At 48.0% G+C, this 69,128-nt stretch overlaps 16 protein-coding genes across 16 annotated transcripts; 8 read left to right on the top strand and 8 right to left on the bottom strand.

Moving 5' to 3' along the window:
* Window positions 1–2,788: 2,788 nt before the first annotated feature.
* FSUBG_8007 (glutamate decarboxylase) lies at window positions 2,789–4,825 on the top strand (the record flags this gene model as incomplete). The annotated part of the gene is made up of 4 exons (XM_036686372.1): window positions 2,789–3,228; window positions 3,289–3,328; window positions 3,495–4,721; window positions 4,772–4,825. The coding sequence occupies 4 exons, from the start codon at window positions 2,789–2,791 to the stop codon at window positions 4,823–4,825; spliced, it is 1,761 nt and encodes a 586-aa protein (XP_036536529.1).
* Window positions 4,826–5,165: 340 nt separating this feature from the next.
* On the bottom strand, window positions 5,166–6,560 carry FSUBG_8006 (acetylornithine aminotransferase mitochondrial; the record flags this gene model as incomplete). The annotated part of the gene is made up of 2 exons (XM_036686371.1): window positions 5,166–6,191; window positions 6,246–6,560. 2 exons carry the CDS (start codon window positions 6,558–6,560, stop codon window positions 5,166–5,168), a joined length of 1,341 nt encoding a protein of 446 aa, XP_036536528.1.
* A 2,479-nt stretch (window positions 6,561–9,039) lies between these two features.
* Window positions 9,040–10,636, top strand: FSUBG_8005 (cholesterol 7-alpha-monooxygenase; the record flags this gene model as incomplete). The annotated part of the gene is made up of 2 exons (XM_036686370.1): window positions 9,040–9,725; window positions 9,775–10,636. The coding sequence occupies 2 exons, from the start codon at window positions 9,040–9,042 to the stop codon at window positions 10,634–10,636; spliced, it is 1,548 nt and encodes a 515-aa protein (XP_036536527.1).
* Window positions 10,637–11,385: 749 nt separating this feature from the next.
* Window positions 11,386–12,464, bottom strand: FSUBG_8004 (GPR1; the record flags this gene model as incomplete). The annotated part of the gene is made up of 5 exons (XM_036686369.1): window positions 11,386–11,538; window positions 11,589–11,773; window positions 11,825–12,051; window positions 12,105–12,194; window positions 12,250–12,464. 5 exons carry the CDS (start codon window positions 12,462–12,464, stop codon window positions 11,386–11,388), a joined length of 870 nt encoding a protein of 289 aa, XP_036536526.1.
* Window positions 12,465–14,752: 2,288 nt separating this feature from the next.
* On the top strand, window positions 14,753–15,487 carry FSUBG_8003 (uncharacterized protein; the record flags this gene model as incomplete). The annotated part of the gene is made up of 1 exon (XM_036686368.1): window positions 14,753–15,487. One exon carries the CDS (start codon window positions 14,753–14,755, stop codon window positions 15,485–15,487), a length of 735 nt encoding a protein of 244 aa, XP_036536525.1.
* Window positions 15,488–15,956: 469 nt separating this feature from the next.
* FSUBG_8002 (uncharacterized protein) lies at window positions 15,957–17,232 on the bottom strand (the record flags this gene model as incomplete). The annotated part of the gene is made up of 3 exons (XM_036686367.1): window positions 15,957–16,170; window positions 16,216–16,424; window positions 16,471–17,232. The coding sequence occupies 3 exons, from the start codon at window positions 17,230–17,232 to the stop codon at window positions 15,957–15,959; spliced, it is 1,185 nt and encodes a 394-aa protein (XP_036536524.1).
* Window positions 17,233–23,107: 5,875 nt separating this feature from the next.
* FSUBG_8001 (uncharacterized protein) lies at window positions 23,108–25,442 on the bottom strand (the record flags this gene model as incomplete). The annotated part of the gene is made up of 2 exons (XM_036686366.1): window positions 23,108–25,182; window positions 25,250–25,442. 2 exons carry the CDS (start codon window positions 25,440–25,442, stop codon window positions 23,108–23,110), a joined length of 2,268 nt encoding a protein of 755 aa, XP_036536523.1.
* A 5,108-nt stretch (window positions 25,443–30,550) lies between these two features.
* On the bottom strand, window positions 30,551–31,702 carry FSUBG_8000 (uncharacterized protein; the record flags this gene model as incomplete). The annotated part of the gene is made up of 2 exons (XM_036686365.1): window positions 30,551–30,785; window positions 30,840–31,702. The coding sequence occupies 2 exons, from the start codon at window positions 31,700–31,702 to the stop codon at window positions 30,551–30,553; spliced, it is 1,098 nt and encodes a 365-aa protein (XP_036536522.1).
* A 14,066-nt stretch (window positions 31,703–45,768) lies between these two features.
* FSUBG_7999 (translation initiation factor eIF-2B subunit gamma) lies at window positions 45,769–47,584 on the bottom strand (the record flags this gene model as incomplete). The annotated part of the gene is made up of 3 exons (XM_036686361.1): window positions 45,769–45,884; window positions 45,947–47,323; window positions 47,422–47,584. The coding sequence occupies 3 exons, from the start codon at window positions 47,582–47,584 to the stop codon at window positions 45,769–45,771; spliced, it is 1,656 nt and encodes a 551-aa protein (XP_036536521.1).
* A 636-nt stretch (window positions 47,585–48,220) lies between these two features.
* FSUBG_7998 (uncharacterized protein) lies at window positions 48,221–49,550 on the top strand (the record flags this gene model as incomplete). Its single annotated transcript, XM_036686360.1, has 3 exons — window positions 48,221–48,856; window positions 48,905–49,101; window positions 49,151–49,550. The coding sequence occupies 3 exons, from the start codon at window positions 48,221–48,223 to the stop codon at window positions 49,548–49,550; spliced, it is 1,233 nt and encodes a 410-aa protein (XP_036536520.1).
* Window positions 49,551–50,187: 637 nt separating this feature from the next.
* Window positions 50,188–53,253, top strand: FSUBG_7997 (positive cofactor 2; the record flags this gene model as incomplete). Its single annotated transcript, XM_036686359.1, has 2 exons — window positions 50,188–50,521; window positions 50,585–53,253. 2 exons carry the CDS (start codon window positions 50,188–50,190, stop codon window positions 53,251–53,253), a joined length of 3,003 nt encoding a protein of 1,000 aa, XP_036536519.1.
* A 765-nt stretch (window positions 53,254–54,018) lies between these two features.
* Window positions 54,019–55,138, top strand: FSUBG_7996 (autophagy Atg27; the record flags this gene model as incomplete). The annotated part of the gene is made up of 3 exons (XM_036686358.1): window positions 54,019–54,283; window positions 54,334–54,895; window positions 54,943–55,138. The coding sequence occupies 3 exons, from the start codon at window positions 54,019–54,021 to the stop codon at window positions 55,136–55,138; spliced, it is 1,023 nt and encodes a 340-aa protein (XP_036536518.1).
* Window positions 55,139–56,168: 1,030 nt separating this feature from the next.
* Window positions 56,169–60,151, top strand: FSUBG_7995 (RNA-directed RNA polymerase; the record flags this gene model as incomplete). The annotated part of the gene is made up of 3 exons (XM_036686357.1): window positions 56,169–59,143; window positions 59,194–59,514; window positions 59,638–60,151. The coding sequence occupies 3 exons, from the start codon at window positions 56,169–56,171 to the stop codon at window positions 60,149–60,151; spliced, it is 3,810 nt and encodes a 1,269-aa protein (XP_036536517.1).
* A 527-nt stretch (window positions 60,152–60,678) lies between these two features.
* On the top strand, window positions 60,679–62,283 carry FSUBG_7994 (3-oxoadipate enol-lactonase I; the record flags this gene model as incomplete). Its single annotated transcript, XM_036686356.1, has 1 exon — window positions 60,679–62,283. The coding sequence occupies one exon, from the start codon at window positions 60,679–60,681 to the stop codon at window positions 62,281–62,283; it is 1,605 nt and encodes a 534-aa protein (XP_036536516.1).
* Window positions 62,284–62,360: 77 nt separating this feature from the next.
* Window positions 62,361–64,194, bottom strand: FSUBG_7993 (multidrug transporter (major facilitator family); the record flags this gene model as incomplete). Its single annotated transcript, XM_036686355.1, has 3 exons — window positions 62,361–63,446; window positions 63,491–63,812; window positions 63,866–64,194. 3 exons carry the CDS (start codon window positions 64,192–64,194, stop codon window positions 62,361–62,363), a joined length of 1,737 nt encoding a protein of 578 aa, XP_036536515.1.
* Window positions 64,195–67,888: 3,694 nt separating this feature from the next.
* Window positions 67,889–68,909, bottom strand: FSUBG_7992 (uncharacterized protein; the record flags this gene model as incomplete). Its single annotated transcript, XM_036686354.1, has 2 exons — window positions 67,889–68,231; window positions 68,641–68,909. 2 exons carry the CDS (start codon window positions 68,907–68,909, stop codon window positions 67,889–67,891), a joined length of 612 nt encoding a protein of 203 aa, XP_036536514.1.
* Between the last annotated feature and the right edge of the window lie 219 nt (window positions 68,910–69,128).

Here is a 69,128-nt window from a genome sequence, read left to right as displayed (position 1 = left end):
GTTAATACCATAGTAATGAAGAGTAAGAGTATGCAGTGTCACCGCTTATTCACTACTGCCAAACTGCACAAAGGTGTTCTAATGGCTGACAAGGTGGCCAATACAGCCTGAGTTGTCTCCAAAATGACTCAAGAACAAAACAAAAACATTCACGCCTCAGCCTGCGATGCCCACCGACAAGAGTGAAGCCATTCGAAGCATTGTCTGCGTCTAGAAGAAACGGGGCTCAAAAGGGGGCGGACGGACCGTGTCTGCGTCAGAGCTCTCAGTCTCGGTGAGCACAACACGCAACATATGATAGACCCCACGAAATTGGGCGGGAGTTGGGCCGATTGGATTGCGAGCAAGGATTCATCAGCTTTCAATCCGGGGACGTTGGGTTGGGCTGTGAGGAATATGAAAGAACACGCCACTTGGATGACTTGGGTCAGGTTACTTGGGGTGAGAAAGCAGCTCACGGAGAAACCCCTGTTTGGGGGATTATTCTTGACGGATAGAGAGGCATAAACGATACGTGTGTTTTTGAGGAGAGTTTTGTCGATCGTTTAGAACTCGTAATGCTTACCAGTAGACGTGTAGTTTTCTACGGGTCTAGATGGCCTCATATGAAACGATACATGGTGGACAATGCTGTAGCAAAGACAAGACATGGCGAGCGAGTCCCAGCCTCCTTGGCTGATCTCTCGGCATAATAGCCTAGAGTACTCGCTAATCAAGTACAGTACCTATAAGTGCCCGTTTCAACCTCAAGTCTCAGCCTCTGGGTAAAAGAGAAAGAGAGCGAGTGAAGCATTTCATAACGGAACTCGGCCGTGGATGTGGGTCTGAGGGCCCGTCTCACCGGCCGGTAACCTCCGTGATTGGACCGCGCTTGTTGGCCGGGCTGCCGTCGCGACATTTCTCATTCTATTCAGCCCTGTAAATATCAAGGGAATAGTAAACAGAGAGACTTTGACCACAAGGGTCACGGCGATGATGGAAAAGGGAAGGTCGAAGGATAGAAAGGATATTGCTAATAACACAAGTTCTCGAATTTACGCGGTGAAATTGTGCCTTTCTATCGCTGAGAACAATATTGATGCCCGAGCAGGGGCTTACATGGTAATGCTGCAAGTCATTCTAGAGCCCTGACCTCTGTGAAAATTCGATAATATTCACTGGATGACTAGAATCGAATTCTTGTGGCCAAAATATGGGGGGCAAACAACATGAGGCGCAAGATATGTGTGCTCGTATGCCCATAAGCAAGATCAAGAGACAATGGAGTGAGTTTGGGGGTCCAACGCCCGCAATACTATCCAACATCCATATCGAGAAGAGAACAGCAATAGTTAGAGCACATCGTAAAACAGGGCACACCGACTTTACCTGGGGAAATACCATGCTACGTTGGCTCACCTACATCGTCCCAGTAAATGCCCAGCAAATAGGATCGAATCCCCCAGAACCTGCACCCCAAAGAACTAGGATATCTGTCCGATCTGCTTCAGAGAAAAAAACACCGCAGCCCCTTTCCCACGGAGACTGGCCGTCTGTGTTTCGAAAAAGGCAACATCATCAGATGCTTCAACCCTGGCCCGGAGACCAGAACCCGAAAACCGCGTGTTATTTCTCTCGGCTTCACGTCACCGAAACGACACTGACCGAGTTACCCAATGTGGTAACAGGGGGGGCTGCCGCTGCAAGGTGAGCTGACCTTGACTAGGTACGACTGAGATAGAAAATCATCGCTAGGTTACTTACTTATTTCGGTCTACGCGAGGCCGCCCGCAAACAAAAGAACTTGAACTGTCCAAAAATGAATTAACCAGTAATTTTAATAAAATATATGAGGGATATATACAGCCAATGCTAGAGGGAGAACGGTAGGTGTGTCGGTGTAAGTCAAAGAAACGAGTATCACCGAAAAAAAGAAACAGGGGGCATTAAGCGCAAAGGTGAGCGACCGAGCGAGCAATCGTCAGCATCATGCCCCGACAAAAAACAAAAGCCCCAATAATAGGAGAAAAGCGGATGAAAACGGGGTCGTTGATTTGGGCATAGATGATGTAGTTGTCAGGTATCTTTCTGGCGTGTTTCTGACTGTGCTGGTACAGAGGATAATACGATGCTGGGATCGGGATCATCAACAGGGCAGTGCTTGTAAAAGTTACAGAAGCCTCAGGTACCAGAACCAGAACCACGTTGGGCCCTTTGACCTTGATTTACGTGCGCGGGCTCCCGTTTGAGGTGCCGGATTTCCATGCTTGTAAATTTGGAGGCATTTATTTTATTCACGTCCTTATGAGAATTGTTTAAAAAGTCGGTGGCTCTGCCTCGTTGAGAGTTCTTTTGTTTTCTCTTGATTCCATTCGTATCCCTTTCTATTGCATCACTCATACATAACCATCTCTTATTAATATCCATTCTCTGGATATCCCCCTCATAACAACTCCTCTTTGTATTACACGTCCTAGACTACTCCCTTCACGCTAAGGAACAGCTTCAGCTCTCAAACACCAAAATTATTGCCGAGCTTCCCGTCCTACCCCTCCACTGAACCTTCACGGCTGCGGCTTGCCGTCATCGTCACTGTAGCTCTAACCAACTAAGACGAGCACATCCAAAGACGCGCCACGCATACCAAACCCTCACTGCACTGCACTATACGAAAGCAAAGCAAAGCAAGGAAAAACCGACAGCTCCCGTTTTTCCCTTTTTGGCCTATTACATTGCATTACACTAGACTTTGTGTGTGATATCTACTGCCTATATCAAGAGCTACCCCTCTTCCCCCAACTCTTCCATCATGAGTCTCGTACAACATTCATCAAGTGAGGCTGCCTCACCTGTTCCCATCATCGAGACAGACGACCAAGGAAGACCCGTAAAGTCAACAACAACAACAAGTACAAACGGTTACTTCCCCTCCAACGGCCAACATCTTCCTTCTTCTGCCAACGGAACTGTTACTCCTTCGTTCATCGACAACATGTCTCATCTCTCTGTTGTCCGTGGGAGAGACGACTCTGACGCTGCGTCGATCCGCTCCACGAGCTCTCGCACCTCGAGAAAGCCCCAGATGCAGCTTGCGAGCTACCAGGATGAGTTCACCACCAGCGTCTACGGCTCTCGCTTTGCGGGTATGGACCTCCCCAGGCATCATATGCCAGAGAACGAGATGCCCCGCGACATTGCCTATCGCATGATCAAGGATGATCTGAGTCTCGACAACAACCCCATGCTCAAGTAAGTTTCCATCCATTTCCTTGTCTCATCTCCACTCGAGCCGAAAACAGCTGCTAACAGCTATTTCACTAGCTTGGCATCTTTTGTCACTACTTACATGGTACGTAATCAATCCATATCCGTCGTTTGCCAAGCCAGCCAGCCCGCCCACAGCGGAGACGGACCATTTCTTGGCTCTGGATAGCTACCGTCTGTGCAACACCAGCACAGGCACCAAATTACCCCGCCATCATATCTCTGAATAGCTTCACTAACACCCCCAACAGGAAGATGAGGCCGAAAAGCTCATGGCCGAGTCCTTCTCCAAAAACTTCATCGACTACGAGGAGTACCCTCAATCCGCCGACATTCAGAACCGCTGTGTCAACATGATCGGCGATCTCTTCCACGCGCCCCCCGGCGAATCAGTTGGTACATCCACGGTTGGTTCATCAGAAGCCATCATGCTCGCTGTCTTGGCCATGAAGAAGCGCTGGAAGAACCGCAGACAAGCTGAGGGAAAGAGCACCGAGCATCCCAACATTGTCATGTCATCTGCTGTGCAGGTCTGTTGGGAAAAGGCCACTCGATATTTCGAGATTGACGAGAAGCTCGTCTACTGCACCCCCGACCGATTCGTCATGGATCCTGATGAGGCTGTCGATCTGTGTGACGAGAACACCATTGGCATGTGCGCTATCCTCGGAACCACTTACACTGGCGAGTACGAGGATATCAAGGCCATCAACGATCTCCTCGTTGAGCGAAATCTTGACGTTCCTATTCACGTCGATGCTGCCAGTGGCGGTTTCGTCGCGCCCTTCGTCGTCCCTGACCTAGAATGGGATTTCCGATGTGAAAAGGTCGTCTCTATCAACGTCTCAGGTCACAAGTACGGTCTTGTGTACCCTGGTGTTGGTTGGGTCATCTGGCGATCTCCCGAGTACCTCCCCCAAGAGCTCGTCTTCAACATCAACTACCTCGGAGCCGATCAATCCTCTTTCACCCTGAACTTCTCCAAGGGTGCATCGCAGGTCATTGGTCAGTACTACCAGCTCATCCGTCTCGGAAAGCATGGTTACCGTGCTATCATGAGCAACCTCACCCGCACTGCCGACTACCTCACAGAAACTCTTGAGAACTTGGGTTTCGTCATCATGTCGGAACGATCTGGAGCTGGTCTCCCCCTCGTTGCCTTCCGCTTCAAGACTGTTGAAGAGGGCGGTGATCCTGATCGCTACTACGATGAGTTTGCTCTCGCTCACCATCTCCGTTCTCGAGGTTGGGTCGTCCCAGCTTACACCATGGCTCCTAACTCTGGTGTCAAGATGTTGCGTGTTGTCGTCCGAGAGGACTTTACAAAGAGTCGATGTGACCAGCTCATCTGTGATGTCAAGCTGTGCCACGGTCTTCTCAAGGAAACAGACCAGGACTCTATCAAGAAGCGTGAGGAGTACATCAGGAATCACATTTCTGCCATGGGTCGTGGAAAGCATGCCCACCCTGTTTACAAGGTAAGTCGTTTACGTTCTATGGCAGTTGTTCATTCACTAACACATCTCAGGGCGAGTCGCATTCTCTCCAGGGCAAGACTGGCAAGACACATGCTATTTGCTAGATTTACATAGACGGGATATAGGATATTGAGGATGTTTGGCGTTGAGCGTGTCATGATGTGCGTTTTATATACGGACACAGGCCATCAATTGATTTGAATCTACATTCTGACATGTTTTCCCCATTACTTTGTGATTTCCAATCGTAACGCGTTTATATTACCAAGGCCACTGACTCAACTTAGCTCTTCTATTCTCATTCCCAAGTGTCATTCATCTCGTATTATTTATGGCATTTGCAAAACGTAAATCAGTATATGGTATCTAGCCTTCTGTCTAGTCTCGCTCTCGTCTTAACATCAAACACTTTTAGCCAGCAATCATTAACATCCAACTCTATCTTTATCGAGTAGCAGCAATAGCAGCCTCCACAATATCCAATCCTTGGTTAATCTCCTCATCTGTAACAGTCAAGCTCGGCACAAATCGCAATGTGTTGACGCCAGCGCTAATGATGAGTAATCCTCGCTCACGGGCAGCCTTGATAATGGCTGTAGGATCTTCGGACAACTGCAGACCCAAGATCAGACCTCGTCCACGGACCTCTGTGACGAGATCGGGATATTGGCTCTGGAGCTTGGCGAAACGCTTCTTGAAGATCTCGGACTTGGCGCGAACGTCGGCTTGGAGTTGCTTGTCGGAGAGACGACCGACAATGTAGTGCGCCAGACGGCAAGCAAGAGGGTTTCCGCCAAAGGTGGTACCGTGGTCACCGACCTTCATCTTATCAGACACATCCTGCGTAACAAGCACAGCGCCAATGGGGAAACCATTTCCGAGAGCCTTGGCTGTTGTGAGGACATCGGGATGAGCCTCCTTGGGCAAGTTACCGTGAGCCCAGAAAGTTCCTGTTCGGCCGAGGCCAGACTGAATCTCATCGTAGATAAGAACAGCACCAACCTCACGACATCGCTTTGCAAGCGCAACAAGGAACTCCTCAGTCGCAGGAGTGACGCCACCTTCACCCTGAATAGGCTCAACAATGACACCACATGTCTTTTCAGTGACCAAATCATTAATGCCAGCGACATCGTTGTAGTTTCCCGTCTTGAAGCCAGGGACCATGGGCGAAAAGGGCTTCTGGTACTTGGGGTTCGGTGTCGCGGACAAGCTGCCCATAGTTCGGCCGTGGAAACCATTGTTGAACGAGACGATCTCGACTTTCTCGCCTGAGGGATCGACGACCTTTCCGGCTTTGCGGGCGAACTTGATAGCGGCTTCGTTGGCTTCGGAGCCGGAGTTGCAGACGAAGACTGAGGCAGCGTTGTGCATGGCACCAGACTCGAGGGTTTTTTCGACGAGGAGTTTAGAGAGGGCGCCGGTCCATGGGTTGTAGTAGAGGTTGGAAGCGTGAACGAGAGTTTGAGCCTGTAATTGACCGTTATAAATTTACTTCTGCCATCTGAGCTATATTCTTCCTACCTGATCGTTCAAGATTCGAGTAAACTCGGGATCGCAATGGCCGAGGCCATTGACAGCAATACCGGCTGTAAAGTCCAAGAACTTTCGATCCTCAGCATCCCACAGCCACGAACCCTTTCCCTTGACAAACACAGGCGGAGGACGAGCATATGTGGCAACCATATAAGGCGCATGCTCATTCACAATGGCAGCGCTCTTGGAATCAGACGCGACGTCGGCATTTGGTAGCGAAGCGAAACCTCGGCGGACGATCCGAGGACGGGCGACGGCAGCGCAGGACGCCAATCGGGCTCGGAGGGGGAGTCGCATAGCCATTATGATTGTGTATTATTAAGTAGGAAGAGGTTACGGGAGAAAAGAACAAATGCAAGGTTGAGTGAGTGAGTGTAATTGGGTTCGGAGGGGAAAGAGAGAGAGCGAGAATATTTGTGATTCTTATCTTATCAATCGCCTCCGCTATCGCAGTTCGATTTTGACACTAAAAACTTTATTCGAGTCACTTCCCTGCCAAAAAAGGATACAATATGGAGACATTTTGACTCAAACAATGGAATCATATTTAATCCTTGTTAGTCTACGAGATATTCTATATTGAGAAACCTTTCAAGGCGCGCCCTTGGCGTATCGTCTTGGTACTCAGAGACCAATGCTCAAACTGAGTCACCGTATGAATGAATACTCATCAGCGGGATGGATGTTCATCTACATTTCGGATGAAACTCTGGACATCAGTCACAGTATATAACCTGGTGAGTCTTGTAGCAAACGTGTGATGCCCTGGTAATTCTCTTGTAGTTGAGAAAACTAATTTGCGACATTGAGTAAAGTGCAACATTCATCGAATATCCACGTCTTCAAATCGCTTACACCCCCTTCACACTGAGCTTTATTGGCACAAAATATCACTTTGTGATAAGCTATTAATACCCAGTCAAAGGTGCCCTTATAGAAATCGTCCCCGTGATATGTGTATTCTTGTGCAAGTGGCTCGTGGAAACCTGTAGACAATAAATTGAGACGAGCAATAAACATGACATGTCATCTCTGTGGCTCTACCAATAAAGTACTGTACTCTGGTCTTTCCTTAATTGAGAAGCATGTCTCAGACATATGCAGTTTGTCAATTGAGTCGTGTTTTGTCTTGAGGCGACTCCGATCACAACATTCCAACGGATGAAATATGAACATCCAACTGCATAGAATTCCTCAGCTTGCAAACAATACACCGGATCATCTTTTCAGCAAGTTCAAGTCATATTGGAGAGGAAGTGATGTCAGAGCCATTCAGCTCGGTTGATTCTTTAGCAGTGTCCCATTTCACCGGCCAGCCAAACCCGACGCCAACGTCCAACGGCATTCCAGTCCATATCCTATAACTAACACCCGTTATACAACCTTATCACTATATCCAATAGAGTCAAGAACCGTTGAGCAGCCATATACACGTCCTCATTCATGTGAGCGTAGATCCCTGGATCGTGCACCGCTGGAGGAGTCAAGATTCACGCCACCGTTGGTCGCAGCCCTACCAACGCGTGTGATTAATCCTCCGTCGACGATCCCGATGAACTTGGTGATACAGGCGTCACCTATCTCATCGAAGCAAGACCCAATACCCGGAGCGTAGAACAATATCCCCCCCTTTTGTCAAATCATGGCGTCCAACACTCACACCGACTATACTTGGCGTTGTTCTCCTCGGCGCCCGAAGGCCTGGCTGGAGTCACACTCGGCCGGATTCGCACCGATCCGAGAAAGCATATTGTTTGTTTGTTTGTTGTAGATCTAGACTTTCGATGGCGATATGTCTGCATGGGCTGAGGGAACAAAGAGGGTGTTGTGCAATTAGCCTATGCCCCAAAGACTTGGAACTGGGAAACCTGAACCAAAGTGTCTAAAAGCGGAATGGTTACACACGAACGGGGTCATTCGGAGATCCCAGAAGCTGGTCTGTTGGTTTATAGTGTGTCTCCGGCCTCAGGTACAGAAGCCTATTAACAAAGCTACACACTTTAGACTTGCCGTCTCCTGAAGAACTATATACTTAGCTTAGACGTTGGAAAGTCAAATAAAGCGTAACGGCTATTAGCATTACACAGATAAACGGCTTCTCACCGTATTGCCATGCTATCAGCACAAGTTGGTCCAACCCCAAATGCGTACGCCACCAACTTCTTTGCCCCTATAATATGCGAGACATAACGACGTAAGAAAAGGCGTCAGAGAAGGCGGTACAAGGCTGGGCGTTGCTTATGAACTATTGGCAGCTTCCAAGGCATCGCCGGATCTAGAATGCCTGTTGGGTTGTTCACAAGTGAGGGCATCGCCGTGTACACCCACTCGTTTTGAAAAGGGAACCAACTGCATATAGGTCTTTCCAACAATATCGAACTCTATCTAGAATCCTGTGTAACGACAAACATGAAGATTCTTCAAGTTCATTGGGTGTTGGAGTCTTTTCTGGGTACGTGTGGCTCGAAAATTCGATAGATGGTGGTCTTGGAGGTATTATTCATGTGATAAGTGATGCAGCTGGGAATGTGATATGGCGAGTTTGCTAGTCCAGATCTTTGGGCTTATTCACGGCTGAACTTTGTGGTGGAGAGATTTGTCGAGACTCACATTCGATCACGATGAAGGGGTTTGGAGTTGAGGAGAAGTTCCATCTTGAAGTTGTATAAGTGGAAGTGATGGCCAGACGAAAGGAGAGGTTCACCAGAGCAACTACAACATCAACTCTTACACAACTATATCTCTCTTCTTATATCATTTATCAGTGTTGATTCAACTCAACATGTCTTCCGTCCTCCAATCCCAGGCCCTCTCTTCCCTCACCATCAACTTCATTCCCACTTTTATACTCTTCTCTGTAGCCGTCTATGTTCTTCCAGCACTGACTCGCCGTCTTCTGCAATTCCTTTCGTCTCCAAGCTCCTTCAAGGAGAAGTCCCCCAGCAATGACACCCCTTCCATCTCCAACCTCCCCCGCCTATCTGGTGTTGTTCCATGGTTGGGCCATCTCTTTGGCCTGACCATCGACAGCACGCGCTACATCAACCGTCTGATCAAGTCCACCACTGCACCAATCTTCACAATCAATATCCCCTTCGCACGAATCACTGTCTGCCATCCCAGCATGGATCGAGTTCTCTCTCGTCACGTCAATGACACTGGCCTTGCTCAAGTTCTTGTCTACGTTGGTCCCCGCCTCTTTGGTCTCAAGGAGGATACTATCAAGGCAGTTTTTGGATACAACCCCCAGCCTTTGCATAAGCAAAAGTTTGGCCATGCTGAGAACATTGTATCCCTCAATCAACGCTCTAGCAACAACATTAGGGATCGTGTGATGAAGATGCCCGAGACGAATGAAGTTCTTGTTGGACGTTGGGTGTTTGAGTTGGCTGTCTCTGCTACAGCGAGTGCAGTCTGGGGAGTTGCCAACCCCTGGAGCATGGACCAAGATTTTTCCAACGAGTTCATGTAAGTTCTACTCAATTAAATTTGACAGCAAATACTAACAAATTTTTAGGAAACTCAGCGAGACATTCGATACTCTTGGACGGCCCTTCGCTTGGCTTACAGCAAACTCAGCCTGGAACTCTCGCAAGTACCTCCTCGCCAGGCTTCGCGAATTCCATCTCGAGCACCGTGAGGCTCGTGTTAAAACCACGGCTCACAGCATCAACGTCGTGGCCCACAGTGATCCCAACTGGGAGAACAACCCAGACTACTACCACATTGAGATGGTCTCAGCTCTAGGCCTCCTGGCAACCACCAGCACTCTTGCAGTCTGGCTTACACGCCACTTGTTGACGGACCCAGAGTTGATGAAGACCATTCTCAATGAGGTGCAACAGCTCAAACATGTTGAAGGAGAAGACAAGCCGCGTCTGGACTTTGCCAATGTTCGCACTGAGTGCCCCTGGCTCATGGCATCTTGGTACGAGACTCTCCGTCTGCACATGACAGGAGTCGCTCGAATCGCTCGCCACGATTTCATGCTCAACCTCCCTGACTCAGATCCCATCGCCGTTCCTCAGGGGGAGATTTTCATGCTTCCAATGTGTGCATCCAACCTGGACGTCGACAATTGGGGTCCTGATGCCGCGACCTTCAAAGCTTCTCGCTTCATCAACAAAGCGGGTGAAGTCTCTGGAAGTGCCGTTCGTAAGGTCAGAGCTTTTGGAGTTGCTGGTAATATGTGTCCTGGTCGCGTGTTTGGCACTGATATTGTCTTCTCTGTCGTTGCTACTATGCTTCGAACTTTTGACATTGAGGCTGCTCCTGGTGAGGAGTTTAGAGTGCCGACTCTTCGCGGAGGCTTCAACGTTGGATTTGAGAGATACGGAGATGATGTCAAGGTGCTTCTCAGAAAGAAAGGCGTCGCATGAAGAGATCCTGCGCCTGTACTGAAAGGGCTGGAGCCAAGAAGCAGTCCCCCAAGATGGATTAAGAATTTGGGGAGTACAGGAGTTAAAGTGATATTCTCAATACATCATCATTTTCAAGTCATCTTCCTATTCGTCGCGATTTACCGGGTAACCTCAATCTGGCATCCAGCCACGTTATTACTTGTAGCCCAAGAACGACATGAACGGGTACTCATGGCGTCGAGGGGGGCAAGGAGAAACAAAAGACATGTGACACGGCAAGTCTCTCGTAACTTCGTTTCTAAAGCTCACTAACTAGAGAGCATCGTATATGGCATAATGGTACGACTCCTTGTATCGCTTCTAGTTCTCGTTGTAAGCGCACGGCAACTTTGCGTGGAAGATGAAGGAGATCGACTGCGCAAAAAGCTGAATGAGGAGACACTATCTTTCGACACTAAACTTATGTGAATTCTTCCCGAACTTGATAATCAGTGTTGCTTCACGAAGCGAGTAATTGAGGTGGCGCAGAGCGTATGGGAAACGTCCCTGGTATTCACTATCTTTTCCGCTAATAAAGTAACTAGATCCCTTGGTTATAACCAATAACTAAATCAAGTTCGAATCTCGAGGTCCGAAAGTCGGATAAGAAGCCACCCATTTCCAATTGTTGGATGATTCAACGCCATCACCAACGCCAGTAAGGAGATGCCCCGATGTGCGTATCATCCTTACAACCCCTTTTCCATATTAATCGCATCATATCCAACTTAAGCACGACGTGCCTTCTCGCTGTGTCCCTTGATGACAGTGGATAAGTCGCCAACAGGGATTTGGATAGGGAAGTCGACGATGGCGAAGAGGACAGCGACGAGGATATACCAGCCAGACATGCATGTTACAAACCCAAAGGCACCGCCAGCCTGTGACAAGTTAGTAAGATGTCGGACATATAGTGTAGGAGAAGACATACCACGAGGAGCTTTTGGGCGAGCTTAGCGTTTCCAGTAAAGTCATCGGCCAGAGCCCAGAAAGCAGCAGTAATCATCAAGAAGCAGAAGGTCAAGCTGAAGAAGATCATGACGAAGACAACGTTGGTTCGGAAAGCGCAGATGAGGAAGATGAAGGATAAGAGACCCATGAAGAGCAACCAGAAAGCTGTATATCGTTAGCAAAAGACCATCAGCCGGGACAGTGATATAGGCTCACCAAGACTGGCGTTGAACCCTTGAGTAGCAAGGCCCTCAGCAGAGGATGTGGCATCGGCGGGAGCATAAGAGGCGTAGGCAGCAAAGGCAGGGATGAGAGTGCCACCGTAAGAGAACCAGAAACCACCGAAGGAGCAGAAGACGCAAGCTGGGAAACTGTTGCCGAGGACCCATTCGAGGATACCACCGATGATCATGAGAAGGCCGCCCATGAAGACGTAGACGGCGCTGATACCAATGTTAGAAGGGTTAACAGGGGGTGCTAGGGGATGAAGACGTACTTTGAGGCAGCACCACTGCCACCAGCGCCTCGCCAGCCCATGAGATCGCAAGTCAGGGGTGTGAAAGCAAGGAGGAAACCAACAAGAGCACTGCAATAGTTGTCAGTAATCGATGCCACTGTAAATGGAAGTCGATAGAGCGTACATAGGTGTAGGGTTTCCAAATGTCTGTCGAAGGTCTCCCTTGACATTGTTCATAGGCGAAAGGTAAAGCTTCTCAAACAACTCGGGGCTCATCTGAACACTCTGGGCAGTTCGCAGCCTGTTCAAGCTCTCCAGACGTTGAGCCTCGGGGTCAAAGCCATTGAGGCCATCGTGCTTCTCGTTGAATTGCTCGCTGTGCTCAGTGGTAGCGGCCATGATGGTGATTTCGTCCAGGATGGGAGATTGTTGGGAAGAGACTGATCTTTCTTAGTGAAAAGGAGAAGAGTCGCAATGGTATATAGAATCAAAATCAGATTATGGGGTAATGAAGAGGAGAGACAACAAGTCAATGCAGATGCAGGGACAGGGACGGACTTATATCAGGCCATAGCTCCCCTAATATATATAAATTGCAAGCCAATACGGAGACATAAGCTCAAAAGCCAAGCCTGGTCCCCCAGATTGGCACGGAACAGGGGCGCCACCCTTTGACCCGGCCCCATGTTGCATCTTTGGTTCACGTTGCTTTTGCTTTTGTTTCCCCAGGTCCTGTATGGCCTGTCGATTCAGTCGCAGATCTCCACCACTAGGAGACGAGGAACATCAACGGCATCTGAGCGTCAGGAAGATCAGCCCGCCTGTCCGTCGAGAAGCACAAGTCTTGGGTCTGGCTGGCATTGGCGCCGTGTCATCCGAGTCGAGGCATGTTTTCGATTCATCAAAGGCAACAGCAGGATTGGAGAAGGAGGTCTAACTCTCCGATTCGACGAGCTTTGTCTCAGTCTAACCTCTCGCAGCCTAAAGGAGTGTACAGTAGCATCCTACCCCAGCTTGGCGTTGCGCGTTTGCGTTGCGGGAGAGGAATTTAGATTGGCAGCGCTAAGGCCTTGAGTTGGAGTTCAAGATGCTCTACTAACCTCAGATGCCACCATCTCCACACGATCCCTTCGCCCGGCTGAGGGAGACAGGGACTAGGGAGGGAGCAGCCTCACCGTTGATGCATTTGTGCGGGGGGGGGTTCTTTTTGGGGGAGAGTGAATGTTCTACGCGTATCAATTGCTAGTTGAGGATAGTCTAGTTAGATCGAGAGGCAAGATTGACTTTTGGGTTATTCCCCGGCCAGACGAGTTGCTGTGAGGGGAAGATATAGTGGCTTGTACAGGATATAGGAGGACAGCACAACAAAGATCACTTACAAAAGTTGAGTCTGGGGAAAGGATCGAAATTACCAACAAATGTGTACATATATTATGGATACGTAACAGAGATCACCGGGGCCCCGGACTGGTACTACCTCCGTGCATCTTAGAGTTGGGTTCGTGTTGGTGGTCCCAGAAGCAGAACTTCGGATCCGCTGCCAGATGAGTGGATATCACTGTAGGACGGGATGTATGTACATATGATGAGATTTACGGGGGAGGCCTATAAGGTTGCTGTAGTGGTGTAGGGGCAACGTGGCAGGGTACGTATAAGTCAGTGTCTGTCTGGGACAGGAAGCTTTTGTTGATGGGTCGATTATGATGCGTTCCAGTTTAGTTGGGCTGACACTGACAGAGAGAGGAGACAAGACCGGCTGCTGGGAGTGTTTGATCTCTGTATGGCTGCATATACAGTTAGTTTAGCAGTTACATGTTGTAACGTTCGTTGACTGACTCGAGAAATGTAACCCTCTTCTCCAATTCAGCGCTTCATACTGTACAGATGCTGTATGTCTACCAACAATCAATCGACGAGCATCTCCTCAGTCAAAGCACAATTCAGCTTTGACTGTCACCTGATTCCACTCTCAATACAAAAGTCCATCGATCGTCACGTCCAAGCCCAAGAACGAACGTCCAGAGTCTGAACAACTCCCTTTTCCCCATTGCCCCAGATTCTGATCCCTTCAACCCTAGAACCCCCCTGCAACGCCCTGAGATGAGGGGAAACAATGGTTGACTGCGGCTCCGTGGTTTAGTCTCACGCTAAATCGCGGTTCCGCCTCTTAGTGAGCTCGCTAAAAATACGGTACTTGCAGTGCTGTATCTTATTTCCGGGGTTTTCGGAAGAACAAAAGACCGTCCGAGACTTACAGTCTTATTGGTCGGTGAATAACATCCAACTCACGCCGTCATTGATGGTATTTGGCTCGATCATGATGATTTACCCATTCAATCGCCGTTTTATAACCTCATCGTGATTGTGAGACTCAATGGCTTTGTCTCCTCGTAAAAGGGCTCATCATTATCGATAAAAGATCCATCATGGCTTGCTCTGGTGCCTGACGTCTTGCTGTTTGTGGTACTGACTTACACGTCTATGTTGTCATCATGAGTAGCCCATCCGTCATGACTGTATCAACGACGTCACGACAGAGACAGTAGAAAACAAACAGAAGAGAGAAATCCATTCTCTTCACCAAACATTGTCCAATTGACCTCATCTGACCTCTCAATATTGATTGCTCTACAACACACCAATTCTAAACACTCTAACATCATTCACTTCTTAATAACACCATCAAAATGAAGGCAGTTTTCGGTGCTGGCCAACAAGGTTCCGCTGCAGTTCCCATCATTTCAGGTGTAGCAGCTCTCGGCGCAGGCGTCTACTATCTAGGCAGATCCAAGCCCGAAACCACACCTGAGCAAGATCGCAGGGGTCGCGCGGAGGCCAAAAAGGCCGAAGGGCTCAGCGGCGCCGGCATTGGAGGAAATGCCGTCACGGGCGGCCACGAGCTTAGCCACGTCAACTCGAACCGCAAAGAGGGCACCACAGCACCTCCCGAGAAGCTTCCCAGCGGTGGAGTAGGCGGCGGCGTTGGCGCTGGCGGCTCCAACGTTCGAACTTCAGTTGAGATGTCTGCCAAGGACCAGCCCGGTACATCGAGCACTTCTCATGGCAGCGGAATGCTGCAGGGCTTGTTTGGCACTGGAGGATCAAAAGCTGGGGACGGGTCTGGAAAGGAGACCAAGGATACGAGAGTGGCTAGCAACTACGATGGCACGCCAACCAAGAGAGACGCGACGAAGCACGACCAACACCAGCCTCGAGTGGACAAATCAGGTGGTGGCGACGACAGCAATAGCAAGGGTAGCAGCAGCAATAGCAATGGCCAGTCAGCCCGGCAGTCACTCCAGGGCGCTTTTGGGCAGGGAGGAGGTAATGTCGCTGAGCGAGGTGATCAGAGCCAAGGGTTCCGTGACACCCGAGTTGCGAGCAATCACACCGAGACGCCGACCAAGAAGCATGCCAATTAGGATGAGATTCTCAAGTAATCATAGCAGGAGTTTCTTGAAAAAAGGAAACGAGCAAGTTTTGCCGAGTTGCCTCGTCGACATAATCTCCTGAAAGTCAAGGATGTCAAATCTAGAATCCTCTCGTGAAACAAGCACGTTTAGTGAGACCTAGCAACGCCATGATATTGTGCCTAGCAACATAATCCAATCTCCCGTGAGCGCACGGTTGAGTTGTTGAGCTGAAGTGACCTGCATCACATAGCCAAGCCTCTCCCCATAATCTTCCCAAGATCCATGTCCCAAGGAGATCAACAAAACGTTACTAGATCTGATCTGATCTCATGTGAAAATGGAGAAAGAGAAAAAAGGAGCAACTGCAACTTGCGTGGCCAATAGAAGAGTGTCACCGCCACGCCCTCCGTGTCTCCGGATCTACCCCAGATTGCAAGTCCCGTTTCCCCAGACCATCCACCATCCACCATCTGCCGTGTCAAACACCTCCAGCCTGAGTGCTCTGTTTGGAGAACCACCATTTCCCCGGGAACTTTTGCTCAATGCTTGGTGGGTACGTCCAGAAGATGAGGAACGCAATGACTTTGTTGAGGATTCGAATTGGTCTTGGTTGATTTGGCATGTAGCGGCGCCAGAGCTTATATTCGGAGACAAGGAGAGTGTTTCCAAGGACGTTGATGAAACGAAATAACCTGCTTTGTTAGTGTAGTTCCTTAGCTGTAGACTTGTAGACTTACATGTTGCAAGCAATGAAAAAGACTGTTGCAATGTCTGCTGCTCGGACTCCCTCAACTCCTTTCCCCATGGTCCTAACAACACCTGTAAGGGGCGGAATCCAAAGCCCAAAAATACCCATTTCAAGGAGTAAAGACCAGTGATAAGTCCTCAACTCTGCGCCCCTTACCATACTCAAGTAGAACACCCAACACGCCATGAGAAAGTTGACCTACGCCCGTCAGCACAACACTCTGTTCTCACATTCACTCACTTACCACGGTAGGTCCAAGAACCAGCTTCTCCTTTTTGTAATACTTCCAACACAACGACGCTGCTGCTACGGTAATCGTACTCTGCGCGCAACCGACCAGAAAGTAGTACAGCAGTATCATCCGATATCGCCTATAGCACACCCGATGGAACTCATACTCTTTCCACGCCGCATCCGACGTAACAGGGAATCCACAGTATCGACATATACAAACCGCCGCAGACGTTTCGAGGGTATACATACGGCCCACGACGAAACCTCCTCGTGAAGAAACACAGTCGAGACACTCGTTGGCCAGAGGGTATCTCGCGTCAGACTCATCGGCGTGGATGAGATGATCCCTCGTCGCGTCGTAGCGAAGACAGCGAAAGCATGTTGAGAGGAGTTCGAATTTTATGCGAGGGAAGACGTCGCGGATGAAAGGCTTGTTGATTGTATAGCGGAGGAGACGACATGTCCGTCGCAGAGACTCGACCTCGCCGAATGTGAGATGCTGTAGGATCATAAGTTGGATTTCTGCTGGGAGCCGAAGAAGTTCATTTTTGATATTGACCGTTTTCAAGCTGTTGTCGTCCTTCGCTTGTTTGTGGATGAGTTGCGACGCTGCCTTGTTCTGAATATCTTCCTCGTCACCACTTGCTGGGGCTGCCTTCGTGTTGTTATCATCACTAATGCGTACAGCCTCACGGCAAAACTGCTGTCGCAAATGATCGAGCGCTCTCACAGAAATCATATCAACCCAAGTCTCCGCATCGCTAGTTCCCATGATGAACGTTCCAAGAATTACTCTCCTGCGAAAAGAACCTCACAGTTCCTACATGCACATGCTAGAAACCCGACCTTTATCAACTCTCTTCAGCTCCAGCCCATCTTTGGGACTTCTGCTGACGATGATGGCTAATTCTGACACCGAGGTTGAATCTTACTCGTGAAGGAATGTCGGATAAGCAAAGCTCGGAATCTCCAACACAGTCAGCAGACGTGCTTACTGTCGTAGACACCACCATTTCTACTGTTTAAAGAGCTTAATACTTTATTTTATCCATTATACTCTAGCTTTTGCCGAGTTACACTTGTTTTAGTGCTGAGTAACACTCTTCCTCGTGGTGTTGGCCCAGATTAGTTGGTGGATGCTGGTTGGCTTATAAGAGGTTTGATCTACTTTGAAGAGAGGCACAGCAAGGTCATTGTCATCCAGCGTTATCCACTCCATTTTGAATTATTACTCTATAAGCTATGGGATGGCTATTCAAGTTTATAACCATGAGGAGCAGTGCGCACCTGAACGAAGGTGCTCAAACAATATCCCAAAATACCAACTGGGGTGTTGAGGCACGATAACATTCTTATTCCGCGTCCTTCGCTCCAATGCAATACTACTCCTCGGAAGGTGTTCTTCTGGATCTCAATAGCCAACCTGCTGTGTTTCACTTAGTAAGTTTGTGTATGTCTTGAGTCTGATGAACACAGCTCTGCTAATGTGTTTTTGTGTTCAGTTGTGAATGATCAACCACCAGGACTTCAATATCAGCAACATGGAAATGCAGTGCGCAAGCTCACGGTGATTTGATCGAAGTAAATCAATGTTTTAGTTTTGAATCGCATATATATAGTATGCGCCAGGAGTCGACAGGCAAAGATGCATCAGTCTAGGGTATCTAGGCAGGAAACTTGGCAGCAACAACTGTCCTCTGCACGTTTCCGTGTTGCGTCTGATGATGCGGCATCTATTGAATTGTTCTATTACTTGCAACTTTGTGTAGGAATAGATTTGGTAGAAGACATGTCATCGAGCCTCAAGGTAGCCTCGAGCGTTGGAGGTTGCTGACGTCCGCAGCCAAACAACATTGTGTTACAGAATCATCAACATTGGGAAGTGTTGGACCAATTTAACAATGACTCCATCTGAACTCGAAGCACATGTGTCATTCTGGGTGACTTGATATGAGTGTCATCTTGCCGTGGCGTATTTGCCTTCTCGCACAAGCTCCGACCAGCACAGCCAACGAGGATAGTAGAACATGCCGTCCAGCACCAAAGACCACTATTCTGACCTTCACAGGCTATAGACCGAGGAGCTCCAGTCCAAGACTAGAGTCATGGTTTATAAAGGATACGGGGATCAGTCTTGGTCCCTAGAGTCGCGTCTTCCAGTCATTAATGGACTCACGCGACTTAGAATTGAGCACATGAGGAAGACCTGCGTGGGCATTTGAAACACCTACGAGATATCACCATGCCAGAGACTCCCATCCAGCTCGAAACTTTAGATGATTCCAGCTCCGGCAATCCGTGCTGCTAAGAGATCTTCCTTCAAGCCAGCAAGCCCCTCCTCAAAGAACTATTGATACCATCCTTAGCAACGAGTTATGTTCCATCCTTCAAGTATAGGTGCTGCTGCAGGGACTCGTTAAGATTCAAAATTAATCCTGTAGTATTAGGCATTTCATGAAATACCAGGGAGCTGTGTTGTCAGGATGGTGCAGATTGTACACATCACGTACCAAGCCCATGCACCTTCGAAACACGAGAACTTGTAAAAGGCCTATCTCCAAACCAGCTACTACCTATGACCCAATACATGGCCTCCGTTGATTTGAATGATATCAGTTTCGGCTATAGTGATCGGACTCAAGTGACCGGACTCAAGAAATCTTGATGTTCGGACAATGATAATGAAGCTGCATTCGAACTGACATGTTTCGGTCAACACTCACATCTAAGAAGTTAGCTAGGACATACAATTATGATCTTCTATACTTTATTATTCAAAGATATCTCCATCATACAGCTAGAAAGTAGATGATGATAGATGATACGGACAAGCCATGGCTCTGCCGACAACGATGACTTCAAACTCGATAGACCAGTTGGAAAGGATCATCGTTACATGACACTTCTAATTTACATAAGAAAGGATTCATGGTGATTCTAGATGACTACAATTATTAATTACATTGAAACGATCGACGCCAGCCAAAACTGTTGGTCAATTGATATGTATATCTGATTTATATCACTTTGGTGCTGATATTGAGTTATGATACTTGGATAGCTCCTTTCTACGAGTAACTTATTTATACTATTAAACTCTGGCCATGTATATCTTATATCACTTGATGTCGTTAACTCAAATGCCAATACAATCCATACTGCCAAGTTATTCTATACAATCATCGTCGAGTGTTTTAGCTATGTCCCGTTTGCCTGACAGTTTTCCGCGTTGCCTATGCCTTGGATTCAGAGAGTGCACCCTTTTTGTCAAGTCTCTCTAATAACATAGCCTACCTATGGATTATACCCGTTCTAACCTTGCTGCTGTACAGTATCGAGGCTGGCTGATTCGCAGTAAATGAACACTAAGTCTACTTCTATGGGACGTATCAAGGGAGCAATCTCGGATCCCGGGGGATCTGGCGGACGCTGTGAGAGCCCGGCAAGCTGCTGCTCAGCCGACAAAGAACGGACAAGACCACGGTCCCGTGTCCGACGGTCTTCCCCGAGCTCTTACTCCGTGAACGAATTGTTTGAACATAATGACGAATTTGACATGATGACTCATGCCGTGACTCAGCTTGGTATGAGGTGGTTGGTGTGACCCTTGCGTCTCGCGTGTATGTACCCGGCCAGCATGTTCAGTAGAATATGCTGAGATAGATCGACAGGTTGGAAATGGGGTATTGTAGCACTGCTACGTAGAGGTTGCAACCAATTCTCTTGGAAGATAACAAAGGATTATAACCATAGCATAGTTAGTTTTTAGATATTCTAGTTTATTGCAAGGGGCCTTGAGATCGGCATCTCTTATTGACCATCGCTTGCTGCTTGGCTATAGGTTCCACTGATCAGATCAGAGGTCTTGTATGTAGGGATTTATGTACAATGACTGATACGCCCCCAACCGCTACTGGCTATAGACACACAGTAAATGCAACCCCAGTGTTGCCATTGGCCAAGTTGTTGTTGTTGATATTCCGATGCAACAACTGCATATCACAAATGCTCTCACTTCATCGACACATCACCATTCAAAGTCTTGGTGTTACCCTATACAATCCATACTACCAGTAACCAATTCATTTGTTCTACACAGCCACCGTTGAATCTCTCAGCCTTGTCCCGTTGTCGGCACGCCTCCCCGTTTTCGGGATGCTCTCCCCGTTTTCGGGATGCTCTCCCCGACTTTCCTGTACCATAAAAGCCGCGGCCCGGGCGGACCTCAGCTCGGCCCCACACGGACGGGACTAAGGCAGAAGATCGCACCGGAACTCTTTGGCCTCTGTTTTTTTTCTTCGTTGCTAGAACGGCACTGGCCACTATGACGAATTGCTAAAATGCTTGTGGCGTGATAACACAGACGAAGTGGCTGTCTTAGCAGTCCGTGTGTTTTTCTAGTTCAGGCCTTAATTAATGACAGGTCATTGACAGCTTTGCAGGCCTTTGTGGAAGCCGGCGAAAGAGTTTTTCGCCACCCGTTCCAAGTATCAGTAGAGGTTTAGCGACCTGCCAAGGAGGAAATTTCGGCCTACTTTCCAAGGTATTCTCGTCTCACGCGATACTGATCCTCTCTGCGTCCCCAATGGTGCATTCCTCCCATGTACGTTCGCCGAAGCTGCAGTATGCAAGAGATCAATGGCATGACGAGTCCCCATGCCATGCCATGCTCTGCTAGGGATTAGTAGCACGATAGTCCGTAGAGCTGGTCAAGATCTCGATGACAGCCGCATATTCTGCCCAGAAGAAGGAAAGGAGAAGCACCGACAGACCCGAGAGACCGGCTCACTAGAACAGCCATGCAAGGAACGGGAGTGTCCGTTCCCAACCCCTCGGGAGCAGCGAAGCTTTGCCATAGGTCCCAAATACGTGTGATGAGTGATCCCTGGCCGTCAGGCAGCCACCTCCGTCGACGCCAGGTGAAAAGCGTAGATGCCGCGGCGACGCCGACGCGCAATGCAACGCCCGTCGCAATGCGTTCCGGCTGCGTGGAACAGATCCTGGCAGCAAAACAAGACGATGTGACGCTCCAGAACCTTCCTTATTCTTCGTGCTGCAGAAAGATTATCTATGTAAAAAGATGACAATTTGTCCTATTGGAGGCTAGGCTGCTCTGTAACGCACATTAGCTGGACCTGTTTTCCAGGTCCAGGGCGTTCTAGACCACGGCAGCACGAGCCTGCAGTATGCACGCACGAATGAATGGGGACGCTTTTGTTTTGACCCTGAGAGAAATGAAACCCAAAACAGCGACTGAACTCAAAGATAATCAGACCCAAATGCTCGGCTTCATTCCAGATTGAGAAGTTCATCCAGCCATTCGGGAAACCGTTCTGGTGAGGCACTGCGGCTAACGTTTACGGCTCGGGTCGCTGCGCTAGCGCTAAGAATGCACTGCTCGTATTGGGTCCCCTTCTCCTCCTTGGGGCTCCGTTGCGAATAGCTTCAAAGCCTCCAAACTCTAACAATTACCGTGCCTTGGTGCCTGTAGCCCGCTGCTTTTAGCCAAAAGGGGAGAGTTTGGTTCTAACCCAACGGTCAGGTAAGATTCCTTGTTTCTAGTTAAGCTCGGGCCCTCTTTCTTTGCAACGCCCTCCAAGGACTAGTCAGGATCAACTCTCTGTGCTGTGCTGTGCCGTGTGCCACCAAAGTCTATAATCAACCCGTCAAAGACCTTCTTACCCACAACGCAAAACATCTCCGTCCTCCCCCCCCTCGTCCATGATGCACATGCACGAGGGTTCTTCTCTGTAAGGCAGGGAAAAGGGTCCATGGGTAAGCGGATCTTTTCTTGTCAGCTGAGGGCCTAGACTCTAGTATGCATTGACACAGTGCAGGGCACTTTATTAGGAACCCCTCTTTGGCATCATTGGCCATGAAGAGGCTGCCAAGGGGGTGTAATAAAACTTAGGACCTCTGTCTTAGGTGACAAAAGTCTTCAGATCAGCTTAGATAAATTTAGTATAGCTTTAGTATAGCTTTGGTAAATCTTAGACTAAGTAATTTTAGCACCTTAATTTAACGTTAGAAGTCTTCTTACACCCGAGGGCTGCCTATCTTAGACGACGCGCTGACGCGATGTTACTCGCTATAGCTCTCAGCTTGCTAGTTATATAGTTAGTCACTCACTGTCTTGGAATCCATACCTCGGCTAGCAAGCGGATGTCTACTCCGTATCTTCTCCTTAGTTAGGAATGTGGTCAGGGGATGGTCAAGCTTGTCAGTATCCAAACTATGAGGGAATAAATATGTATTGCATCAAAGCGCAAAATCAGAGGAATTCGTCATAATCAAGTCATTCAAAAAGACGAACTATGCATCCTGGAGAACCGACAGTTTCGGCCAAGAACGAGAGACATGACATTTGCCACCGCAGCTGGAGCTGGCTATCCTCGTACCAATGTCGATATTCGGAGGCCCCTCATTCTGTGTATATCGGCCTATGCTAGCCGTGTATATCCCCATCAAATAATTATGAAACTCAATGCCAAGCGCGCCGTTGACGATGCTCGGTCTCCTCTAGCCCGACATCGAAACCAGGGTATCAAAAGTTTCAAAACGAGTTCCAGACACACAAACCTACCCTTTGTGAGGAAACAAAGTTTGAAGTGTCCGGAGTATTCCTCGTACAATTTCCCCGGGGCGGCTCATCTCCAATAGTCTGCGGTTTTGCTCCGTAGCGCCCTCTGGTGAATCGAAACCTCGAGCTTCCCAAGCCAGAATCCATGGGGTGGACCAGGCGGACAGGTTCCGCTGGCAGACTGGCCTTGCAGCTTGAGGTATTTTGCCCTGCCTTGAAGTCGAAACTGTTTTAGCTCAGACAGCACGTCTTTCATCGCGTCAAGCTCAACCCTTGTGGGCTCTTTGATGGCGGCAGACCTATGCCGACAGGGCATGATCGCCATACACCATGCTGTGTGAAAGACGAGTGCCGAAGAGGGGACGCCCGCACGTATTTGTGCAGGGGAGGCCGGTCCGATACGATCATGCACTTTGTAATGCAACGCCAGTTCTCGATAGTCTCGTAGCATGGGGTTGCTACTCTCGTTAGAGGCTGAGCCGACCCATACCTTGACCCTAGTGGACTTTCCATCCACCCAGACGTTCATGTCGAGGTAGTCAGTCTCCAGGTCCTGCTCCCTTTGAGAAACGGAAAATTCCGTCTGCTCTCGTTTCTGAAGGGAAGAAGCTGCTAGCTCTCGAACGGGCCGTGGGCGCCCGTCGGCCTCGTCATCAAAGAAACTGAACCCCTTATCGCCCGAGTTTAGCAGTTCCCCAGCATCAACTTCTCCGGCAGTATAGGCATCGCCCTCGTAAGAATCCTGCTCGAACTCGAGCCGGAAGTGACGGAGGCCGGCCAAGACGCTGGGACCCCGCCGAGATGACAGGTCAAAAAGCGCACGCTCCTGCGCAGAGAGAAGTTTTAGGAAGGTAATCAGTCTATTGATCAGCGGGCCACTCGAGCGTCGCGGGATATGCGTAAGGGTTAGTGAGGTGATGCGTGGGTTCATATCAGGGACAAATGGCTCGGGGAAGGCCATCTCAGCCCGCGGCAGTAGTATATTCTCAGCGATGTGTAGACAAGCCATGCTGGAGAATCCCTCAAGTTCCAATGTGGGAATTTGAGTCACTACTGAGTGGTGTAGCTTGACTACCTGCAAGTTGGACGACAGCACGGGCCGTAGTGTATGTGCAGCATAAAAGCCATAAAGTTTAGCCGCCTTAGGCCACCACCCTGCGGCCATAGTCCCTTTCAGAGGCGGAACAAGCATCATCGAGTCGCAGCTAAACTGCTCGAGGCGTCCACGGCACAGCGTAAGTAGCTTCGTGACGCCGAGGGCTGAGACCCCATTGCCAGAGACGCTGAGATGCGTAAGCCCCTGTGAGGCTTGAAAGCTCGCTGGTGGGAAATAGGGGTCCTCGCCTTGGAGGCCCCTGCAGACGGCGTCCACCGCATCTGATTTGACGGGGAACTTCCCGTCCAGTCGTTTAGACGCACATTCTTGGGGCAATGTATCATGAAGATCATACAACGGCGCGTCGAGAAAATGTCTGTTTGGATGACCGAAAGAAGCACTCCATTCAGACTCAACAATGCGAGTCCAGGTCCCAAAGTCAGGAGTTGTGCATCCGAATTCCAGCTTACCCTCGACATCAAAGTTGGTATCCGAGCGAAGATCGGATGGCCACAAACAATGAGCCCCAATACTATCGAGCGCCTGGTCTGTTAGCTTGTTGTTACTCAAGTCCAAGCTCCATAGACGAGTTCCGAATCGAGCGGTTAGATTCTCAACGGTGGTGTCGTCGACCTCCTTGCCTTGGATTTTCAGGACACGTAGTTCAGGGAGCACATCTTCTTGGAATAAGGGACGGAGTGATCCCGAAGTAAACGAGAGATCTAGATAGACAATTTCGCAAAGGGCGTTGATGAGCTTTTTTGATAGTGACACGGGGCAACCTGCCATGCTGAGGAGTTGAATCTGATGCCCAACCTCTGAGAGAGATTCAGAAGGATTGAGATCTTCATGGCCATCGATGAGAATACAGATTAGGTTTGGTAAGAACTTGACTGCATTCTTCAAGCTCGTATTGATGCTGACACCTATGCTGAGAGAATATGTGCCCCTGACGGAGCGAGCATCAAAAACTCGAACAAGGCTCAACGTCTCGGTTCTCACCCGACTGACGCCGTTGAAAACAGAGTTCAACAGCCAATCCAAATCTGATGAAACTAATCAGTTCCTGCTGTGCGGATAAGAAACTAGGGCATTGTTCGATCCATAGCTCACCATATTGTGCATCGTCAAGACCCTTAACAATGTCTGAGCGTGAGAGACGACTCCATATGCGTGGGGCAAAAACGTCCCAGTACCGGTGATTTACACCGCACAGGGCCGGATAGTCCTTGGGAGAGACGTAGGGAGCCACTAGGGGTAGCCAGTCAGGGGAGACGGCATCATGGTAGGATGGAAGCGAAGCCATCGCGAGATTGCTAAGTCAGCCAGGGCCAGCATCGAGACAAGCAGGGTCCGGAACCCCCGGGATTTGCGTCGGTCGAGATAATCCGAGGCTCAACTTCATACAGTAGAATAGAGAGAGAAAGAGAGAGAGAGAGACGGGAATAGGAAGTGGTGACGCTCCGTTCCTCAGCTGGTTACTAGCAGTGTAGGTGCATATGCATGTTGCGTTGCTTGCTGGGCTGGCAGTGGAGATTGATGACATGACATTATTCGGACGGCAATACTCCGCGGATTTGTCATTGGCTGTGGCACTCGCTGCTGTGCCAAGCGCACAGGCCTCTTTGTGAGCCTCTATACCGAGTAGTGGAGGCAGCCTGTTTTGACGGCTTACACCTGAACCCCTGTATTTTTCGCAGTGGAGCCTGATTCCCTGTTAGCCCCGGTTTAACCAGATGCTGGATCGGCTACTGGCTGTAGGGCAGTAACAGGCAGCGGGAAGCCCACTAAAGTCAAGAGATTCCTTGTAAAATCACTGAAACCTAGCTCTCTAATTGGTCAGAATAGGCCCCCACCACCCCTACTAGAGGACCCATTGCGAAAAATTCAGGGGTTCAGGTGTATGCCAAGATCGGAGCTAAGTTACAGGGGGTCGATTAGGTACGTAAGGTGAGGTGTGCACTGTATCAATTAGATCGCTAGAACTGTAGGGCGGCCTTCCCGTCCATTCGTCATCAGTGACCTTTACAGCTGAAGTAAGATTTCTACAGAGGAGAGTGGAGGGTCTGTACATATCCTTGAACAGCTGTCAAGACTGCAGTTGATCCAATGTAACCCTGCGAGATTGATTAACAGGCAAGTCCTCGGAAAACAGAGCTGTCACTAACTTCTCACAACTCAACAGATTATCAGCGCAGTGCAGTATCCGATGGCAGGCATTCTTACCTGATAATAGCCCCACAAAATAATATGCATGTCATATCCCTGTCCCTGTCCCTGTCTCGCCCAGCAGACTTACCAACCAATTCGAAGCATTCTTTCCCCGCGATCTATCACATCTCTCAATTACGTACGCGCAAATGCATGTGATACGTTCACCCGACGGCCCCCGGGGGGGGGGCCTCCGCTTCCTCGTTATTGTCCAGTATGTGTTGCTTGCTGCACTGTAGGTAGGCCAAGGTAGGTAATCAACATATGCAATCTAATGCACGGAATAGCATGTCCCCCCATACCAAGATCATGTTCGTCTCTTTCTTTCTTTTTTCGCTTCTCTTTTTGTAATTACGTACAGTAGCCTTCTAATCTCTTGCGTCATTGCCACCGCTGTGGTTCATCGTTTTTCGCTGCGCGTAGTGCACAACCGCCTCTTTTTTGCATTCCTGTGACAACTGTTTCAGAAGCAAAGAAAACTATCAATTCAACCATTTACTCATCCATTACCTAGCTCATACAACCCATGTCCAACTGTTAACTATTTCCTTGGGTACAGAACCCGGCGTCGATCGCGGGCTTCACATCTTACACCCGAAATCGCAATTCAGCTTGACAAGGCCTGTGTTTGATTATCTGATCTACATTGCATTCTCCATTTCTGCTGCAACCTCGTTTAGATAAGTAAACCGACTGCCGGGAACGGACCATCCAGCAACGATCATAGGTTCGTTCGCAAACCCTCACATCCAATCGTAACAGCTAAACACCCAAACACGAAATAGCCTCCACCGGTCCAAGCAAACTCTGTTTTCCTCTGACAAGTGCCGGCCCAGGGGCAAAGAAAAGAGACTTTCAGGGGTTCTTGGACTCTACTTGCGACTAAGAGCTCCACTGTCGATGAATTACTGTGTTGGGTAACCTCTGTAAAACCCCGCCAATCTCATCCACGAAGCCATTCCCGTAACTCAGTAGCCCTGACCCTAGTCTCCGCGCCGGCCTTGTCGCTAAACCGGTCTTTGCTCTATGCCCTTTATTCCCGTCGACGTGCTCTATCATAGACGTAATTCTCTCTCTCGGCCTCTTTGGTCAAGGGCATCACGGGGTCTACATACGAGATGAATGGTGACATTAGCTCATGTAACTTGTCATTTTTTTCTTCTTTTAGCATTGGTCCAACAATGGTGTTGGAATTGAGCGAGTAGTGTCCATAATCTCTGTTTGATAAAAAAAAAAAAAGGTCCATATCTCTTAGAGTATACGGAGATCGCGGGCGTTCTGTTCCTGTCTCCTGTGCCTGAGCCTCCCTGAATCGACTCTATCGTGTCATGTTCCAGTAGTTCCTCGTCGCCTCCCATCTCGTGGTACACATCGGCGTCTCATCTCAGCTCATTCCAGGCACAAACGTCTCCTCAACGCCTCAAATCCCAAGGGAAAGGGTCTGTGCAACCATACTACGCCCAGAACCCGTGGGAATCCTTGTCCGAGCTGCAAAACACACACGGCAAGAGAATAGAAGGGTCCAATGGTCTTGTGTCAGCCTTTATCTCAGCCACGGACTGTTATCCACTGACATTGTATATAGTGAATCATCATTTGAACCACGACCCAAGAGACACCACTAGAGTCTCGAGAATATGGAGACACCCTGACACCCCATGCAAGTGACCCCTAAACGCCTCAGTCAGTATTGGAGATCCCCTTCCCCTTGTCGGCACGGACTCGATCATGTTCAGCCTCATACAATGATCGACGTTGCTATATCAGATCATATCATGGTCCCTTGTTTCTGCTTCTGTGCGAAATGTGAAAGTGCGCATGCCATCATAATTTCCCAATTCTTTCTCTCCCTACATATCTCGTCACAAACCAGTTGTCCTTATAAGGCAATTCCCACAAAAGACATTCATTGGCCCGTAAACTTCCTGACCCAAGCCGCGATGGATGAAACTGGCTGCATACCTCTCCCTGAAGAGGACTTTTCCTCCCTCACTAATTTTATGTATTGGAACTATTTATGCAACCCTCCAGATTCTTAACAACCCCTTTGACACTCGGAAACTCTAGTATTTTCTCCTTGAGGGTGTCGTTCTCTTCCGATGGTTTGCCTGCAATGTTGGCATTATCTCGTCTAGTAGAGTCTTCCTCTCCACCACGGCCCGCGTAGTCTACAATAACCCCCGGTCGAGTCCAAGGGACCTCTTTTCCGAATGAGGAAATACCAGTATCCGCAGTTTTTTTGTTGAACTAACGTTAGATAGTAATCTTCTCCGCTGCGGATCGTATCCAATGGCCTTAGCTGCTTATGTAGGATTGTAGGTACATGTCGTTGATCTTAGCATTCCTCGAGTCCAGCGGGAGGCAAAGACGGTTGGCATTCCCTCTGCTAACTGCTAACATTGCAAATCAGAAACCGTTTGACATGTGTCTTTGTACCACCCGCAATCCAAATCTTAGTATTATTAGATCTAGACTCAACGAGTCTCTTGGGGGACCTAAAAGCCCCAATCACATCATCCTTCACCCGTCTCAGCCACTACCGTTTGAGCCTCTTGTCAGCCCAAAAATATCATGTATCACATCCGACGACCATCGGAGTGGCCACCGAGGCCCGCAGAGGAGCACACCACACCAAATGCCTTGTAGACCCGTCTTTCTGTCTCTTTCATGTATGTACAGCACATCAAATCTGCCAGACCCAGAGCAGCGGGTGCTGCTACGCCGTATCTTGCCATCTCATCTCACCCATCTCATCCCAATCTAGCAGAAGCAATGAGCCTGTGCATGTACCTTGCCTGTGCTGGGACTAGGGTGCCAGGGTGGCTCGCGGATCGGCAGGCTGTCCTACCCCGAGATCTGAGACATCGTGGAGCTGTCTATCGGAAGCCAAACCATCCAACCCATCCCAACCAACCCATCCACAGTCTCTTTCGCTCAACTGTAGACTGTCCGCTCTGGCTGACTGCCTGCCTGCCTGTCCGTGAAATGCTCCAATTCCGCTCTACGCTCGGGCCAACATGTCCCGGAAACTCTAAAGCCTGCCGAAGCTGAAGTTTTCTCTGTCGGATGCTGTCTTTTGTCATATCTGATATCTTTAGGTTTCCTACTTTTCTGGGTATAGACCACCTGAAAGCCTGCTTTTAAACACAAACTAGATATCCTCAAGCCAATCAATCAACACGTGAATGCCTTTAATCCTTGCCCTGCACTATGTAATGCAATCTCCAGCTTTGCCTGTCTTGTCTCTCCACGAACAAGCACCACCACTGTGTCCAGCTCAGCCATGTTTCCCAGCGCCAGCTCAAAAAAAAGGAATTTCTATTCGATATGTCACTTGTATGGAGATCACTATGGGGAAAGTTATGACGAAGGTGTTCATTTGACAGAATTTCTTGTTTCATTTTTGCTGCTCCAATCCTATGTCCGCCACCGTATTGTCCCAACTATTCTTTGTCCAGAATGTGGAGGGCAATAGAAGAGAAAAGAATAGCTAACCAAAAAGTAAAGTGAGAACAAATTCGACAAAATTCCTCAACACCGAGTAAAAGAACAAAGTATAGCAGAAAGCCTCCCCCCAAGAGTAGAAACGCCCTTGCACCTTTGAAGTGGACCTGGTTGTGTGATAACAACTCCATCATGCAGATGCCACCCAAGTAAAGTAAAGTAAAGTAAAGTAACAGTAAAAGCCGCCGAGTTCAGGTAATCCTTTTCCGCATCTTCTCTTCAGACATAGTAATCATACAAGACCATTACACCCTCGTGTCTCCTGTAATTTCGTTTGCTTTCCAAAAGAGCTCTCTTGCCTGAGTCTCTAATGCAGCGGCGTCGACCATATGACGGTCTGGCTGCAGAAATGCTGCATTTCCTTTCTTTTTTCAGGTCCGCCTTTTCCGTATATGATGATAGTGTGTAGATGCGAATGTGTGTGGACGAGACAGACAAAATATGTAAGTAGGTATGTGTGTCTGACCGAATGTGTGAGTGTGTGTGTGTGTATATCTTCCCAATCAAGTTGAGCGGGTCCTGGTCTTGTTCTGCGTGTCTCATATAAGTGGCGCCCTTTTGTGCTCGACTCTTCCCTGTTCTCGTTATTCCACCAGTGGCGACTGACGGAGTTCTCAAGTAAGGTACCCGGGCCAAGATATGCCCATCAGCAAAGGTAAAGGTAGGTAATGCCAAGCAGTCAATGAATGAAATGACAGCTTAGTATTCTGAGCCCCGCTTCTCAGCAATCTTGGACTTTGAGGGCGCTCTTCGCTTCCTGCTTCGCTCCTCTTGCTCAATAATGGGCACTGCAGCAGGGATAAACTCAACTCCGCGGTTGCGGCTGTTGGGTCGTGCGTGTAGCTTGCGGTGGTTGTTGAGGTTATCTTGGCGGTTGAATTGGTCCTTTCCACAGAACTCGCACGAGAAACGGTTAGGTCCTTCACCGTGGAAACTGCTTTTTGTTAGTAAAAATGTTCATTTTTTATGAATCTCGGTAAACACTCACGTTTGTTTGTGACGCTTGAGATGCTCGTTTCGTCGGAAGGCCTTGTGGCAACCAGGGTAGTCACACTTGCACATGGCTCTTCGAACAACATCAACTTGAGCAGAATCGGGCTTGATCGATCGCTTCCTCGATGATCGAATCTGAGCTCGCTGAAGTTCAGCACTCTTCTGTTGGATCTCATGCACCATCAACTTCCTTTGAGCACGCATGCGGTTGGGAGAGTTGGGGTCATGAATGTGATAACCAAGAGGTGACTGAGAGTGGCGGTCCATATCAAAAGTGTCAAAGTCACCTGAGAGTTGTCTGTTGGGGAAGAAGGAGATGGGGCTATCGTTGGCACAAGACCATGATGAGCCGGTCTCGGCAGCCTCAGAGCCAGAGATACTTTGGGTGGGTGTCATCATGAAAGAGGCGGGACCCATCGCAGCATCAGGGGAGTACGAATACATGCCAAAGGAGTTTGATGGTGTTAATGAACCCATTGATCCGTGATGTGCCATGTTCATGTCCATCATGTGCTCGTACTCGAAGCCGAGCTGCTCTCGCTTCATGGGAGTGTTGGGGAGAGAGTCGGAGAATGAGATGTGCTCAGGCTCAGGCTTGACAGGGCCAAACATGAACTTGCCCATTGCTGATGAGGGAGGGGTCAGCTCTGCCCCCCGGTGGGAGACAGAGTTGTAGGGACCATCAAAGTCCATGTTGCCAAATTCATGAGGTGTTGATCGTCGAGATATAGGAGTGAAGGGGTCGTAAGCTGATGAGGCGGAGGAGAAGCTTGTGGTGGTGGATGGGCAGGACATGGGCTGACTGCAGAGGCTGAAGGAGTCGTCCATGTCGAACCGGTAATCCGACTCGAACTGCATCTTGAATATATGAGAGCAAGGAGTGTTAAAGAGAGAATAGATGGGGAAGGGATGAGATGTATGTGAATATGTCTTGAGTTGACCTTGAGTGAAGGGTGAAAGTGTTCAAGGTTGGTCTCAAAAGGCTGTAAAGAACAATCAAGAGTTGAGTGAAGTTGTTCAGTTGTCTGGTGAGTGAGTCTGATCGGGAATTTTTTTCGTCTTTCGAGGACGGACGCCCTTGAAGATATAGAGATGAGGTGGAATGAGGTACGCAGCATCGAGCTGCGGGTCCTGAGACAGTCAAGCTGTTAACTCAACCACCCGTAGATCCTTGAACACAGCCGGTGCAGCTAGTAGGGAACCCGCGAGACACAGCTATGATCCGATACCCCCAGGGCAAGAATGCGAACAAGGGTGTCGAGAGAACTCGAGCAGCACAGATCTCGATCGTTACTCTGAAGAGAACAGTCCAGGTAGGGCGACGGGAGAGGCGTATTAGATCCACAGTTGAGCGAGTGGGTTTATTGCTCGCATAGAATGAGTGAGTGCAATGTTTTGGATGAAGTTGTGTCAGTTATGATCAAGCGTCCCTGGAGATGTTTCGCCCGGCCCTCAACGCCCTCAGCTGGACTAGTTACAGACTAGTTATTACAGCAGCAAGAGAAAGAGAAAGAGACCAATACAGACTTGGAACTCGATCCGAGAAAGTTGAGTTTTGTGAAAGAAGAAGAAGAAATACTACGCTGGCATTGAGTAATGCAGGACTCGGAGAATAGGGACAAAGTGAAGAACCAGAACAAAGGCACGTATAATGGCAGTCGAGAATATGCTTGAACCAAGGGTCGGCATATGGGGGGTGCGGTATAGACTAGGATGGGTGGGCGTGGGATTAGACCACGTCCCTGACTCTGGGGCGGTTCCTCGCTCGAAGCCACAACTTTATGGACACCCCTGCAGCCGCCGAACCATGACCATGCTGCGGATCCCAGGGAAAAGAAAAAGAAAAAGGGTGTGGGTGTGTGATGCATCGACTCCAACTCTCACATTACCTGAAGGAAGGACATGAGGCGAAGTTGTGTGAGTGACTATATCGGACCCTGCATGAGGTGCATGAACATAACCCCCGGGGTGAGAAAAGGTGTCACTGAACTGAACTGGACTGGACTGACTGACGCCAGCCCTCCTTGTCCATGTCCATCTCCATAATCTATCCATCTCGGACATGTGCCACAGGACAGGGCCTACCTGTCAATGTCAATGTCAAGGTGAGCATGGGTAAGCCACGCCCAGAGAGTGGGAGTCCCCTCTGAGGTAATTACGTGGGTGCCCCAGATCTGGTGTACGGATGTACCATATCGTCTCGGTCCGTCTCTTCTCACTCGAGAAAACTGTTAGCTTTCTTGCCTCCGACAGTTATGGATATCATCACCAGGAATGATCAGGGCCTGGAATGGGAGAGAGTGGAAATGTCGCTCAGAAAGGCCGTCGAGTGAGACAGTGTCGCGTCGAGGGAACCCAAGCCAAGACCATCCGAAGGTTCATGTTCCTGAGCGTGCCTGGATGTGTTACCTCTTGGGCGAAACATGCCCCATCCGAAAGTTCTTTTTGGTTTCCCCATATCTCGACTCCCTTGAGACTCAACATACAGTAGTGTCGAGACAGTTCAAGACAAGACAAGACAAGACAAGACGCGGAACGATTTAGTGGGATATCTCTCACTCCAAGAGTCAAAGTGAAGATGTGGGTCAGCAGGAGAGAAGGTTCAGCAAAGGAGTACAGTAGAGTGGGTGATTGAAAGGTAATCTGGCCCTATTCGTGAAAGGCAATCACAGGCGTGGTGCAGGTCTCACCCAAAACGAAAGGGACCTGCGGGTGTTCCTGGCGATGGATGGGGCATTCACTGCAAGAAGACGGGAACTGTGTGCTCGTATCCGCACATTACGGCGGATAGAGTTGATGAGTGCAAGGAGTAGACTGTAGGAGTAGGTCGAGTAGAGTTTCTTCGTGGACCCTGATCTGATCCGATAAACGTCTCAGAGTGTTTGGTTCTTTTCGGCTGATGCTGACTCTGACTCTGGCTCTGGCTCTGACTCTGACTCTGCAAACCAACAACGTACATGGTCTGTCAGGTCATGGAAAACTCCATCTGAGGAGGGCTCCTTGTGATGTCATTGGACGGGAAGAAGAAGAAGAAGAAGCTCTGTTGGCCTGCACATCGGAAGGTCTGCTGCGGATGCAACACCAACTGCACTGTAGAGCTGCAGAGTCGCACTGCAGCTTTGCAAGGGTGGCATCGGCAATTGTCAAAAGGTGTAAAGGTGCCGGGTGCTGGGTAACTCAGCCATGCCAGGCCAGACCAGACCCAAACAAGAATGTAACGTCAGAGCGGCTAAACTCAAATCTCCATCATCATGGGAAAAGAGCTCGAGTCGACCTCGAGAAAATGGAGATATCGGACGGTAGCGGAGCAACCACGGTATCTATCCTTACAGATCATATGCATAGAAGACAAATTAAGTTCCCATTGACAGGTGAGCGTGGTCAGTCAACCTGGGTAGGACCCCTGCTTCGCCTATCGTAACAGGAAAGGGAATGCCTTGCCTGTCAAGTTTGTGCACTAAAACAACCTAACTATTCTATTGTAGCCGCGCACGGTTCTCAATATGACAAAAGAGACAAGAGAGACTTGCCAAACTGACAGACATAGGACAGCACAGAGAAGAGAAGAGAAGAGAAGAGAACGGAACAAAGGGCATCCGTCTCGCTTGCAAGTGGCCGAGGAGGGCACTCGGTTGACCCTGAAAACTGAAAAACAGGACCGAACTCAACCGAACTGAACTGAGTTGACTCTATTGACTGATAAAGTTGAAACTCCTTGATCAAAGGAGTTGCTCAAGGAGAGGCGATATAGTCAATAGTGTGAGGCTGCCCTCGGAGTCTTCATTTCAATGTCTCCGAGTTTATTATCCGTCGGCCATTGAATTATTCCTCCTAAGGAAGGGTCAAAATCGAGTCGAGTTGGGTTAAGTTGAGTCGAGTAACCCCTCTTACTACCTACCCTCTTACTACCCTCTTCCTACGGTACTACCCCATCTTAGCTCTGCTTGGCTCATCAAGTCAAACCGAGGCGCACTATGTCCATGCTCCCTTAGTAGGTAGCCCCAGTAAAAACGCGACCTGGACGCGTACCTAGGCGTGATAAGGGAAGCCGGGACGCTGAAGTCATAACAAAGGGAATGGGAAACAGTTCAGTTCATTTCAGTTCAGTTAGTGCATCGCGCGATTGTCTGGTGCAAGCACTAACGCGAGGCTCGGGACGGTAGCTGTGGGGCCCGCGCCCACTATCGCTCGCTACAACCTATGGGTACAGCACCTCAGAGGCTCAGATAAGAGCGCAATGCCCTTAAGCCAGTGTCAGCTCTCAATGCGTCCCTAGTGCCGGGCGATCTTCCCGGGGAGCGACCCAGCGATCCTCCCAAGAAATCAAATCTAGGAACGGAGAGGGGACCACTCTCAGGGGACAGGGGCCTTTCAGTGGAGGAGCCTTTGGAGGGAGAGGCTGTTTGACGCTGGCGCTGGTGCTGGCGCTGGCGTTGGCGTTGGTGTTCGTTCATAGATCTGACTTTTTCTTCTTCCAACTAATCCCCACTGTAAATCAGTCCAGGTTAGACCTATCGGTGCGGTAGCATCACACGCCCCCCCGTCTTGTAATGTAATGCACTCACACATACTGTGCATACACTGCTGAAGGCTGGTAAGACACCTGAGATGGGCTGGGCTGGGCTGGGTTTTTCAGTTTTGGTGATATATCGTTTTTTTTTTCTTTCTTTCTGTTCTGCTCTCACCTTGGAAATGTGCAGTACCTACCTAGGTAACTTAGCCTAGTTACCTACCTACCTACCTACTAGTCGAAATGGATGATGTGAGAGCTACTGTACTAACGAGATACGCAATGCCTCGGGTCCCTTATTTGTTTGCTAAACGAACGGAAGATGCCAGAGTAGACACACAAGATTTCACCATCATTGCCCTTGCAGTGTCTGAAGCGTATGTAAGTAAAGTCTCCGCCACGATGAGAAACAGAGTGTTCATCATCATTTCTACTATACACATGCATCCCATATTAAGAAAACGGTGCAGTATTGGACAGTGAACGAATAGTGCGTGCAGCTCGCAGCGTAACATCTCATACGGGTCCCCGACGGGAATCCGAGTGCTCCCATGTTCCTATCCACTTCTTCCCGTGCCTAGCCTCTGTCTAACTCAGGCCCAGGGCCAAGAGAGCAGAGCGAGAGTCTGGAAGAGGGGAGCACTTTAGGCATACGTACCAGGTTTTCCCCTGCTTCCCGTCTCCGCTGACTCAAGAGCTGGAGAGTCGAGACCCGTGATCTGATTGGCAAACAAAGAGCTCCCTCCTCCTCAGCTTACAGTATCCGTACACAGTTGGGAATGGATCACGGAAGAGGCCCCTTCCCCCCGCCGAGAAAAGGCCAAGCCCGTTATCCCAAAGGTAGATCCGTCTCCGGCCCGGCTTCCCAGCGCCGTTGTTCCCGTAAAGTATACGAGCTCCCCAAAGTAAAAAAACGCCATGGGCCGTGCCAAGATGCTATTCTAGTGAAAGATTTTCGTACTGTCTCGTGTGATGAGAATGAGAATGCTGAATTTCCCTCATGATAGACCGTGGAGCAGATCTGCTGTTGGAGCTTCTTCTTCTTTTCTCATAATGGCATCATAGATTTATAACATCATAGTCTCACCTGAGCTGCGGGCACGCTTCCGCAAGTTGTCCTACCAATCAGAGTCTTGAGTGTCATATCAAGCGCCACAAGTCCTAGTACAGTAGCTGTCGAGACCTTGTGTTGGGGCTCCAAGTGATCTATCATAAAATCCTGCCCACTCAGCATACTCCAAAGGGGATGGTCTAATCAGACAAAAAGTAGTCTTGCGCAGTAAAGTCCATTTCCACGCACTCGTCGTCTCTCTAGGCTAGTGCCGTTGATGTTCAGTAGCATTGCTTGGTTGGTAATGCCATATGCGAGCACTAAGAGGCCCAATTGGGTGCATGGTGTTCCCTTGTGTAGAGCTCTTTGCGGGCACCGGGCCCAGGAATTGCCGAATTGACTTGGGGACTATCACTATCACAAACTTATCAACCTGTCAACTTGGCTTGGCCGCATCCCTTGACTCCCGTATCGAGTAGACGATGTTACATTTGCTGCCCGTTTGGTGTTTGTCTCCCTCTGTTTACGGTAATCATACGCTATTGCTGTTACTCTCCCTGGTAGACAATCTATCTATCAGGCTAGTTATCAGACGATTGTAGCAGTATTCCACGCACACTACTGTACCTCGATTCATAAGGAGAATAACGCTTCGTGTCTTGGTAGACTGGCTGCTGTAGCCATGTCAAGATTGCCTGCTGTGGCTATTAGTCATTGTGGTTTTTGGAGGCTGCAACAAGGTAATTCAACTGGCAGTGGATTAATAACGCCAACATATTTTGTCAGTACTGAGAAATGATTGGCGGGTCCGTACTCTTGCCGACGGCAAACTGAAGGCCTAAGTTAGTTATTCTCTCCACATCTGGTTCTCACTGTGATGGGCCCGTGTGCGAATGGAACCCACTCTCACTCAACGCTCCCAATAATTCAAGTCGTTTAATTCAATTTAAGTCTGGGCCCCTGACTTACAAGTTAGGAAAAAAGGCCACAAGTTAAGTCTACCTAGGTCCTAACTTGCAAGTCCGCAAGTCAGTATAGTAATATTAGTAATATATAGGTACCTTTTACTTTTATTTTTAAGGAAATTCTATAGACCTAGGGTAGGTCTTATCTTATCTTATATTATTAGTTAGCCAAAAAAGCTCCCTGCGGGGCTAAACTGGCCTAATTAGGAACAGACCACCTTTACTTAAGTCCCTCAACTCAATTCAAGCCTAATTGGCTAGATTTAACTTAATTCAAATCCACCCCCCTACAAGCCAAGCCAATCAAAAAGTCGGCTTGAATTGAGTTGTTGGGAGCGTTGCTCTCACTCTCAAAGTCAAGTCATGCTTGGGGGAGACCGCGACCGGGCAGCGTTGGTTGGATTGAGGGACTCAGCCGGCCGGGGTCTACGGCTTCTAGGCCAAGGGACCCCAGGCTGTCAGTCTCCGCTGACATAGTTACCTTAGGCCCTGTAAGCTAGGTATTGGTAGGTATTCTGCCCTACATTGATCTATGTGAAGAATGTCATCCAAACTCGGTGGTATATGTTAGTGTTCTGTATTTGGATAGCTTTCAGTCCCTTGAATATCGTGGTCCACTTCCCTCGGTCTTCTCAGCCTAGGTATATATCATACCAGGTAAGCCCAGACCCCATGAGATCGCCGATGCACTCGACTTTCCACGATGCGAGCGACCGAAATGCCATGCCATATGGCACTACGTACATACACGGTTTTTTCTTTTTTGTTTCCTTGGGCTTGGGCTTGGGCTTGGGCTTACCTAGGCTTGGGGTGCTCTGTGCTTCGCCCCCAGATCGAAGTTACACCGCAGCCGCTGTTACACCCGCAGTGAATCTCCCGCTAACTAGGTTTGTGATCTGACGGACGGCGGGCGGGAGAGGATCACCATACTGGGGATAGTCAGGGGTCTGGAAAGCCAGATTTTCAGGGCCTGCTCCCTGTAGGAGTTCCTGTTCCTGTTCCATTTTGGAGATTGTGGTCTCCCGAAACCTTGGCCCTGCGTCATCTGCATCTGCATCTGTATCTGTATCTGCCGCATAAGGCACGTCAGAGTATTTTCAATTGGCCCTGAGACCGAGATTGAGATTGAGACTCTTACACAGTATAAAGCAAGGTACGGAGGTTTTCCCCCGCCAGAACCCAATTTGTGTTATTCTTTTTCTTTTTTTAATTCCTTGCCTCTCTCCCTCAGAATACTACCTTTGCCAACAGGTGTCATTGACTCTCTTTCGCTACCGTTTCTCGCCTCTTGACGAGACGGTCATGCTTATGGTGACATTCGCATATCAATAGCACCGGAATGCAAGCTCAAAACGACCGTTTTGACCGTTGATAGCGTGGCATTGCTTGACATACGTACGTCGGGCCGGCAGCGAGAGACCGGTAACGCAGCCTCAAAATAACATCGACCTTTTTTTTCTCACGGTGAATGGCACAACAATTTTGCATTGCCCTGGGCTGGGTTGGGCTGCTGTTTTGGCGGGTAAGATATTATCCAGTGGCCAGATCTCGCGGATTTGCGGGAAAGCCAGTAATAAAGTTTCGCCCAGAACCGGAGTCGTGGTTACGCTTGGCTGTATTAGTCCACTATACACGATTTCCATTCCCTAAATGGAGTTTAGCTACCTGCAGCCTAGTAGATGCCTCTCCCTAAATGGATAGACAGTTTCCGCGGAGCCTCTCGAATTCACCATGTTGACATTTTCGATTCTGATTTATGCAGCTCATGACTCTTGACCATGGCCTTTCAAACACTAATCCTCGATGTTTTATGTTCTAGAATGCGCCTCCTTCAGTTGACACGATCGGTTGATCGTTAGGAGAATTACTCTATTTTTTATTATTATTGTTGTATTATTTAACGTCCTACTGGGCTTCCCCTAGCCAATCTCTATAAGGAGTAAAGAAACGTGCTAAGCTAGCTAAAATAGGTTATTTTATATATAGGCTAGGTAATAGCCTACTAAAAATAAGGCTTTATAAGGCTATATGTCTAAATTATAATAAAATCTTAGTAACTCCTTTGCCCTTTTAATTTTAAAAAGGCCTTATTTCTAGGGCTTAGTCTCTATTAGTAAAGGTATATAAGCGTAGCTATTGCTACCTATTTAATCTAATTATTTAGCAGTTAAATTGTCTAAACCTGTTCTTTATAACTACTAGTAGTTATTTCCTTAGGTATGTTGGCTTGCTTGCTGCTAGTTAACCAGGCATGCCTTTTTCTAGCGTAAGTTTTAAGCCCTATCGCCCTATTTAGTATTATAGGCAGATCTCTATAAAAAAGCTTATTGCCTCTATAAACTTAATAAAGTCTTGGTATTTTCTGCTTATTATTTAGTTAATTTCCCTTTAAGGTATAGGTATAAGCTATAGCCTCTTATTAAGGGCAATCTTTTAATAATAAAAAAGGTAATTAAGTGATTTTTACTGCCTGCAGGAGTATTTAAGCAGGGTATTATTATGCTGAAATCTCTTGTAGTAGTTAGTAAAGTCTTTATAGCCTGTTTAGGCTACTAGTAAATAGTATAGTAAGTATCTGTAAAGGCTAAGCTTTCCTAGATATTTTAGTATAGCCTTAAGGCTAAGGTTCTTATAGCTATTAGGGATATTAGTAGTCTACTAGTCCTTAAAATCTTTTTTTATTTTAGCTTTAGCCTATTTACAGATATAGGCTAGTGTTAGTTAGGCCCTGCCTGCAGGAGTATTTAAGCAGGGTATTATTATGCTGAAATCTCTTGTAGTAGTTAGTAAAGTCTTTATAGCCTGTTTAGGCTACTAGTAAATAGTATAGTAAGTATCTGTAAAGGCTAAGCTTTCCTAGATATTTTAGTATAGCCTTAAGGCTAAGGTTCTTATAGCTATTAGGGATATTAGTAGTTTACTAGTCCTTAAAATCTTTCTTTATTCTGGCTTTAGCCTGTCTATAAATATAGGCTAGTATTAGTTAGGCCTTAGGTAATTCTAAAAGTTTATAGCCAGCTTTAGCTAAGGTATTTACTTATTTATTACCTTTAATATCTATATACCTAGGGCACTATTTAACCCTAATAAGGCCATAGGCCTAAGATATTTATTAGAATTTAAGGAATATATCCTATAAGGAGTCTAAGGCATTCTGCCATAACCCTTTAGCTACTAATATATTATCTAGGTATATAGTTATATAGTCTTCTGGCTAGGCTAACTGTACAGCTGCTTTAAGGCCTTATAGGGCACCTATTGCCTTTATATTAAAGACCTTTGCCTTCTTAAGTTACCTATTACCTTTGCTAACTGTTAGCCCTAATTAGTAAATTATATATCTATAGCCCGTAGCCCTAAATATTAGCTATAACCTATCGGAGTATATAATTAGGTCTAGGGCATTAGTAAACTGTAGCTAGGCATTAAAGCCAAGGGCTATGTATTTCTTTAGGTAGCTTCTTTTTAGTAGTAAGAAGTATATATACCTTAGTGCTATAAGTTCAGGCTATAGTGCAGTAAAAAGGAGTTTTTAAGTATACTTAAGCTGTATTAGACTGTATATTTTATTCCCTTTTATATCTTTTAGGCTATTTAGAGTAATAACTAGTAGGTACCTTTTATCTAGTGTTTATAGTTATATATAAAAGCGTTTTTATTCTGCCTTTAGTATCTATTTAGCTAGTAAAATACTACTTTCTCTATATAGTACTAGGGTAGGTATTATTCTCTAGACTAAAAGTATAGCTTATATTAAGTCCTTAAGGATGCCTTCTATAAGCTATATTAGGTAGTTTGCTTTAATATTAACCTATACCCTGCTGTTATCTTTATTAGCTACTGCTAATATATATATATAGTTAACTATCCTTAAAGTGCTCTTTTCTATATACTATGCTTTAGATATATATATTACTATAGGGACTATATAGGCAAGTATAATACGTTAGACAGCGTCTGGTCAGGGCCTGTAGGCAGTGTTAGAAAAGCCTTAAAGTAGATTAGAAACTGTGTAGGCTTTGGCTAACTACTTTATTATATAGTTATGAAAGGTAAGCTTTCTGTTAAACTATATACTAAGCTATCTTATTTCCCTTTTTGCTTTTATTACTTAGCCTTTATATATAATAGTTAGGCTTTCCTTATAGTGCTTGTAGGTAAAGTATATTACTTCTGTCTTTTTAGGTCTAAATAAAATACCTTACCTTTTCCTTTTAAATAATTTTAGCTAGGTTATTAGTAGCTAGTTAGGTAGTCTTAGTAAGGGTCTTGCTAATTTGTATTATAGTAGGTATTATTAGTATATCCTAGTCTAATTACTAAGGCAATCTTTATCTTTACTGCTAGGTATATAAAGCCTATATTCCCTATACTGTAAATCTATATAATATATAGTATATATAGGATAGGCAATATAGGCAAGCCTTAGGGGAGGCTATAGTTAAGGGGGCAGTAGTTTATAGTAAAGTCCTGTAGCCTAATCCTTACTAATCTGTTTATTATAAAGGAGTATATCTATTAAATTATCAGTTCTAGCTAGCCTTATTACCTAAAAGTAAGCACTATTTAGTTCTGCAGGGTTATATTAAAGGCTCTTTTAATATTAGTAGTAATTATAGTAATTACTAGTCCTTAGTTTAGGGTATCTTTTATAATATATATAAGGATAGCAGTAAGGTCTATAGCTAAGCGTTTTAGTAAGGCACTAAATTAGTTAGGGTATAATATGCTTTAGTTAACTGTAGTGTAGGCTATCTGTTTTACTATTAGCCTTTCTAGGCCTTTAAAGAGGCAAGAGAGGAGGGTAATTAGTTACCAGGAGTATATATTAAAAAGGTCTCTCTTTTTAACCTTAGGTATTATTACTACTTCTGCTAGCTTAAAAGCCAGTAGGTAGTATTTAAGTATAAGGTATTTTTAATATAGCTATAGTATATACTCCTTAATATATAGCTAGATAGCCTTAAGGATATTAATAGTAATATTATTAGAGCCTAGGAATGTATTACCTGTTAAGGTAACTGCCTATGTTATTTCTTTTAGTATAAGTTTTATAGGAAGCTTAATAATTAAAGTAAAGTTAATAGGCACTTATAGGTTAGGTATATTATTCTTTACTGTAAATCGGTCTAGGATTATAAAGTGTAGTACTTTTATTTTCTTTAATAGGCTAATATATACTTTCCCTTTATATTTAATAGGTAGTGCTTATGCTTAGTTCTTTGGTTAGGTCTAGTGTATAATAGGCTAGATGTCTTTTAGTTTCTGGATATTATTAATAATAGTAGTTTTACTACTCCTTTTAGCTTTTTATACTTCCCTTTAAAAGGCTACTTATACTAGCTAGACTTCTTTACTAAAGCTTAGTAATTACTTTTACTAAAGTTCTTAGTATAGCTTATACTGCTTATTATATTATTTATTTTATTACTTTATATATAGTATATTCTTTTAGAGCATTTAGCCTATATTATTAACTGCCCTTAAGATTAGGTCTTATAGCATGGCTACTATAGTATTAAGTTCTTTCTATATGTCCCCTTTATCTAGAAGTAGCTAAATATTATCTTATACTATGCCTACTATACGCTGTATATCCTCCTTATTAAAGATAGTAAATCTTATTAGTTAAGGGGGCTTAGGTTATATTACTAGTAGTGTAATGGTAATGGTATAGTAGTTAGAGCTAGTAGCTAGGTAGCCTTTAATAGTTACCAAGGCTCCTAGGATATTTAACTATACTAGGTCTATAGTGTTACTATATAGGTTAGTAGGTTTATTTAGGGGGTTAAGGAGCGTAAGCCTTTTATTTTCTGCCTATTTAGTAATGTTATTTTCTCTATCCCTTATCTCTGTAGCCTGCTATAAGTAGTATATAGCGTTAAAGTTACCTAGGATAATGGCCTTATTATTAATAGGTCTTGCTATTAGTATATTTAGTGCTTTATTTATTTAAGGTTTATAGTAAAAGTTAGTAAGGGATATGTTTTTTATTTATACTATAACTATATCTTTACTAAGCTTATAGTTAAGTTATTTCCTTATTAGCTAGCTAGTATTAAGGGTATATATTATAACCCTAGGTCTTTCTATTAAGTCCTTCTAGTAGTAAACTGGAGTATATATACTATATATAGTATGTTTCTTTATTTTATACTCTTTTCTTATAATAAAGGTCTATGGCTTTTATAGTATAATAATATTATAGCTATTACTATATACTAGGGCAAGTGCTATATTATATAATGGCCTGCTTTTACTAATATTTACTTAAAAGACTATAATAGGTTATTTGTCTTTCTATTAGTATATCCCTCTTAATATACTTATTACGCATAGGGGGTTAGTATTATTAGAGGACCTGCTTATCTATATATCTGCAGGTTAGTAATTAGGGATAATCTTTTATATTAAATAGCAGTAGCTAGTGTTAATAATATGACCTTTAGGTTAGTTATTTTAAAGAGCCTGTGTCCTTTTTATTATAGTTTATACAGTTCTTTCTTACTAAGTCTTCTGGTTATGCCCTAAGGGGTTCTGCAGGGCTTTACTAGGCAGTCTTTAAAGTCTACTCTGTATAGTCCCTGGCAGTTAGTGTATTAGATAGTATTAGGATATTAGTATACTTTATTATTATGTCCTGTTTATTTATAATTCTTATACCTAGGGGTCCTAGTATAGTTAAATAAGGAGTAATACTTTTAGTAGTTATTGTACTGTTAAGGTTAGGTGTTTCTGGTTAGGGCTTTTGAAAGTTGGCTAGTGCTGAAGAGCGTGAAGCAGGTTTGTGGTTTCTGGGTGAAGGAGGCGATGATGCCTGCTTTTCCGGAGAATTACTCTACTAATGAGGCTATAGAACGTGTAGGGTAACTCAGGGCTTAGGATGGTTTCAAGTAACTACACTTTGTAGGGCGTATGTTAAAACAGTTAAATCTCTTCTAGGCTAAACCGTCCATTACGTTTAGGCTTCTGTCAGTAGTTTACCAGACTTTTGTCATCAGTGACCTCGTTGGTGATATAATATTTGTTTAACGTAGTCAGAATGTGCTATGTCAGTCACCGCGCCACGACACCTGACACGGCTCGAGATAAGACAAGACGAGACGAGACAAGCAAGGCGAGGCCAGATTATCCAGTTCCAGACTCGACTCGAGACCATTGAGTGACCATGGGATTCTGCAGTTGAAGGGCGGGATAAGCATATCTGACGTCTTTCGGACAATAAGTAAACATGGGGAAGTTTGTAAATTGAATGGGAATACCGTCAAGCGTGGCTGTCAAAAGAGGTGCAGATTCTATCTATAGAAAAAGCCGTTATGAAGCCACTTTGTTTCGTTTCAACATGGCAATCTAATAAGCAACAACTTACAGCCCTGTACGAAGATCCACGGAACTCAATCTATGCATACTGGACCCTACTTTTTCTTTTACTTTCTTAGTGAACAACAGCCTCCGCTCCAGCTTTCGATCTCAGTGTATTCTCTCGATCTGCGGCGGGTGCGGCATACTACCTGACTTTACGGCAAGCTGTCACTCCAGCCATAAAGAGGATACTCGGTCAGCCGGTCACTGCCCACGCCCGCAGAGTGGACATTACGATAGTCTTACGTTTAGAATGTCACTGCAAGGCTGGAGTACCCGTCGTGGTTCGGTTCCGAAGTCCCTAGATAGGCCCACGCGCGCTTACGCGTTGAAGGGAAGCGAGCCAACAGTGACACCTTTTTTGATCAGCTACATACATCGTCAAAGCGCGTATACAGAGAGGGACGATCTTTGAACACGCCCTCAATGAGTTAAGTGAAGTGATTTGATTAGGGTGACAGTGCATTAGTTTCGTCCCGTCTTACGATCGTCGATCTTATCCCCAACCTCGACAGCGCTTCACATCTAGGTTAGCTAGTGCTGTTGCTATCGAGAAAGCGATATCCCAAAGTTCTTGGTAAGAAACATCCAAAAGTGCAAAATCGTACGATTTCCCGATCGACAATGCTCTCCTTGCAGAGCTGCTGCTGTCCGGACGAACGTGAGGCGAGACATGTTGGTAAGCTGCCCGCGAAGGATAGCTCGGCACGGTTGGTAGGTGACATCGTGGGTCTCAAGTCATACGTTTCCCGTCAAGCGATATTGAATCCAGCATTCGCCTGTGAATCCATTCCAACTTATCGTGTTCCCCAGGTGGCGATGGCACTTTGACGGGCATCCATTCGGCCTAGGCGTACCGGGGCCTCGATACTACCTTGCGCTGTAAGGAAAAATCTCGAACATTCAACACCACACGTGAAATGCAACCATAGTGGTGATATTGGAAGTGAGGGGAATAGCAGAGTTGGGTCGAAACAAACAAGCGAGTAACTCTATTGAATGCTTCTCCGTTTACGGTAACATCCGAGATTCTAAGTTAATCCATGACTGCTTGCTCGGCGTCAGCCTCCATGTCCTGGAGGACTTCCTCCATCTCAGCTTCTGTGGCCTCCAAACCCTCGGAGCTCATGAGTTTGTTGTCCTTGTCCTCAGCTGTGCAGGGGTGGGTTGGTTAGCGTGTCGATCACCTCTAGGGTAGGGAAACGGGAACTCACTTCGAGCTTCAACGAGCAGGTTCTCTTGAACCTCACAGTCGGTCAAAACAGATCCATCTCCAATGACTGCTCTCTTTCCAATGATACACCGCGTCAGCTTGCATGCCTTTCCAACAACAACTCCTTCCATAAGTAGACACTGAGAGAGCTTGGCACCCTCGTTGATCTGCGAACCGGCGCCGATCACAGTTTCCTTGATAGAGGTCTTCTCCTCCACAGTGACATTCTCCGCAATGAGGCTGTCCTTTTGTGTGATTGTCGTGCGTGCTTTAACGCCTTCAGGGTAAGCGATCTTCTTTGCATGTGCATATGGTGATGATGACTCCCCGCCTGTTTCCTCGAGTGATGGAAGCTTGGCCAGCTGAAGTGAAATAGCGAGCAACAGCTGTGCCGTGTCAACGCGGCGAATCAAAGGAGCTGAGCTCCCGCCCGGGTGGACATAGGCAACGATCGGCGGGACTTGGAACGATTTCGACTTCTCGGCAGCTGATGGCTCGTCATCAACTGCAATACTCGGCACTGATGTCTCGGCAGTCGTGTCGCCGTATGTATTCCAATCACCACGGATGTTATCTGGTGTGGAAACTCGGGAAGGCGAGCTGGGTCGCTCATCGTCCTTGGTCTCCTCAACCCGACCTTGGGCACAAGCACTCTCCAGCTTCAACTTCTCGGCAAGACCGGATTGCCAGCCAGCCTTCGCCCACCATCCGACGACATCCTCACCAATACTCTCCATTCGTTCGTTATCTTTGACAAAATCGAGAACCCATCTGGGGAAGATGTAGATATGGGCATCTCGGTGTGTGGTGAACATTCGTACGCGAGAATGGGCACGCAGCAAGCCGTGCCGAATGGGAAGTGAGCCCTTGTCTTCTGTCAAATCTCTCAAGGAGTCGGTTGGCATAGAGTACACCAGCTTTGACAAGTTTGAGAAGAGAGATCCCTTTGGTGGCATAACGGGAGTAGAAGGCAACGGAGTTGTCGCAATGAAGTCTGTCTCCTCCTTCTTGACAGGCGCAACTGCCTTTGTATCATACCAGACGCCAAGTGCGCCGCTGTGAATTGATCGATGGCCGTTGGAAAGCCTGGCCGTTCCAAGTATGTCTGTCAGACTAGCTGACTTGACCATCCATGATTGTAGAAGCTTGGCTCCTCCAAGTTCGCAGACCAAGTCACAAGGGAGCACTACAAAGTCACCAGTGATAATCTTCCTAATCTCTGGCAGCCGTAGGATCTCAGCAGTGCCTGTGTTTTGATCAAGGTCTACTGGTGAGAGGGTGTCGGGTCGCGGCAAAGGCAGCGCAGTTAGATGAAGGTTAGTATTCAGAGCAGTTGAGATAGCCTCGGAAGCCGTAGGAGGACAGACAAGATTTATGTCTATCAGTTGTCAGTATGTATCCTGTCATAATTGGAGGGTGAGGAGCTATCTATGGATATACTCAATGAGTCACCCTATAGCACCGGACTTGACTAACCTGTGATGCCCATTCGATAGCAGAAATCAAGCGCGTACCAGACCATAGGTCGGTTTGCAATAGGGAGAAGAGCCTTGGGGCTCTCATCGGGGTTGGAGGTGAATGTCGGGAATGACGAGCCAGGCCCGCAAAGAATGAGGGCTTGAAGCCCAGTTGACGGCATTGATACAGCGTGGGGCATAACACCGCGGGGTTCCTTGTTGATTTATTGATGCAGAGATGAAAGACCTGAGATAGAGTCAACGTTCGGTAGAAGTCCGCTATGGCCTCAGTGTGTGGGTTGGTTTGTTAATGCCAACGCGAGGGCCGTCGTTGCTGTATGAAGTTGAATATGAAGTGAAGAGTCACTCAAATCCATTGCCAAGACATCAAAAATGTACGTTCGTGGGGTGCTGTCCCGCCTGTGGCTGCAGCTGTGGCTGTCATGATGCACAGCCACATATCTTATCCCACACGGATTCATGTGGACGGATTAGACCCGACCTCGGTACGGATTATTGGATAGTCCCCCGCATGAGCCCCTGAAACACTGAGCTCTTTGTCGGCCCTCGGGCCCGTTGTTGCTGGGGGCAGATGGCCTCAGCTCCACTGGCTTGTTGACGCCGATTACACCAACCACCGCGTATCGACAAGAATCGGATCTGGCCCCAGACTTCGCTACTTTAACGGCTGCGTCAATATCACGCAATTGCTCAAGAGTCACAAACCAACGACATTCGAATTGCACGAAAAGGCCCTTTGCGCCTCCTGCCATTGGCGTCATCACCTCCACCTAGCAATGCGACAGTGCGCCGCGTAAATGTCGCCCGATCACGGATCGTCGCGGTCGCGACGGGGAGTTTGGAGCCACTGGGTCCCTCTCGCAGTTACACTTACAGTTGCCACTGTAGGTGTAGCTGCTTGGGTTTGGAGCCAGCGAAAAGACGGAGATGATGAAGACGACCACTACGGCTTAGACTACGGAAATCAAGCTCGCGCAGGTGACAATCAACCCCACGGTTCCCGAGATATCAATTCGCGCGATATTCAGGGCCCCGAGAAACCTCCACGACCTGACGACCAGAGCCATGGAATTGCGCCCGCGGACGAAGATGCGGCTGGCGGAGGCTGGGGCTCGCGCATGTCTGGTGCTCTACGGCGAACACCGAGCCCGCAGCAGTTCTTTGACTCGACAGGTAAGACTGTGGCGGCTGGTGTCGCAGCTGCGAGTGCAGCAATGGGCAAGGCTTTGGCTAGCATTCGTGAGGAGGACAAGAGCCCCTTTGACGATACCAACCCCTGGCAAGAGGAAGCAGATGCTAAGAAAGAACGAGCGCCCGCCGATACGTCGTCACCACTCGTCGGCGGCAATAGGCGACGCAAGACGGTTGCGATTGTGGTGTCTGCCGAGACAGGCGCCGTGCCTGAAGAGGAGGATTCGTTCCACGAGCACGCTGTAAGTTGATCAGACTGTTCTCCGAGGTCGCGCACTAACACGCTCCAGTCTATCCTCTCCCACATCCCTCGAAACATCGATCACTCCAAGGTTAAGCTATTTGTTCTGATTTACGCTCCTGGTTTGAAGGAACCCGCTATGGATACTGCTACTAGTAACCTTCCGCCAACTTCGCTGAGCTCTTCATTTTCTAACATTGGACACGATCAAGTTCAAACCCCAGCTGAAGAGTCAAAGAACCAGCTGTATGCTTTACTTGCGCTGTTGAATCGTACTGTTGCTGACTACTCGCAGTGAATCCGCAAGCCCTTCTCTTAACTCCATCTACTCACAGGCTTTAAGTTTGGTCGAAAAGGAGACAATGGTTCTCCCTTTCACCACACCCAACGGCCACGTCCATATCCTACGACACCTTCAGCCAGAAGTCATATACCTCCAGAAGGCTCTCTCTGGTCAGGATGGCAGCATCATCACTACCCTCCAGACCTGGCTTCGACATGACGTCATTCTGGTTGTTGGAGCTGATGGTGGTTCTGGTGGATTGGCAGATAGCGAGTCTGAAGCTGAGAGGGCTGGAAAGAGCCAAGAATGGTGGCAGCGCTCTGAAAGAGTTGGACGAGGACGTGGAGTTGTGGTTGTCGATAGTATGAGGCTGAATGATGATTGGGCGCGTCGAGTTCAGGGCCAGGAGTGAGACTAACGCGTCTTGCGCAATCTGGCACGAGATACCATGAGCTTTGGACTTTAGTATATGCGATTAAGGGTTATTTACAGACACGAGCACGCGTGCATTTATTCAATGATTTCATCTACCTTATTTACAAGATATTGAATTTTGTGTGCAAACATTTATGCGTTTTTACTTTGGCGACGATGCGCTTGTTCAAGTTCTGTCACGTGATGCGATCTTCCGTAATCCAGCCGACCTCATTCAAGGGAATGCACCCGTGATACGGCGACAAGGCGTGAACCATCATCGAATTCATATCCGACTCCAGCGACAACGCAACAAATTCAACAAGGAAATCGACGACTCTGTTCTACTTGAAAAATCTCTCATGGACCATTCTCTTTGTTTTCGATTTGCGGTTCTTTGAGATACTCGCGCCCCTAACGTGAGACTACCGCGGCCAACTCCGCATCATCCATCAAGTCAACGTGCGACCAGCTTATTCTCATCAAACCAACCTCGAATCCCGCATAGTGCCGTTTCGCTCATAATATCCATGTTTGCGACCTAAGCAAATATACCACCAAAGTCGAGCGGACCACATCGGCCGAGATATCGTCATAACCGCTAGCCCCCCGCGGCGCAGCGCGACCACGACACAATGGCGCCAGTTGGACCTATAGTCCATCAAAATGTCGCCAACAAAGTGAAGCGCCCAGTACCTCCTGGTATACAGACGAATGGCGCTACAACATCTTCAAAATCATCACCGTCCCCATCAATGTCGGCAAAGAAACCTCCGCCGAGTGCCAAGCAGCCGCCGCATTCGGCGAGCGACAGGGCCATTACCGCATCAACCGTCCGACCTGTCAACAGAGCCCGACGAGAAACCGCATCGCAGTTGCAAGGCCGGCACTCTAGGAATAGTGCCGGCCTACGATCAGCGTCATTAGCGGCAGACCACTCTGGTCACGACGCGGAGCCTCGACCCTACAGTATGCGATGTTCTGACCTATCGTGTTGTTGCGTATCCACTAACAGTAATGAAGTTGTCACAGACTCCTATATCCTGAACAAATTCGCCGGCCGACCTCCCTCTCTTGTCTGCCATCTACACACAACGCATTTCCGATTCGATAAGCAAGATGGCGTGTTTCCGTACAAGTCACCGATGAAAATATTCCTCGACCACGTCAGAAGCCGGACGATACCCCATGATCTTCTTTCCTATTTCACCGATGCTGGTGTGCCATTCTATGATGGATGCCTCATTGTTCAAGTTCACGACCACAAGTCTCTTGCGCAAGCGAAGAATGTTGCCAAGCCCACAAAAGGAAAGGGTTCCATGATGCCGTCTTCCATTCATAACTACAACCAATGTCTCACACCATCGCCGAATGTTCCTTTTCCTAAAGAGAGTTTGACAAATGGCGATGGAAGCTTAAAAGGGAATGATGTGGCTGAAAAGGAAAATGCTCCCGTCATGCCAGCGCCGGAGGAGCAAAAAGACAGGGCGACCAAGCCACGGGTCTTTACCATGGTGCTCCATCCGACGCCCGAAAGTTTACAGATGGACCTGTTAATAAAAGCTTCCACCCCGCGAGGACAGGGTGATGGCCTTGGCCAACCCCCATCCACACCAATGTCCCTTATTCCCCCGACACCTACAGCTGGTAGCATGCCGCCACCAGCGAAACGCCAGAAGCGTGAAAAGACAGAGCTTGATAGCAGTAATATTCATGCTGCAGAGGGGCAAATCCTGTTGGCAACAAACGCGCCATTGGTGCTTGAGCCTACTAAGACTATTGAAGAAACAATCATTCTCATGGAGGCAATGAGCCACCCCAAGCACGCAGAGGCTCCACCTCAGCCCAAAACACGCAAGCGAACTGTTGCCGAGATGGCTGCGGACGAAGCCGCTGCTGCAGAGACGGAACGCTTCATGCTGGTTGCCGACGAGCGTCTTGCACCAAATGCGAATGGAGCACAGAACGGTGGTGCAACCGATGGGGATGCCTCAGGCGGCGCATCAGCATTCGAACCCCGCTTCGAACGATTCAAGGTTTTGGCTGACATCAGTCGAGAACATGCCGAGAAGAAGGAACAAGAGAAGCTTAAGCAGTTGGAGAACGACAGGAAATTGCAACAAGCGAAACAGCAGCAGCAGCAAGATGCGGTTGCGCTGGCTCAGAAACAAAACGCTGAACAAGAAAGACTCCGACGGGAGGCCGCTGCGAGAGAAGCTCAGATGCGACAGGCAGAAGCTCAACGACAAGCCCAAGCTCGCGCCCAAGCGGCGAATCAGAACAGCCAGAACAACCAAAATGCTCAGAGGGTTAACGGGAACCAACCACAGCACGGCCATCCTCAGAACAATGTCGTCACCAACGGAGTCAATAACGCAGCTGTGGGAACGCCTCAAATGGCTAATAATATGCCTCCGCAAGCACAACCCCGCTTCCAGGCTCAGATCACTCAACCACCAGCGTCTTCTCCAGTTGCTGGCCAAGGTACACCTCAGCATATGTCGTCTCCTATGGTCGGCAGCGTCCCAATGCAACAAACCAACTCTGGCATGGCAAACAGTCCCCCTCGGCCGTCTTCTGTCGTGCAAAACGCGGCAGCTATGTCTGTCCCAATGGCTCACAACATGTCTTCTAGGGGTAGTCAGCAGAGCCATCCCTCTGGCACCCCCAGAATGCCTCACTCAACGCCCAACATGGCCCAAGGTACTCCGATCAACAGGCCTGCCATGGTGGCAACTCCTCGCATGAGCCAGGCAAGCCCTCCACCAGCTATGATGGCACAGAACTCGCAACCCGGTCAAGGCATGATGATGAATGGACAGGGCATGAACCAAATGAACCCACAATATGCGGCTCAGTTGGCACAACAACGTGCTGTGCAGCAACAGCAGCAGATGGCCATGCAAAACGGTATTAACATTGGCAACATGAGCCAGATGAGCCCTCAGCAACAGCAGCAGATGATGCAAGCAGTGCAAAGGCAGATGCTTGCTTCGCAACAGGGACAGCAGCAGGGTAACATGATAAGCCCCCAGCAGCAGCAACAGCAACAGCAGATGGCGGCCCAATATGCCCAGCAAATTCAGAATATGTCGGGCAACCAGATTCGGCAGTTCACTCCTCAAATGCAGGCACAGTTCCAGCAGATGATGCGCATGAACCAAGTTAATGGCCAGATGGGCAATAGTCCTATGCAGCGTCAAGTAAGCGGACAGATGATGCCTAACGGAATGAACCTGCAAGCTTTCCAGGCGATGCAGCAGCAACGGCAGCAGCAGCAAGCCCAACAACAGGGTAACATGATGAGCCCTCAGCAGCAGCAACAAGCCCAGCAGCAGCAGGCTCAACAACAAATGGGGCAGATGGGACAACAGAATCCAATTCAGGCGCAATTGCAACAACAGGCCAGGATGGTTTTTAGTAGGATGTTGCCAGCAGTAGCTCAGAAGTATGGTGGCCAAGAGCATATTCCGCCGGACGTGCTCGATAAGATGAAGACGCAGAGCATGGGGCAAGCTCAGAGTCTTATGCAAGCGTCAATGGCGCAGCGCCGACAACAACAACAACAACAGATGATGATGCAGCAGCAGCAACAGCAACAGCAGATGCAGCAACAGCAGATGCAACAGCAGCAGATGCAACAGATGCAGCAGCAAATGCAGGGGATGAATGGAATGATGGGCGGCCCCCAGGGAATGTGATGTCGCGAACGAGACCTGACAAGATAATAGTGGGCAGAATTAATGTCACGGCAGACAGGAGCAGAGGATTTGATCATCAAAGGAGTTCAGGTTGGACCAACATGCAATTTTTACACGGTTTATGAGTTTGGGCAGATTATACCCCACGGAGAGTTTTCATTCCAGGTTCAAGGGTTTCTTACTCGTTTGGCTGTTTGGTTCTGGACAAGGTAAAATAGTGATAAATGTCGCTGTTTTTGGTGTTACGGTTCAGGCTGGGAGAAAGTATTGATTGTATCATTATGCGAGATGGTCTATTATAGCATTATCTCTTTTACGAAACCCGAGAATTGACCACGAATAAAAAGAAAAGAAATAATAGTATTACCCCGGGATTATAATGATACTACTCTAGATACTGAGGTAGTATTGCCGTGTGGTTTATTGGGGTGACTCGTGAGCTCCAGAGATTGTCACGTGCTTGTGGAACTGGGCTCCTACCTTTGGGCGCAATGACACAACCGCCAAGACGACAGGGAGCTTCATATGACGCTAGCAAACCCGCGATAGCTCAAGGCAACGTGACCAATCCATCACACAGCACAGCACAGCTTGACTGCTTGTTCTAGGCACGCGCTCGTATCCATTCTCGATTCTCTTACTTCTTTCAAGCTTACACGGCCCTTTCTGATACTACCATTCCATCCGTAATTCCATCTGGATATTATCGACTAGCAACCACCTCTTGCTATCAAACTTCTGCGTTCTTCTATCAACGTCTTCTCGATGCATCGGCCGGATCTCTTGGCTTTTCTACTGCCTCTGCTGGCAGCCCCAGCTCTCGCCGCGGAAACTCTAGACTGCGGAAAGATTCGTGCTGATGGCCATACTTTTGATCTTTCTAAGCTTGGTGGACCTCATTCGGTCCTGACGACGCGATTCAAGCCCAGTCCTCCCGAACATTACAACACCACTTATACGTTAGATATCTGCAAGCCTTTGAAAAAGAAGGGTGGCAAGAAGGATGAAGAATGTCCAAATGGCACTCGAGGTGCGTACAAGATCTACAAGCGCTAATCGAGTCCTGACTAACACATCCAGTTTGCGGTATTACACACCTTCTCAAGTCTGGCGAGAAGGAGACAGATGAGATTACGAATGTCATCGCGATCGCGGGGAATCTCGAAAACGTTGGCGGCTCTCGATTCGATGCTACACCCACGCGACTCAAGACAAGCGACTCAACTTCCGATAAGGATAAAGAGGGCGTGCGACTAGTCCTCACAGGAGGCAGAGATCCCCTCAAGGGTGATATCAAGAAGACCGATCAAAAGGCCATCATCGAGTTCATATGCGACCCTAAGAAGGAGGGAACAGAGGGCGAATGGGTTACTTCGGACCAGTACGAGAAACGAGCAGACGACGATAAGAAGGAAGGGGATGGCGATGATAAGGATGAGGGAGAGTCTATGATTGAGCATCAGCTGAAGCATGACAATGCGTCGCTTATCTGGAATAGCTTTGAGGATGAGGAAAAGGTCAGGGTTCTGCGTTTGACGTGGTACACAAAGTATGCTTGCGAAAAGACAGAGGACAACGGTGGCAGTGGTGATGATGACAGCTCAAGCTCCCATTGGGGCTTCTTCACCTGGTTCATCCTCATGTGAGTAACCCCATCCAGCTTCCATGACGAATTTCTAACGAATTTAGTGCTTTCTTGGGCATCGCCGGCTACCTCATCTTCTCATCCTGGATCAACTTCACGCGGTACGGCGCACGCGGCTGGGATCTTCTCCCCCACAGCGACACCATCCGCGATATTCCTTACCTACTTAAGGATTGGATCCGCCGTGTTCTCAACACCGTGCAGGGAACAGGAAGCCGAGGAGGATACAGCGCGGTCTAGGCGTTCTTTTGACAGCAATTGTGTATCGTTATAGGTCTGGGCTGGGCTGTGTGAGGAAATGGTACGGCGCTCACGCTAGTTGTATCTAGCTGGAATTGTATACATAGGTTGAACTTCGCGGGTTCCGTTTTTTTCGTAGCAGTGTTTAGATCAAGATGCTATCAAGCAGTGTTATCAACATACTCTGACTGATTTTCTATGCTAGTGTTGTTCATTGTTTTGTAGAAAACGAGTTATTACTCAAGGGGATGCAATAAAACTTAGGACCTCTTTCATAGGTGACAAAAATCCTCAGGTGAACTTAAGTCCATAAGTTCAGCATAATTTAGTATAGATTCAGAGCATCTTAGACTAAGTATTTTTAGCACCTCAATTTAACGTCAGAAGTCTTACACCCCGTGGCTAGCATCAGGTCAATGTACTGTGTGAATACGCTGTGAAGATCAGTGCTGACAGCGCAAATTTGCCGTGTCATTTTAGGACATTTGCGCCTAGCCACTGCCTGCAGTTGCGGTGTTACATTGTCTATGCCAGTGCTGAGCAGTGCTTCGATTCTCTGCACTTTCTTTTATTCATTGCGAAGCCGCTGATTGTGTTGCTATATTCGAATTTCATTTCACACTCTCAGACTCTCAATTGTTCTCTCTCATTCTCTTGTCTAGCACTGTGTATCATACCAGGATATATCAGCAGCCGGCCTCCCGCATGAAGCATCCCGCTCATCCAATCTATTGTTCCCATCGGATGTCACAATCTGCATCTATCTACATCGAGCGACGCTGAGGACTCGATCTCGTACATATCGCCGCCATTCGACTCAATTGCCCGCCTCTTGAAACATCACAATGTCCACGGGACGGGGATGCGCTAAAAAGCCCATGTGAGAGTCAACCGCCACACGCGAACGTGCCAACAAAACCAACGGCTATCAAATATATCCGAATCATTTTCGCTGCTTCTCTTCTGTTTCTAATCGTGCGCAAGGTTGCTGCATCACTAAGGGCCGACGACCTCGTGTTCGTTCGCGACAATGGAGGTTTTATGTCGAAATGTCCCTCAGGACCTGTCAGAAGAGGGCTTCATACAAGAACTTATCCCATTCATGAAAGCTTTGAAAATCACGGACTTTTATTGCGAAAAGCCAAAGCGACGGCCTCAAGCATGGATCAAATTCCTCAACCCCGGCGATGGCTACTCCTTTCTTGAAAGACATGGCAAACAACAGCGTCACGACCTACCACAAAAGGAGAACATCAACCCTCGATATCCTTTCAAGACCAACTTCAGACCAAAGGATACTCCACGCCTCCATATCCTCAAGACAGCTGTGTTTGTTGAGAAGAGTACTCGCACTCTTGACAAACATTCCATCGCACATCTCAAGCATGAACGAGATAAGAAGCAACAAAAGGCTGCTGCCGCCGCTGCTGCAGCTACCACCACTAAAGACCGTCAAGCTCAGTCTAAAGCCTTCATTATCAACGGTATTAGTTGTGGTGGTAACACCTTTCGTGGTCCTGAGCAGGTCATTACCTTCGTTGAGCACAACAGTTTGATCTTGCTCGGAGACGTTATTGGCAAGTTCACGCCGCAGTGGTTAACTGTTTATGACGAAGACGGATACCGTATGGATTTTCACAACGACACTATCCAGGATCTTATTGCTAGTCGTAATGATGCATCCATCACTTTGGTCTTGACTGAACCGCCCAAGATGTATACCCCTCACAAATCCGACAATCCAAATCAAGCGTGGAAACGAGTGCAGGGTTTGGTCAATTGGGGCCTGATTCGTGAATACTCGTCATCTTGCCTCGTCTACCGCATCTTCTTCACGTCCTTGAACGATATGAGCGAGGTCCTCCGATCTGTTAAGCACCGAGATATTCTCGCCGTCACCTATCATGATCTCCCATCCGTTCTGTGGTCGTACATGGAACCCGAGAGCAACCATTTCCTCGGCCGCCAGCAATTCACAGAGAAGTCTAAGCGCCTCCTGGCAGCAGGAAATGTTCACTTTGCTCTTCTCTTCCAAGTCCAAGCCCTGGTCTGGAATAACTACATCAACCCCGCGAGCGGCATAGAACTGCTACATATCCTCGATCAAGTCATTACGGATGCTAAAGAAAAAAAAGTCGCGGCTCCCGTCACTACAGATGCCATGAAGACCCTTTTTCAGAAAATACCCTACCCTTGTCCTGGCACGGATCCTGATGAGTTAAATGTTGTCACATTGATGGCCAGCATCATGGATGAAGAGTATGAGGCCAGGGCGGAGAACCCGAACCGTGACAGGATCTATGGAGCCAAAATTCCAGACCATCAGATATATATCTTCAAGGCCATGGTGACGCCCACCCGTGTTCTTCTCTCTGGTCCCGAGCCCGACAGCAAGAACAGGGTATTACGCAAGTATCACGAGAATAATGACTATTTCTTGCGCGTTCTTTTCTGCGAAGAAGATGGCCAGGACCTCAATTTTCATCCAAAGGTTGACAACGAACCAATTTTTGCCCGGTTCCGACATGTTATGGACGAGGGCATCACAATTGCCGGCCGAAAGTTTGATTTCCTAGGGTTTTCCCATTCATCTCTTCGTTCTCACTCCGCCTGGTTCTCTGCACCCTTCACCGATTCAAATTTTGAGCGTCAGACTCCTGCAGCCATTCTACAAGCCCTAGGAGACTTCAGCGAGATTCGAGTCCCGGCAAAGTGTGCAGCACGAATCGGCCAGGCTTTCTCAGAAACACCATATGCAATCCCGATTTTCGAGACTGGTATAAGCCATCGGTTCATTCCAGATGTCAAATCTGAAGACGGAAGCCGTGTATTCAGTGATGGTGTTGGGACGATCTCCAGAGACGCCTTGGAGGAGATTTGGCCTTATCTCTCAATGCGAGCTGCAGCACCAACATGTCTTCAGATCCGATGGGGTGGTTGCAAGGGAATGCTTTCTCTCGACACTAGACTTAAAGGGAAAGTCTTCTGTATTCGACAGGAGTCAATGGTGAAGTTTCCAAGTGACGATCTCACAGAGCTCGGTATCTGCGATGCTTCATCCAAACCTCTTCGGCTTGTGCTCAATCGCCAGATGATCAAAATCTTGGAAGATATGGGGACACCTAATGATTGGTTCTTCAGATTGCAGAATAATGCACTTGACATACTGCGTAATGTCACAGCTGACGCCACCAACACGAGCTATTTCTTAGACTACCAGGCCATCGGTGTAAACATGGGGCTGCCTAAGCTGGTCAAGCAGTTGTACAAAATGGGCATCGACTACCGCCGGGATAAGTTCCTCAAGTCAGCGGTTGAACACGTCGTCTTGCGAGAACTGAGACTGCTGAAGCACAAGGCCCGTATTCCTGTTGATCAAGGAGTGACCTTGTTTGGCGTCATGGATGAGACGGGAATCCTAAATGCTGGTGAAGTCTTTGTTACCTACGACAAGACCCACGGCGTTTACAGAGGTCGTCGAATCAACTCCACGCTTAAAGATGGCCGGATAATTGTCACGCGCTCACCAGCTCTTCACCCAGGAGACATCCAGATTGTCAATCAGGTCACACCTCCACAGGGACATCCTCTACGAAGCTTACAGAACTGCATCGTCTTCAGCCAGAAGGGTAAACGTGACTTGCCTAGCATGCTGAGCGGAGGAGACTTGGACGGTGATCTCTATAACATTATCTGGGACCCAGAAGCATTGCCCGATAAGTACTTCTTACCGGCAGACTACCCAAGAGTTGAGCCGAAGCCACTAGATCGCCCAGTTAAGCCCCAGGACATTGCCGACTTTTTTGTTAACTTTATGCGAACTGATATCTTGGGCATGATTGCTACAAGACACGTCGTCTTGGCAGATTATTATGAAGAGGGGACGACACACCCTTACTGCATTTCCCTTGCGGGCATGCATTCTACAGCGGTCGACTTCTCCAAGACGGGTATTCCTGTCGATGTGAAAGCTTTGCCCAGGAATCCTCCGTTCCGTCCGGATTTGTAAGTCGTTTCATTGGTTCTTTGCAGAAACATACTGACATGTATTTCAGCCTCGCAACAGCACCGCCTCTGAAGACGTACGAAAAGGGTCAGATCGCTCATCTACATGACGAAGACGAAGATGACAATGCCGACGATGGCATGGCTCGCTACAAAGCAAAATATTACGAGTCTGACAAAATTCTCGGTCGTCTATATCGAAATGTCGATGAGAAGAAGATCTGGGACGAAGATATCCATCGCATTATCAACACGGCTGGACCCTCTGTCTGGGATCAGTTATTAACCGTTGTTGAGAGTGAGGTAAACAAGTATAAACTTGATGTCAATTGGACACGCAGGTCCGCCGAGGCATGGAAGATTCGAGGCCTGTAAGTTGCAATATCATCCCTAGGGGAGGAAATAAAACACCGGACCTTAACATAGGGTGTCAAAGTTCGGTGTTTTCTTGCTTCCCGAGGCCTCCTGCTGGCCCCATGTGCTAACAGTCTCAGATACGAGTCGACCATCACCGACAAGATGTGGCACTTTTCCGAAAATCCGCGTGCGCCTCTTACAGAAGTCGAAGTCTTCTGCGGTTTCATCCTCAACAAACGCGGTGCCCAAACACGGCGCCAGGGCGATTCATCCATCAAACTAAAAGAGGAAATCGACCGCATCATGACATGGATCGTCAAGCAGATCCGCGATCGCGGTGTAGGGGACGGCGCAGAAACCCTTAGCACAGCCACCGACGCAGACGCAGCTCCTTCGCGATGGAGAGAAGACGTCGTGGAGCTATGCTGGGCCTGCGTAGCAGTAGCATGTATCAAAAAGGAATCTGCACCAATAGTGTATCACGGAACAGGCGAGCTGGAGAGTTTCAGAATCGTTGCGGCTTGTTGTCTGCTGAAGGAGCTGAATAACCTGGCTAGGAAGATGGAGATCAGCGCTGGCGGAGGCTTTGTTGGTGTTGGGCGTGGACGAGGAGGGCGTGGGAGAGGTGGTATGATACTTCCCATACGATGATTGAGATTCACGAGGTGTGCATTGCGAGATCTGGCATATATCAAGACTGCTAGGCAGAGACATGAGAGTTTTGTAAGAGTTGTGTTAGAGCTGGCTTGCGAGTTCGATGAATAATGAATAATGAGAATACTAGTTCAGTAAGTCAAAAATACTCTGAATCTATACTAAATTATACTAAATTATACTAAATTTACCTAAGGCTTTTTCTCACCTCTGATAGAGGTCCTAAGTTTTATCATCCCCTTGTTACCTAGGTAGGTCGGGACGACTTCTCGGTGTGCTCCCGGTGTGGACCCAGTATTCACGGTGACCTTTCGGTGAGTGGCGGGGTAAACATTTACACTTACAGTGAGGTACACCCCGCTACGTCCCGATTCCATCTGCCGAGCCGAATCGCAAACTCCCGCTCCACCTCCCGTCATGTAAATCGTTCTTCCGGAAGGCCTGAGGGCGCTTTATAACAACTGGACAACCTCTCATTGAGCTTCTCTCCCCAACTACAGCCCTCAATCTGAAGCACGATCACAATGTCTCCCCCCGGTAACCTCTACGTCACGATGCAGCCCAAGCCTGGGCTGTCTCTAGACCAATTCCACGAGTGGTATAATAACGAGCACGGCCCGACCCGACTTCGTCTTCCTCAGATCTTCTCCAACGGTCTTCGGTACAAGGCGACGGATGGTCAAGAACCTACCTACCTCGCTGCTTACGACGTCACGTCCATGCCACACCTCGAAACGGAGACATACCTCACACTGCGAGCGAACCGATCTCCTCGAGAAGCCGAGACCATTGGCCAAGTTGATGTGAAGCGGTATTTCTGGGACTTGGTTCATTCCAACGAGTCTGACAAGTTCGTGCCCTTTGAGAAGTTGACCGACGAAGAGGCCGAGGGTCTGCAGACTACTGCGGTCACAATCGAGCTCAAGGACGTTGAGGGTGCTGCAGAGGAATATCAGAAGTGGCTGGTTGAGGAGCATATTCCCATGTTGGCCAAGGTTCCTGGTTGGTTGCGCTCGCGCGCCTTCAAGACTTCGTATCTTGAGGGACAGGGCAAGACGACTTTCCTTGCGCTGCATGACTATGCTAAGGAGAATGGTCAAGGTGGAGCGGAGCACAAGGCCTCGATGGACACTCCATGGCGTACCAAAGTCTTTGACAACTTTGTTGCTTCAAAGGGTCGAAGAACATATTCTCTCTTCTACGTCTTTGGACCTGCACCCCGGGAGCTGGAAGCGCTGTCAAAGCTGCCCTCGACAGCTGCTTTCACTTCCCCCGACTCCAAGCAATCTACCACACCTGGTCCCAATGCCGCTATCAACTCTTTCATCACAACTTCAGATTCTCTGGTCATTCCATACCGATTGGAGGGTAACCCAGACCCCAAGGCTCCCACGATCGCTTTCACCAATTCACTGTTGACATCGCTGCATATGTGGGATCCTCTCGTGGAGATCCTCAAGCGTGAGCGCCCTGAGTTCCGAATTCTCCGATATGATACCCGTGGTCGACATGCCGTGCCTCAGCCTCCAGTTGCTGCCACCGTGGATCGGTTGGCTGACGACATTCGAGAAGTGCTCGATGCTCTTCGCATCACCAAGCTGCATACCCTCATTGGTGTTTCAATGGGCGGCGTTACCGCCCTGAACTTTGCCATCAAGTACCCTGAGCGTCTCCAGCAGTTCATCGCTTGTGATTTCAACCCTACATCAAGCGCTGCCAACACACAAGCGTGGAAGGATCGCACAGCTCTAGCTGAGGAGGATAACGGTAAGGGTATTGAGAAGCTCGCTGGACAGACTGTCCAGCGATGGTTCCATCCCTCCACCAACGCTGAGACCGTCAAGTGGATGACAAAGATTGTCGCTGCCAATGACGTCGAGGGCTTCAAGTACAGCAACACGGCACTCTGGGATTACGACCTCAAGCCTAAGATGGGTGGTTGCAAAGTCCGTGGGTTGTTTGTCGTTGGAGAGGAAGATGCCAAGGGTGCTCTTGTCAAGGCTATGGATGCATGCAAGGGGCTACTAGGTGACAATGGTGCCGAGTTGAAGATTGTTCCTCAAACAGGACATCTTCCTATGGCTGAGAATCCTCAGGCTTTCTGGGAGGCTGTTAAGGAATTCTTGTAATCTTGAATAGGAGATGACGAATTAGAATACAAAACGCCTCAATCGGGCGCTGACAAAAAAGACATCAGATATTATGGCTATGCCTCCTCTTTCTTCTGCTCAACGGGGGTCTTTTCATCCAAACCATACTGCGTATCCAACTCTTTACGCAAGGGAACATCTTTCTCAAACAGGGATAGTACCCAAGCAAGCCCACCGAATGCTACAGAGATAACATAGACTTTGCTCAACGAAAGCATGAAAACATGTCGAATTTGAGTCTGAACGACCTCGTCAAACTGTAGGACAAAAGCTCGCGTTGCGCTCTGATAAGAATCTCCGGAGCTGAGCATTGCCCGTGCCAATTCGTTATCAATCATGTGCGAATACTGCTTCGTATAAGTGTTGAAAATAGATCCAGCGATGGCTACACCCCAGACCGAGCCAAAAGAACGCATGAAAGTCCAGTTCCCCGTCGCAGCAGCTTGGTCTTCCTCATCAGTAGCAGCCTGGAAAGCAGGTAAAAGGGTATTCAGAAGAAAGCCGGAGCCAATAGCTGGAATGAACTGCAGCAGGATCCAAGCAGCAGGGGGACTGTCTTCGTGAAGAAGACCGAGGAGGCCGACACCGAGAGTCATGAGGAAAAAGCCTGATACGTGAAGCATCTTGTACTTGCCCCATTTTGAGAGAACGACTGCAGAGAGCGCTGCGCCTGGGATGGCGATGAGAGCAACGGGGAGCATTTGTACTCCTGATCGTGAAGGTGTTGATAACTTGACGGCTTGGAAGTACAATGGCAGGAAGAAGTAACACCATTGGATCAACAACATGTTCAGAAACGTGTTGATATAGACGATGTATGATGTGCGGCCTGGGAATAGGCGAATGGGCATGACAGGTTCCGAGGGAATTCCCGAGGCTTCATATATAACGAAACCGACAAGGCCAAGGAGACCGATTATCAGGGGAGCTAGGATTCGAGCATCGGACCAAGGATGAACTGGACCTGCCCAAGTAAGGGCAATGAGAATCGAGACGCTCGATGCGATGAGAATAGCGTTGCCAACGTAGTCGATACGACGGAGTTTATCCATGGTCGACTGAGTTCGATCGTATTGGAGGTTGAGGAAGAAGTATGTGACGACGATAGCAACACCTCCGATGGGAAGATTGAGGTAGAATACCTAACGAGTCAGTATAAGTCGGCAGATGCTGTTGATCTACTTACCCATCTCCAAGTCGTGTTCTCTACGATAACACCACCAAGAAATGGCCCAACAGCGAATCCAATAGTGGCCACCAGGAGAAGTATAGCGATGTAGTTCCCTCTATATCGAAGCGGTACCAGATCAGAGATGATCACATCATTAACCATGGTGACGCCGCCACTACCAATACCCTGAATAGCACGTCCAGCGATGAGCATTGCGCCGCCGTTGGCACCACCTGCGATTCCACTTCCGAGTGTGTATGTAGCAAAAATGAACATCATGACTTTTTTGCGGCCCCAGAGATTGCAGAGTTGGCCAAACAGGGGCTGGACACAAGCTCTGTATCATGCATGTCAGCCATGTACTGTATTGTGATATGAGGGGTAACTTACGTGGTGAGGAAGAAGACATTGGTAACCCAGATGTAACTACTTCCAAGATTGAGACTCTCGATGATTGTTGGGAGAGAAGTGATGACGACTGTTGCTTCGAGAGATGCGAGGAGGGTAGCGAGGACCAAAGTAACCATGATCATCCAGAAGCGATAATCTCTATTGAAAGCTGGCTTCGTCTTTGTAGTCACTGGTGTTTGAGCTTCTTCTTCATCTTGAGCTGTTTTAGTTTGGTCTGACGAGTTGATGGAGGGTGGCGATGAGAGTGTCTGGTTAGTTGCTTCATCCTTGTGAGGCGATTCAGTATCTTTCATTTCCGCAGAAGCCATGATGATCACTGCACAGACAGTCTGTTTGCCTCGCTGATATCGTCACATTATTAGAGGAAGAATACCAATTTATAAGAGAAATCCTCTCAACTCATCAAGTAATATATGTTGGGAAAGCCGGAGGCTTTATAGAATAAACTCCGACTCCTACGGGAAACTAATTGCTGACGCTTTCTTCAAATGCTCCGTGGAATGAGCTTTTTTAACTAAGCTAAATTATACACGGTAGCTTGTCTAATATCCTATTGCTTGAGGTTGGCTTACGTTCGGATGCTTTTAACAGGAGTAAGCCTCCGTCCTATGGGAAGCGGCAAATGTTGCACCCCGTCTTACCTCCAGTCTAAGGATGTTATGATTTTGGCTATTGAAAAGACAAACCTATTATCTATTAAACAAGTATAAGTATAAACTCGAGATAATTATACTAGCTGTTAAGAGTTGTATATCGATTTTCATCCGAACCTCGATTTGCAGCAATTGATACATGACCAAGTAAAAAGAAAAGACGAAGAAGATAACAAGTAAACGACAAAAAATACCAATCGACGCAGGCCTGATTCGAACAGACGCCTCCGAGGAGAATAGATTTCTAGTCTATCGCATTAGACCACTCTGCCACTGCGCCTTCTTATTGGATAAACTCTGTAGGTGTAGGGTAGTATAAGTAGCCCGGACTATTAAGAACAAGACGTGCCATTAATACTTTATTCACAACAATCACCATAGGAGATACAAATGCTAGGTTGCTTTATATTTAATGGTATGGCTTAATACTATATAGTATCCTCATTAACTCTTCTTAATTTATTCTGGTTTAAAGTATCTGATCGTGTGTAGATACTGGTATTTGAAAGAGACGGTTCGTCAATCACGCTCCCTTCCGACACCAAGCAAAACACCTCGGTAATTAACCATGTGCTTGAGAGAATGGCAAGCTCTCAGACCCCCCGATCGGCTCTATATGATCTGGTCGACACAAAAGAGTCAAAAGATCAAGGGACTGGCCATAAGACGATGTGATCTTTTGGGAAGATGGTTATGTTAGTGCGCCAGGTAACACACTCGATGGAGACGTCCTTGAACTTGAGCTTGTTGTTGTCGATGCTGGCTTCTAGGTTTGGCCAGTAGGTCTCTCCCGAGTCATCTGTGATGGTTGGTTCATCGTTCGGAATGCTGCACCACATCGGCCACGATCTTGGGCGCCCGGTTTGCGCGAGCCGTTCTCTCTAGGAATGACCTTTTGCTGCCTCTAGCCCTGTAATGGAGAGTTGAGAATGGATGTATATATACTCCTGACCTCCGGTTGTGCAAGATATACTTGACCCCTTTCTAACTATCAAAGAGAGCTTTGACTTGCGAAGAGAACACAATGGTCGATCCACCGATGGATGTCAAGCACCACTTGTTGAGTTACCATTTTTGTCTTCATATCCGCCGAGACCTTGTTGAAGATTTCTGTCGCAAACATGATCTTCATGTATCTTTTCATATACGCATTATCGCACTGTAGATACCATAGATGATCGCCATGTCAATGAACTTGAACACGCCAGTCTGCCAAGTAGCGCCGGAAGTCACCTGGCCTGACGCGTGGAGGCCGAGTAAAATTGTCGTTGTACTTGTGGTCCGTCTCTTTGGTACCGCGAGGCTCCATCTTGCCTTTCTGCTCGGAAGCAGGTTAATAATTCCCAGTCTTGGTAGCAATGTGTTGCTTCCCTGTGTGGAAATAAGATCTTTCTGCTTGCGTGATTAACTGAGAGCCGAACCACGGCAAGCTTCAACACAACAACGATATCCATGCGTGAAGCTTGGCACGACCCCGGAAGTATAGCACGGTAGAGGCCATCCAGACCGATAATGGAAGTTGTTGATAGGCATTGGCTGTGTATAATTCCTTATATGAGCTGCCAAGGGATTCCTATGGCTTCGAAGTTTTGCGAGGCAGCGCGGTTGAGGCCCCACGAATCGCTGTTTGGCCGTCTCAAGGGCATTATGGACCGGCCAACCCTGCAAGCCCCTTCTTTTCGACAGTTCAGGTAATGGCAGCCTAGTGTAGTGTCGATATCACACGCCTCCCCATACTCCTTCCTTCCACAAGAGTCACAATGCTTATCCTCATACGTTTGAGGATCGCCAACGCATTTTTTGCTCGAAGTGGATTAAGGGCGTTACATGGCCTGGAACCTGGCACTTATGGCCGTCTTTTTGGGGCGATGACTATTAGTTTACCCCCTAGAGGAGGATGGCCTTGGTCTTTGCGCATTGTCTTATACCTGCCTAGGGCTATAACTGCCCCCGCGCGTGTAGCTGCTGCTGATGTGTTGGCCGCATATTGTTGTTACGGTCGTTGCTGTCAAATGGTCGCGGTTCTCCGCGATCATACGACGGCTTCGAAATGGCCCGTCCACGTTCAAGTCTTGCCTAGTTTTGCCAATGATCTTTAAACTTGCTCGGATTTATTGTGTGTCTCAGTCTTGGCCAATAAGGCGTCGATTCAGCCCAACTCCGTTCTATATCGAGGCTTTAGTACCGTAGCGTTATCCGTTGATATGTGACCTTGGTCCGACGCACGATATCGTCAAACAAACTTTCTGGAACGTCTACTTCCTCTTCAAGCTGCTTGGAGGGGATTCCAGTACTTTGACTTCATGGCCATACTTGTCTTGAGGGCCCTTTGTAATGACCAGAGCTAATTTGAGCTGCATGACAGGGCTGTATTATCCTTGTGAATCAAACTGCTATCGAGATGAACTCTCGAGGGATCTGGCAACGCCACCAGACGTTCAGAGATCGGCCACGTAAAATGATGTCCCAGCGGAACCCATCGTGAGGGTGCTTACAGAAGTTGAGTCGAAGACAACCCCAGGTTCAGTGGTTTTCTCGAGCCACTTCTTGATAAAATTGGGAGGATTTCTTAGGTCGACGCTCGTCAGCTTCCTCTGGGATGTAGTCATCAAAAATATCTCCGTCAGAGATTGATCATTTGCCCGGAAGGCAGGTCGCTCAGCTGTGTACGCTGGGTTCGTCACCAATGGCGGGGGACAAGGTTTCGTCTTATTATGACATTTCTGTCTTCAGCGCAGCCACCAAATAACGTCGATTGGAGACCAGGATCGGATGATTATGTTGCGCGGCTTGATGTCCGTGTGAAAAAAGGCCTTTTCCATGGAGATACTCCACAGCCTGTCTAACCTGGAGCATGGCTCCTCTTTGAGCCTTGAATTTCAATCCCGAGCTTGCTGTTCTCAAATTGTAGCTGCTGATAGGTGGTGAGCCATTGTCTTCGTGGTTGTAGATTTGTTAGCTCAATTCCCCGAGGTGAATAACCTCCCTGTTTTGCACCTTGGCTTGGTGCCGGAGAGTGAACGGGGTCTGGTGTGCCTGGGTCTCAGCCTTTCCATCTGATCAGATAGCCCGGGTGTATGCCCTGATGGTGTGCCTTCCATTGACGAGCGCTGTGGTGAAGGCACATAATCAGAGTTAGGGCCCTACCTCCGAGTCTATACATTCCTCGAGGAGGAGCCTGAAGATCCTTGCCTACAGTGCCTCTTGCAACAGCAAGCTCCTGCATCTGATGTCCCTTAGATAAAAGGCTCCGAATAGTAATATAGTTGAAATTAATATTTTTGCTGTTGTTGCCGGGCTCCCATCTCTAGCTGGAGCTTGCGTTACGCCAGACGTGAAGATCATAAGATCATATAGCAGAAATGACAACGTCTTTGTTGAGATTAGTCTTATTTTCGACGCCCGCAGCTGGCGAGATTGTGGCATCTTCATCGTCAAATATATCTGCTGCCTTGTGGAGAGGGACAACATCATTGTGGAGCTCTCTGCTTCCCTTCATGTATGTGACTCCATATATTGCTGTTGTCAGGTCGTTTTTGACATGAGGACTTATGAAAAGACCCGAACCTGGTGGACTATGTTCGCAGTATTCTAAGAAACAAGCCCGAGCATCTCTTGATGGCTCCTGGTAAGTGATGAAACACCTTGCGGCGAGAGAGGTGGTATCGGTTGACCCAGTCTCCGTCAACGTTCTGGAAGTGGTACCAGAAGTTCACGTGTTAGGAGCATAGCCTTCGTGATTGCTGCGAACGGCTTCTGCAAGGCACCGACGGTTGTATGCATGTTGGAGATTGCATAGTTGCGATCCAACTTCAAAAGGCAGCTGTAAATCTACCCTTGGCTGTTGCTCCAGGCGTGCCATGACTTCTGGTCATTTGGTAGTTGAACACTTCCTCTGATTGCCCCCCCCACTCCGGGGAAGGTAATTCTCGTCAATTTCGTAAGTTAGCCCCTCGATCGAATCCAACTCTTCTGTCGCACCGCGGCCAGGGGACGTGCAAAGTGAATGCCGGGGCTCAGAGTCATGGCATGGCGTGAATCAGGTTGTGGCGGCTGATTTTGCCCACGCCGCTGCAAATCAATGTAGACGGGCTTTTATACAAGATCCTGACCGCGAGGAGAGACTTGGCACTGCTACCATTTCTGTGAGTACTCGTAAACAAAAAAGAACCATTCTTATTCCTCTCGGTGGTACCGATCTTGACGTGGCCAGAGTCTTGGACACGCCCCTTGGCAACCCAGTAGTCAAGCTCATACTGGGATGTCTCACGCAGCTCACCGTAGCCTAGTCTGCCGATTATATAGCTACCGTCATAAATAGCCTGCTCATACATCGAGGCTGTGAGGGGATCTAGGCGCAGATGCTCCATGACGATGTTTCTGCGGCCGTCTCCATCTCCAAACCAAGATTCAGTTCATGATGTGCTGTTCATATGTATCAGTCTTGATAAGAATATTCATCTCTGGGAGCTTGTTCTTGAAGAGCTTATGCAAAGGCGTAAATGCACGCGTAAGGATCACAGCCGTCTGATATTGTGGCGGTCGTGTCGATCAGTCATGCCAAAATGCTTCCTCTGTTGTCGCTCCAT

This window comes from Fusarium subglutinans (assembly GCF_013396075.1).
Source record: "Fusarium subglutinans strain NRRL 66333 chromosome Unknown NRRL66333_c0000106, whole genome shotgun sequence".
NCBI classification, from domain to species: domain Eukaryota; kingdom Fungi; phylum Ascomycota; class Sordariomycetes; order Hypocreales; family Nectriaceae; genus Fusarium; species Fusarium subglutinans.
Note: the sequence above shows the minus strand (reverse complement) of the source record. Positions and strands in the feature narration are given on the sequence as shown.